Genomic DNA, 70750 nt, shown 5'->3' with positions numbered 1-70750 from the left:
TTACTGGGCTGCTGTGCGGCCCGCCTCGGGACTCTTCCTTCCTCTCTGGAGCCAGAGCCTCATCCCGTATTATGGGGTACGGTCGGAGGACTTCAGCTCTGCAGGAAGTAGCTTTCATCGTTAAGCTTTGCAGGCAATCAGTTGAGCTTTGTGATGTACATGTTGCTTGTAAATGTATCTGCTATTCTCATAGAATGTATTGTCTTATATTTGAGCCTTTTGCCAGCTTTACATTAACACTTTTTTTTTTGCTTTTTAAAATGCAGAGCCCTTCAAGTCTATGTTTGTAGGCTTTGGGCTTTTTTCTCATTTAATTGGCTTTTTTGGGTATTTCTTTTGTATCAGATGACTCCGGACATTTGCTCTAATATGAAGATGTTGTTGTGCTTTTAAGTTAACAGTGTTATATTCCCCATAACCTGAGCTGGCAGTTGGCAGATTTTCAAATGCATCCTTTGGCGATCCAATCTGATGTGTATCAGGACAAAGCACTTTTCCCTTCCTCATAGTTTTGTTTTTATTTCACGAACTTACCTAGTTTACGTCCTCTAATGATATACTTCAGATTTGTCCCAAACTAACAAAAAAAAACAAAAATAACCCCTCAAAATCTCAACATTTGCTCCTTTTGATGTATTTAATAACACTCCTTGCATTAGTTACAATCAAGGAAAAGTAATGAGTGGTAGAGATTTTGCTTTGGGGTTATAGTCACCTTTGCTTTGCTTTGACAAGTCTTTTTTTTTTTTTTTTTTTTTAATATTGCACAGCTGTGTTTCAAATGGGCTGATGTTTGCTCCTCACCTCTGAAAGGTACAACAGAGAAGAATGTCGCTAGTCTTTTTAGTTTGGATGATTCCCATTCGAAGAAGAAAAGCAAGAGCAGTTTGAATCAGTAGCACAGAAAAGGAGAACCAGATGGGTAAACTGAGCCGCAGTCTATAATAGTTTGCACAAAAGACTGTTGAGCCTCTGTGTTGTTGTCAATATGAATGTTCCTTATTTACACATAACATCAGCTGGTTACTGTTGAGGCCTGCGAGGTGAAAGCGACATCAGCGTTTCCTCATGGAGGTGTCTGTGTTCCCTCTGTGTCATTTCTCACCCATATTGGGTTACGCTATACATCTTGATTACAGTATTGTGTACTGTGCCTTTGTTTAAATGAGTAGGGATTGTCTATGCTTAGAATGTAATTTCCCCCTTTGTGGTTTACATACACTTAATGACCTGTATTTTTTTTTTTTTTTTTTTTTTTTGTGGGACTGCTTTAAACTGTGCTAAATGACTGTGGTGTTTTATTCTCCAGTATCTGGAGGGTTTGACCAGTTCATTCCCAATAACTGGCTCCTCAGGGATTATGAGCTGATCCTGGTATTAACTACCATGGGACCCACGGTGGGACCTAAAACTCTGAATAAAAATGTATAACCACTGAGAAACTTTCCATTTTTTGGTAATGTTTTTATTTGACTGTCTTGCAAGCTTAAGATGTTACACTTAATGCTCACATTAATCCTATTTGTAGTACTTGGTCCTTTATGGACACTTGAACTTAAATCACACATTAAATCTTGTAACAAAACTGTCACTCGTGAACTCTGGACGACACTGGGAGATTCAAGGTTTTTTTTCCACACTTGTCCTTTCTCGGGAGTAACAGACCACAAAAGACAGCCTGTTTCAGATGACATATCAGTACAGGAAATAGTTTGATTTAGGTGTGGAAGCGGCCTTAGTAGAATCTGCAAGACACAGGATGATGATGATTTTCACGTTGCTGCATTTAGATATCAGACTTTGTACAAACAGCCTGGCAGGTTAAAGACCTGTGACTATGCTAAAGAGTGGTCTATATGAGTATTTCAGTTTTACTTTATAGCTGAGGCTTATTTTTAATTCTTCTGTGTGGATTTGATAGCTGTAGTACACATGACTTTACAATGAAAGAAAATGACCCTTTCAGCATGAATTGTAGTGGTTGTGCTCATGATACACATCCCCTCTACATTCAGAGATGGCTTTTCATAATCCAATATTCAACAGATATTACTATGATGAAAGAAGCAGCCGGAGGCCCGGGTGTTCTCAGCCCTCCCTGCACTTATCCGTGCTGTTATAGGGTAAGAGGAAGGGTACTTCTTAGACTGGCTGCCATACATAAAGACAACCATTGGCATCTACAAACAATTTAGATCCCCCAACTAACCTAAAACCACATGTTCTTAGACTGTGGGAAGACGCCAGAGTACCAAGTGAGAATCTACACAGGCATGAGGAGAATGTGCAAACTAGACACAGGAGCGTCCCGCGCACTAAATGAAACACAAATAACAGCTAAAATAAAACAAAACTAACACTAAACTCTATAAATCCAAGAATAACCAATGCGCAGTCATTCCAGTTATCACAGGAATGATAATGAACATCAAAACAGGAATCAGAGCCTAACCATCATCAAATCTAAGAGAACAACAAGACCAAACAGAAACCACGTAATTAAAGCACTCATAGAATGATTTTCTATTCCATTTGAACACTCACACAAGCCTCATTCACACACTCTGATGGATTCATCATGGGCAACTTAGGGTTCAGTGTTTTGCCCAAGGATACTTTGATACGCAGACTAGAAGTGTCAGATATTAAACCGCTGACCTTTTAACAAGCCACTCCACCTTCTGTGCTACAGCCACCCTGGTTAATATTAAAAAAAAGAGTCCAAAGAAATTTAAAACCGCACACACAACAAATTCTTGATTGTTGTGTCAGTTTAAATGTTTATTTATCAGTGGAGGTGGCTGTTAGATTCACTGTTAGATTGACAGGTAGACCAGAAGAGTTGTCATTTAAGGGAAATGATATGTTTTTGTGTGCTGCTATAACAAGATGTGATAGATTAAATGTACAGGAGTGGACTTTTTCATGCTGGGCTCAAAATAAAAAATTACTGGTGGGTCACACTTTCCGCCCTATATTTAATAATGTTTTTATGTATCAACAATATCAGCTTTGTCTGTAATGGACTCTTTTTACACTGAAGTGTTGCTATTTTTATCTAGTTTTTATTTTCCACCACTTGTTATGACGGACGGCAATTCAGTGTCTTCCCACAAGGGATTTAACATGTCAAAGGAACAAAAAGCCCCCCAAATTACTACTAACACGGGAACTTTTTAAAGAAGGCAGAAATCTGCCACACTTTATTTTCTGCACTGTGAAGAATGAAATATTAATTAAAACAACTTTTCTTTTTTCTTTTTTCTATCCTAAAATAAATAGTTTACTTGAAACGAAGCACATCCCGGCTGAACTCTGGGAGACACTGAACTGAAGATCCATCACCAAAGCCTTGCATGGGAGACAAATCACTCACAGCAAACATCCTCACCACAAACCATAATCACAGCTTTGTCTTCCATGGATGTATAGTGGGAAAAGCTTGAGTCTTTCATGTGTCTAAAGCTCATGTTCAAACACAGCAAGAGCCCTCTGCAACCTAAATTTCCCCGCTTCTCTTCTGTTTTAACTCACAAAACATTTCCAATTAATCTGCACACGGGTTTCACACATATAACTAAAGTGAGCAATAGAGGCACTTTGATTCGTAGACATTTATTCTGCTTCTTCGTCTTGCTAAGAGGAAGAGAAAGATCTGTTCCCTGGCACTGCACCCATGGGAAAAAGACAATGTGGCTTAAGTGCAAAACTCTTGTATTATTAAACTGTGAATGTGCAAACAGTAATTGGATCAGCAGCAGTTTGATCTTTTCCTGCAAGAGGGAAAGGTTTTTATATAAACAACAAATCATTAGAATCTCGGTCTAATCTGTCTTTAATCTTTTTAACCTTGGAGGAAAACTCAGAGTCGGTTGCAGTTTTACAGCGTTTTCCCAGTTGTAAATCATTAAAAGTACAAGTCAGTAAAAAAAGAAGTTTGGATGCTTTTACAAATTTGCCAAGAGAGGATTGGAAAACACCAATTCCTGGAGGTTACGTGTAATTCAGATCTCTGAGCAACTCTGAAACAATTATCACTGTTACATATTTTTATTTTGGTGGTTTTCCAATATTTGCCTTCCTTGCTATTCTAATTATATCCGTTACCAGCTAGCAAATGCAGGATAACACAGCCAGGCTGAGGCTTTAAGTGTATGCTATTAGCATTTCAATTTCCACCCAGAGCTTAGGCCAAGTCTTCACCCTCACACAGGGAGACTGATTGAACAGAGCTTTGTTAAAGAAGAGAGCGTGTTGGACACAAAATGTAGCAGCAATCAGACTCTTAGAAACTCTTTCTTTCATTCTTTCTCCCTGTCCTATCCCCCAGTCATGTCTGTCCCGTTTGTAGCAACTGAAAATAAAATAAATTCATAATTATAATAAAGGTCAATCAAATGGACCAATATGGCAAGGCCATGATGATCCACTTGGTAAAATAAATCCGCTTGGCATCTTTCTTGGCCTTAAGACAACAATTCTGATGGCTAAAGATCCAAACGGGACACAAAAAAAAGAGAAAAAAGAAAAAAAAAAGAAAAAAGAAACTGCAATATTTAACAGCTATAAATACTTTTGTTTTTGCAAAACATGAAAAGAGTGTGCTTACTACCTGAGTAATTAGTCCAGTAAAAACTGAATCAGGTACTTTGCATGTCACTGAAAGGCTCGTAGGAAATGTTGATGGAAAGTTTAGAATGACTGGTTGAAAGAGGTGGAATGATTTCAAGTGTTTTGCATATGTATGATGCGGTGACAGGTGAACGATTTCACCTGTCACCGCAAACAGGCACCTCAGGCGGAGCACCTGCCCGTCGGTGAACCGTGGTGAAATGTTACCCGGGGGCTGTTTCTCTGGGTTTGTTCACTAATAAAGAATCCAGTATCCAAAATGTCTGTTGCGTTCTGTTGACAAAACATAAAAAAGCCAACATGACTTGTGTTTGTCTCAGTTTGAGTCATGGTTTAGGAGAAATGCAGCTTCTCTGCCCACCCACATGTTTTCACCGAGGGGGAGAAACTGAATATAAAAACACGGAGAGTCTTGTCTGTCACCCATGTAATGACCCAACAGACTGAGAGCGGTTTTAAGTGTTTTATGACTCCTGGGAAAGCTTTTCACTCAGTTCAAAATGATAAAGAACTAGTCCACCTGGTATTTAGATGGCCATCCACAGTGTTTACCCTACCCTACCAGGTATGGAGCCAGGGTCAGAACCTCAGTATGAAGTGAAATGCTAAATGTCAAACACTCAACCGCAAAGAGCCTAAACAATTAAAGTAATGCAAAATCATCACAGGAGAAAAAATAAACAGACATTAAATTACTGACAACCCACAAAAAGTCACACAAAACACACAGATCAACACAAAGAGGCAAAACCCCAACCGCAACGACACACATTGGAACCACACAATGATCGAAACTGTGACCATGAAGACTTTCAAAACCACCACAGAGACAATAACAACAGCGACAAAGCAAGAATCGAGACAAGCTGATGCAAAACAACCAGAAAGACTTAAAAAGAAGCCGCAAAGAGAAATATAACAAAATTCAAAATGACTTAAGAGACACAAAATATCTAAAATAGGAATAAAAGAAATGTAAAGTTAGCTAAAGCCTGGGGATCTTTCTACTCTTTGTCATTGTGCGACAGCATTGATAGTTTATTTAATTAAGGTTTGTTTAATACACATTAGTATTTAGATTCGGTTTTTGATGAAGAGATGTCAGTATATTTCAGATCTAAAAGTGTCACAGGTCTGGAATGACGGAAACACTTGAATTAGCCTGTTAACAGTCTGTTTAAAACACAAACACCCCCGTGTGTTTTTTTACACCTCCTATCAGCGTTTTGAGAGGAAAATGTGAAATTTCACAACTCTGCAAAGGTGCTCCCCTCCTCGTGTTTCACTCATTAACAACACTGTAACTGTCAGTAGAATGGAAAACCCCTTGTGTGTGTGTATGGAAAAGGGGTGCTGGGAGTAGATCTGGTGAGGTATGGATGCTTGCCACAGAGGGACATTCCTCAGAGTGTAGAGGATTACAGCGACGCAGGCCACTCGCACATTGTCTTCGTGACTCTCCTCTGCTATATCAGTCAGTCTCCAATTAACAGCCTGCATTGTCTGCAGGATTAGGAGCGGCGGGACAGGGCCCGCGGAGAGATCTCACAACAACTGGCACAGAACTTAATCCTGCTCTGCATGTGCTCTATAGGCCATCCTAAATTGGGAGTTTACCATAATCCAGGTATCACATATCCTGGCAATGGAACGACTTGAACTTACTAAGCAGCACTCGAGTGGAGGGCTTGAGGAATGTTGAGGAAAACCAGCTTGTAGAGAAATCTTATCTCAGCTCTCATGTTTAAAAAAGTCACATAATCGTCCTGATTGATTTCCAACAGAAATCTTGTTTAATTTAAGCATTGACATTTTTACAAAATTGTAATTATATTTCTTTATTTTAGTTGGAATTTTGTCATCAGTATCTGGGCTTTATACTCTACTGTACTCTGCCATCTTCTTCTTTCATTTGTTTCCTTTAGAGGTCACCATAGTGCCTCTGTTTTATTCTCTTCAGTCACACCAACTCTCTGCATGTGCTTCTTCTCTACATCCATAAACCTCCTCTGTGGTGCTCTTACTCAGCAGCTAAATCTTCAGCATCCTTTGTCTACTGTGTCCACTCTCCCTCCTCCATGTCTAATCCACTCAACCTGAAGTGTCCCTCTGACATCCTCTTTCCTAATCCTGTCCACACCCCTACTTCCATCATGGTCGAACCGTTTGGATGCTTCTAGCCTTTCGTTCTCTTCCACCTGGTCTTCTGTACGTATAATTTATACATCTACATTCCCGGTCTTCATCATATCAGCCAGCTCTCTCCTATACAAGTCACAGTCCAAACTCCGTCCAACAATAGAACCGTTTCCAATGGGAGCCTGCTGATCAGCACCAACACCAGTGCTGGTTGTTGTTAGCTCAGGCATCAACCGATCCAGTATGGAATGCTCATTTCTTCATATTTGATTTGGCTAAGATCTGATACAACCCTCCTCCCCATTATTCTGGGCTTGGGACCAGCACTAGGAGTACACTGGCTTGTGGCCCCCTGGTTGTTTGCGCAGGATTTAGTTTCTGATCCTTTATTGAAGCAGCTAAAGTGTTTGACATGCAGTAATCAATACAGTTAGATTATACTGCATGAGATGCTGTAAATAGTTTATAAAAGTTAGACAGACAAGTAAAACAGTCATAATGAACAATTAAAATGAGTATATTCTCCGTGTTACTGTGCTGCTCGTGGGAGAAAAAGGTCACATTTTTCAACATGATGATTTTTAAAGTACTAAAAGTGTTAGAAAGACTGACTTTAATAAGATTAAAAATACAAAATGACGAGGTTAAAACCCATCACTTTGTATATGCCTTGGGTAACACATAGCAACGAGAATATGACAGCTCCCCCAAACAAGAAAACTGCATCAGTGTAATGATGTTTTGGAAATGTTCAACAGAGCATAGATGGTTTGTAAGTGCCATGCTCATTTTCTCATTCGGCTGCACAGCTGATCAGGAGTTATCAGCTTTACAAACATGGATAAGATGATGACATCTAAAAAGATACTGGATTTACATACTACTCAAATTCCCAAAATGTTGGAATTTTTAGAAAAATGGAAATAAAAACAGAATGTGAGGATTTGCGTATACCATATTTTATTATCATATCAAGAAAAACACAAGCTTGTTTGAATTTGATTTACCACTGTTTAGCATCCTCTCTCTCTTTTTCTTTTTTTAAGCAACAGTTCATAAACATCAGGAACATTAAATATGTATATACCTTTTAGCACTGACTTTCCAGATGTCCAAGCTTTCAATTCCACAGGCACTAACACACCCCATCCAATCAGAATTGCAGGCTTTTGAACCGAGTCCCGTTAACAAGCATGGTGGTCTCGCTCCTTTTTAGCCCGGAGGATGCGGTGTCCATGTTTTCCAAAATGAATCTGAAACTTTCATTCGTCTGACCGCAGAAAAGTTTCCCACCTTGTCTCATTCTGTTTTAAATGAGCTTTGGCCCAGAGAAGACTGCAGCGTTTCTGTACCATGTTCACACATAGCTTGTTCTTTAGCTTAAACATGCATTTGTTGATGGCACGGTAAGCTTTCTGGAAGTGTTCCTAAACCTATGCAATGATTTCCATGTTATGTTATGACCTGTTGTCAGTTTACTCTAAAATGTTCCTCCTCCTGTTTCTTTTTTAGTACCACTCATTGTCTTTAAATTTACATTTCACACAGTGACCCAACGTGTATATACATGGCTTAAAAGACTGATTTCAGTAACTCTGCATTAAAATAACATGGCTAACATTACATTTCTGCATGGTGATTTAATCCATCCATCTACACATTCATTGTCTCAACCATTTGTCCAGTTCAGGGCCGCAGGGAGGCTGGAGCCTATCCCAGCTGTCAGAGGGCGAAAGGCAGAGTAAGCCCTGGACAGGTCTCGAGTCTATCACGGGCGAGCTGGGTTTTTAATTATTTGGTACTGCTATGTAAATTTATTGTTTGAAGGTCATTTGCATGAAAGGTTAAAGAGGTTTTGCATAAATGCAAATGAGGGTGCAAACGCTGGTGTATGACCTCAGGCACTGATAACTCATCTCCACATAACAATGCAACACTCTGGTAACCAACTGTTAAGGATATTTTTGGTTTGATATGCACCAGACTTTTATGTGGAGGACAGCTGGTGGAACACTCTCACCAAGCAACCAAAGGTTTTACATTATGCTCATAATATTTGACCAAAGCCACTAAAAGACCTTTTAGATGTGTCTGAATGCAAAAACTGTGACTCTCTCCTCATTTAGACGGTGTTTTTGAATGTTTCTCGTAACCTTGGTAATAAGAAAACTTTAATGTCCTGGCTGCTAGATGAGATCATGTGGTTAAATGTCTTATGTGGGCTTTTTCTTTGGAGTTGGTGGTGAACCACTGGATCATGACAAATTCTTCACACAGAAGAACAGGAAGGAAACTTTGAGAAAGTCGTGAAGCATCTCAGTGAGCAGGGCTCAGAAAAAAGGGGGGAAAAAAGCAAGGACATGGATAAATGGCCTGCTCCATAAATCTTTCTTCGGCTACGTGCTCCCACTGACTGCTTGGGGTGATGTGCACAAAGGAGGAGGTGAGGTGTGAATGATGTGAGTGCTGACTCTCAGGACGCAGCAGCCTCCCTCGGAGCTTTGCCACAAAAGGGACAAGCCAGGCGCCCGGTTTCCTCCACTCCCGCTGAGCAACAAAGCAGTGACAGGACACGGCGGTGCTCACGTGTAGAGTTTGCCTCAACTATACTGTGATGACAAGATGAGAAATGGCAAAGCGTGAGAACCATTCATAATTACATGGAACTTTTCCATTTTATGCCACTAACAGCTGTAGTTTAAATACAAAAGCTATGATAATCTTAGGATGTACAACACATTTTAAAATAACACCAGTGGGTCATCATCTTTTAGGTTTGTGACCACAAAGGCAGCATAATTGACGCCATCTAATTGTAAAATAAAAGTGATTTCACTAAAATCACAGGTAATAGAAAAGTGTGTGGAACTTTAGTCTTTCATTAATCATCTCTCAAACCTTCTGAAAAGATTCTACTATTTTATTTTAATTAGCCTGCATATCAACAATGATGATCATTAACCCCGTTGTGTGTATTTTTCAAATATTCAAATATACCAACAACATTTTTCAACTTTCTACTCCGATGAGTGTCTTTCATCACAAAAAGTCAGCTTCCTTGAGATTCATTCCTTGAGTCAATCACAGAAAACAACCCACAAAAGTGACATGACTGTATTGCTGTGACAAACGTGAGGAGGCCTTTATTTTACTGAACTTAGTAAGCAGTTGCTCCTCATTTAGTTAGTCAGCACACATATTTTTTTATTCTTGCTTCACTCTCACTGCTCTTATTGCATTACTTTGAATAAAAGCAGCTGTTCTGAGTTCAAAACCTTGACTTGAAACTTGACTTGTAGCTTCCAATTAAACAACGAGACTTCTGGAATCACGGCGTTTGGAGAAACGAGAACAAAGTGGAGATGTTTGTCCATAATGCACAGCACCACATTTACAGAACACCAAACACAGCACAAACAAATCATACTGTCAGACAATAAGATGTAGCAGTGATGATTGCAGCCACGGGAGCGGGGCACCTGAGTCGATCGTGAACTTTTTGGTATACCAACGTATTCAAGGTAAGCTTGGCTCAAACGGGCTCATGCAACAGGACAATGATCCCAAGCACAACAGCAAATGTATAACAGAGTGTAGCAATGGCCAGACCTCAATGTACCACAATGCTAGCAGGGTCTTAAGAAATCTGTGCATAAATTAATGCCTGCAAGCCTCAATGAACTTAAGAAACTTTGTAACATTGCATTTCTAAAAGTTTATATCTTAATGCATAAAACCTTTGAATTGAAAGAGGGTGGACCTTCTTTTTTATGGTGTATGTAAGAGAGTGAATGGCGGTCAACATTTAAAGCCGACAGACGGAGCCCAACTTGACCCTGATAGAGGTATTTTGTGTGTAACTATCATCAACTTCACTTGCCAAATGGAAACTTGATGCTTCCAGAAAGTCAAGAAAAAATAAATTCAAATAAAGTTCTGTTTGGGGGTTTTTTGGGGGTTTTTTGCTAAAATTGCTTATCCTCTTATTTTTTTTTTCAATGCCTGCTGTTTGATATAAGAGCTGAATTAGGATGCGCCAGAAAGATTTCAGAGGGGCAATATCAGCCCTGAGGTTTAGGCTGATTACACTGGTGCACTTTTAAATGGAGGTCTTAATTGCCTTGTGAGGTTCAACTCTTGTGTGTCTCCTGGCCGTCAGTCATGCAGCTGCTTGGCACTGAGAAGGCAGAGAAGAAGGAAAGCCATGGTCCGACCATCTGGAAGAGAGCCCAAGCAGACTCAGGAAGTGTCTGTCTGAGGGTTTTGGGGGGGCGGGGTCAGAGGGTGCAGTCTCACCCTCCCCAACTGCTCCCTCCTCCTTCCCCTTCTCCATTCAGCTCGTCACCTCAAAGCATTAGTAATGCATTCCTCCAGTCCAGCAACAAGCAGTGTAATTCAATTTCCTCGACAGTGAGGCTGTGTGAAATTTCAATTGCGTCTCTGTGTTAGACGGGCTGTGAAAACCTCCCTGCCTCCATCGTGCTTTGTTTGTTTACTGCTCAGCCCGCACAAAAAACAGCAGGAGCCCGGGAGATGATGTAATCTTGGCATTTATCATTCGGGGAAAAAGTGAATCTGAATATTACAACTGTTTTTCAGTAGGCTAAACTAAGAAGAGACATTTTTGATAGACAAATGTGACACATAGTTAAAGAATTAAAATAAAGTAGCTAGTTTTAAGATAAAAAGGGGTATTTTTAAAATACAAAAGTCTGTTTGTCTGTTCTTGAATGATCAGTTGCAGTATCAAACGGGGTAACAGCAGCTGGTTGGCGGTATGAAGGAAGTTGACAAAACTAGACTAGTGGCCCGGTGCTGACACTGACCTCTCGCCTGCTGTCTGCCCAGAGATGTCACAAACACAAGGCTGCCTATTCTCCTCAGCTCACATTGAACTACAACCACACTGTCGTATGTTACTGCATAAAAAATCAGACTCTTCTGCAAAAGGAAGGCAACAATGACCCCAAAACCTTCAAATTTTCTCCTCTACATTTCATTCAAAATGTTGGCACATGTAATTTTTACACATTAGCTGGACATGCCGCCCCCGTTTTAGCTGAAGAAACAGATGCTTTTATGCTTGAATTATGCTTTGAGGGAAATCTACACCGTAACTTATGAGGCAACTGGAAACCCCTCTCAGCCTTTTTTTTAAATGGTAATACAAATTTTTCCTGCCAATTCCTTTTAATATAATTTCTGTAAATTCCTCGGAGGAGGCAAACCTGCTCATATGTTTTCTCTACAGTAACTGAAATAACTCTGGAAATTAAAATTTATAATGCAAACCAGAAAGATGTGAATTACCATCATCTTCTTGTTGATTCTGGGATCTTCAGCTTGACCTCTTGTCTTTTTATCAGTGCTACTATCTCCCAACTGTACTTCATAGGATGCCTCACTACTATCTAGTAAACCTTCCCTTTCAGACTTACAGTGAGCTTTTAGAATAAAGATGAGGCACGTGAAAAGTATGCAACGAAACACAAACATTGGCCCAATGCTCACTTTCTACCCAATGATGACAGACCTCCATGTAATATAAGAGATGAGATTCCTGTGCTGAGATTCCAACTGAAGGTTTATCTGCACGGGCAGCAAACAAATCACTACAAATTGGTAGCTGGAAACCACAAAGGTACCAAGAACAAATCCCAGAATGACTGGATTTGCCTGCAGCTAAAGTGGAGTAGAGAAAATGCAGAAGAGAAGCTGAGTTGGAGATCCGATGTAAGAAACAGCAGGATGAAATCGACTCTGCGATCAGCTCTTCAAAAATCTTGAAGAGAAAATTGCAAAACGCAGAGAACAGGAAGAGGAAGTCCGCTGTGAGATCACAGAGCTCAGAGTCAAACTCTGCACTATTGAGACCCTTAGTGAAAAAAATTATTTGAAGGCACAAAACTTAAAACAAGAACTGGAAAAAAAAATTTCTACCTGGAAATTGCAGAGAAGTAAAACCAGGACAACACAAACATCAAAAACAAACTCCAGCAAACAGAAGAAGAGAAGATTGTACTGCGGCAGCCTTTGAGTCCAACATTTCCAAACCAGATCATTCTCAGACCCAAAATGAGACACTCCAGGAGAATCTGCAAGAAAAAGAAGAAAATGAGGCCAGCGTTACCCCCCAATCCAGAGGCAGATGCCCCTCCCTGGACCTGGTTTTGCTGGAGGTTTCCTTTTCAAAGGGAGTTTTTCCTCACCACTGTCACCAAGTGCTTCCTCGTAAGGGATTGTTGGGGGTTTCCCCCCTTTAATTCAGTTCAGTCCAGCTCATTTGTATGTAAATACTGTTGAATTGAACTGAATTGATGATTTTTAGGAGACAGAGTTAGTCAGTGAGTGAATCAGACTGTTATAACACATTACCCATAAAAATGACATTACCAAAATATCTAAAGTGCAAAGATTTATCTTTTATCTTGTTTGTCTCAAAAGTAATTAAAATGTCAAATTACAACAACTCAGCAGCAGAAATAAACATGTTTACAGCCTTGTTAAAAAACCTTTGTTCTGGATGATTTCCACTCTATTTGTGCCGTTTATGCTTTTTCGAAGTGTTTCCAATAGTATCTACCATGTAATATGCCTTGCTCAAAGGTTCATGGAACTATTACCAGTTTTGATAATTGGCTTGGTAAATTTAAATTCTATAGCTTTATCTATACTACATGTGGTACATGCAGGAGACAGTTAGCATCAGGTCAGTATCCAGTCACTGCTATGAAGACTTTCTTTTTGGCATCCACAGATGCAACAGCTCATAACAAAATGGTGCAAACAGAGGTGAATCCATGTTTGCATGAGTTTTACTTTGCCTGCCAAAGATTTCTTTGAGTAGGACACTTCCTCTTCAATGCTGACTTCAGTCGATTTGAAGACTTGAAGTTTGAGGAGCACATTTTAAAATGAATTTCTGGAGTTTGAGCTCTCACAAATGTCCCCTCAGGGTCCAAAAAGCTCTTAAACCAGCTGATTTATCAGCACATTTTAAAGAGCGTGAAACATTTTAAACATTTTCAGTTATTTGGAGTCATTTTTGCATCAGTGACTGCAAAGGATTCCCGCCATTTTAGCTGCTAAATGCTGCACGAAGTTCACCAACAGCGTACTGTAATTTTAGAGCTCTGTCTCTGAAAACAGCAGCATGTGGGGGCTGAAAATGAAAGTATCGCCTTGACATTTTCTGAGAAACTTAGCTGTTTAAAATAGTCAAGCTCATATCCTGTTTTGTTTGTGCTGTATGTTTACATTAAATGTAGTGACATCGGAGAGCACTTGATGCTTAAAGAGAATTACCAAAAAAACAAAACAAAAACATAAACAGACCAAAGTGAACATAAAACATAATTTCTAAACAGCATCAATTTAGATGTATGCTCTCACCAGCCACTCTATTAGGTACGCTTTGCTTGTACAGAGTTGGACTCCTTCCTTCAAAACTAACTTCATTCATCACAGTATAGACTCAGCAAGGTGCTGGAAACATTCCTCGAACACTTTAGGCCATATTGACGTGATGACATCACACAGTCGCTGTGGATTGGTTGGCTCCACATCCATAATTTCAAACCTCTATTCCACCATATTCTAAAGGTGCTCTATTGGATCAGGATCTGGTGACTGTTAGTCCATCAAACTTGTCATTTTCAAGAAATCCATTTGCAATGATTTGAACTTTGTAAGTATGTAAAACTTTACTTTTATAGTGCTTTTCACAGACATAATTCTTGAACAGTGTTTTGTGACTTAAAACATCCCCCCCCCCAAAAAAAAACAAATAAAACAAACCCACCCACACACACACATTAAAACATAACATAACAAAGTAGCAGGAGACTCTGCAGAGTCAGCTAAATGGAGCTGGAGGGGTCAGCTTTTCCATAGCCTTAGTGGCACAGACCGAAAGGCTCTGTCCTTCCTAGTCTTTAGTCTTGTACAAAGGACGGCCAAGAGACTTTGAGCTTGAGGTATGGCGTGATATCCTACTGGAAGATGGGTGCACTGTCGTGATGCAGGCATAGTCACGACCAGCAACAATACTCAGGTTAAGCAGTTCTCAACTGATGTTAAGGAGCCCAAAGTACACAAAGAAGTATCACCCAAATCATTACACCACCACCAGCCTGAACTGTTGATACAAGGCTGGATGGATCCATACTTTGTTGTTTACTCCAATTTCTGACCCTGCCATCCAAATGTCACAGAAGAAATAAAGACTCATCAGACCAGCAATATTTTCCAGTCTTTTATTGTTCAAGTTTGGTGAGCTTGTGCAAATTGTAGGCTCAGTTTCCTACCTGGTGTGATCCTCTGCTGCTGTAATCTTCTGCTTCAAGGTTACATATGTTGAGTGTTCAGAGAGTGCATAACTCAGTTGCACTCTCAACCTTAGTTGTAATAAGTTACTGTTGCCTCCTATCAGCTTTAAGTAGTCTGACTTTTCTTCTCTGATCTCTGGCATCAAGAAGGAATTTGGTGAACTGCTGTTCACTGGATATTTTCTCAGTTTCAAACTATTCTCTCTAAACGTTAGAGATGGTCGTGTGAGAAAATCTTGTATGTTAATCTATAAGATTATCAGACCATGCAACAGTCTGTTAAGTCACCGTTCTTCCCCATTCTGAAGCTTGGTTTGTACTTCAGCAGATCGTCTTGACCGTATCTGCGTGCCTAAATGCATTGAGTCGCTGCCATGTAACTGGCTGATTAAATATTTGAGCAGTTGAACAGTTGTCTATAAGAACTACAGTGAAGTTTTGCTGCTACCTACTGGATGTCAGGAGGGATTTTCTGTCTCAACAGCACAAAGAAGTGCGATGACCTACTGCACTACATTTAAGGTTTCTTTAATTTTGAAACACAGCATTCAAGCTCAAGACGACCACAGTGTTTACAAAAAAGTTACATCTACAGTGATTTTTTTTTCCTCCACAAAAATTTTAATGAAAAATTTAAGTCTATTTACCATATTCACATTAATGAAGTAACACACGGTGCTTCTACAAATCTAAACTAAAAACAATAAACTAGCAAACCCAATAGAAAAAAAAAGTTGTTTAAAAATGTAGAAATTAAAATGCCAATTTCACAATTTTTTCTTCATTTTGTAATAGTTTATAACCAGTATAATAGCATTGCATTACAAAACAACAAAGAGTATGACTATCTAAAGGAGAAAAACTGCATCAGTGTAATAACATTTAACAGAATATAGGTGGTTCGAACCAGTCAGGCTCATTTTCTCAACAGACTTTAAGTAAAGAGATTAAAAAAACAAAACAAAACAGTAAGGGTTGTGCTTAACTTGTTGGCACAGTCTCAACATCACCTCTTGTACTGATCACGAAGCACATCTAAGAAGCGAGCTGAGGAAGCAGAAGTACAAACATCTCACTGCACGTTGCAAAGTTTGTCATGCTTCAACAGGAAACGTAGCAAAGAATTTTCAGATTGTACAGAGAGCACAGTTGTTGCAATCCCTTCACAGCATCCACTCACCCGTAACAGTTTTTGATTATAAATGCTAAAACACATTTGAGAAACACTGCACTGCCTATGCATGAAGCTTCTCCTGAAATTTCTGTTGAGATATGCATATTTTCTTTTTATATACACATTTGGATTAAGAGAGTTAGTCACTGGGAGGAGGAAGCGGTTTCATTTTGCAGGGAAGGGTATCATCGGATATAGATGTGTGTGGACAAGTCCCAGTTTTGCTAAGGGAGCACATGATTTTATTTAACAGGAACATGGTTAATGCATACTATCCTGAAGTGTGTAAGGGGAAAGAAAATAAAAAGGAATATAAAAAGAAATCTCACACACTCCCCTGCTTCACCATCTCTCTCTCTCTATATATATATAGATAGTTAAAAGTGTCTGCTTTTTTACTGCTTCCAGTAGTATATAAAAGAAAAATTAATCATCTCACTAAGTGCTGCTTCCCTACAACACAGTTCATCTTTGTCCAATCCAAATTATGAGCTACAATCACAGCTTCACACAGTCCTGGCTGTGTAACAGGGGCTCAACACAGTCTGAAAACAAACAAAAAATAAAACACGCACACTCCACAGGAAATAACAGGGTCTCGAAAGGAAAAAGAAAATAAAGTTCTCTTTCAAAGGACTATAAGACGTGCAATACTGCAGGAAAGCGGTTTCCAGAAATCAGGTTTAAGACAAAAATGCAACAGCATGCCAGTGCCAGAGAAATCCAAGTGTGTGGTGCATGTGTCACGTGTAGACATTAAAAATAACAATACCTTGTACTTTTAAGCCAGTAAGCAGAAAGCAGTGCTGAGGAACTGAGAAAAAAAAAAGTTTTCTTTTTTCCTGTATGTTATGCTTTAGAGGAGACAAAAAAAATACATGAACTTAAAAAAAAAAAGTTTGTATGAATGTGCAATGTATTCCTCTCTGAGTATGGTACAGTACTTTACAAATCAAAACAACCAGTAGTAATCAATGTTAGTCTATGAGCATTTCCAGAGTCCTTGACACAGCAATGCTTGTTAGATGTGACTGGTACGTGTCATGGTGCATTCATAAAGACAAAAAAAGAAAAGAAAGATTCAAAGTCAGCCCTGGCACCATCATGTCAGAGTTAATTTCCCAGCACCAATGAGGATTCGTGCAGTAGTAAACGTAAGCCGAGGAGATGTAGACAAGTTCCTGCACTCATAACTCATGAGATGAGATTTGATGGATGTCCCAAAGCTCTGCTTCAACCAGCCAGCGAAAGCACATTTGGTTTCATATATTAAGTCAAGTCAGGCAGCAAGAAGCAAGAGACTGAGAGAAAAATTATCTATGGGGGGGAAAAAAGATGATGGAGGGGCTTTCTGAGTGACTTCAGTGGCATCAGTGCTGCAGACCAGATGAGCCTGTCGGGGTCTAATGCGCTGGAGTGTTGTTGGGATCTGGTTGACTGTTGGCGAGGTACTTTGCCCGCATGCTGGAGGTGTACTGTGAAGAAAAACAAAGAAAAAAAGAAAAAGACAATTCACATCATGGTTTCACTTTTTTCCAGGTACCACTCCTCAAAAATACTTGAAACCACATTCTGTGTAGGATTCAAAAGGCAGATTTTTACCCTTACAAAAAAAAGAAATAAATAAAAAGAAAAGGTAAGCAGCAGCAGAAAAACAAACAGACATACAAAATACATACATGTACAACAGCTACAGAGTACACAGACATCAGACTAGAAAGAGCTGGACGCAATTTAGGATCATTTTGACCCTCTTATCCTGCCAGACTTCGTGCTCGCTTGCAGGGCCAAACATTCATATAGATTTAGGATACAGCCATGCGTTCTTTGAATACAGGTGATGCAAACACAAAGGCTGCATTTCACACTCCTGTCGAAACACTTGGTTGGCACTTTGTCAGATTTTGAGATCAACCCTCAGAGCCGTCCAGACAGCCTGCTGATATGAAAGCCAAGTATTTCCAACAATATGGGCTGAAACATCAACACTTACCATGCACGTTTAAGTAAAATATTCAACATTAGAAGGGCTGTAACCGTAGGCTATATGTTAAAGAGGGACAAAGCCGCTGTGCCGTTACTGATGTGCCATCAGTTATTTAAGTCCTGCTATAAAGCTTAGCTGAGCATTTTCACTGTTCTTTTTTTAAACTAGATGTGATAAAAGGGACAGATGTGACTGTGTAACTGACAGATACCACACCTTACACCCCCATGCAGCAGTGATTTATTAATTAATAGGTAGCCACGCCCTGAAACATGCAATGCTGGATTCTTTCTTTTGCCTATAATGGTGATTATAATTTACACAACGTAAGACTTAAAAAGTGTCTGAGATAATTAATTCATCAGGATATGAGTCACAGATCAAAAAGGAGACGAGGTCAGTTTTACTAAGGACTTCTATACTGCTGGACTCCGACATTTGCTCTCGGCTCCAGACTTTTTTCGGGTAAAGTAACTGCCCCCTTCTGGCTATTAGAAAGAATGCAGGGTTTAAACACTTGTGCACTGGGCTCACTTTTAAGACTTTAAAGCTATCTGCAGGTTTTATACGCAATCTATGGCTGTAATTGTCTGTCCATCCATTCTCTTCCACTTATCCAATTCAGGGGGCTGGTGGGGATGGAGCCTATCCCAGCTACAACAGGGCTAAAGGCAGGATACACTCTGGACAGGTCAGATGGTGGGATTAAAACCCAGGACCTTCTTGCTGTTAGGGAACAGTGTCAATCACCATGGCAATAATAATTTAGGTTAAGTTTACAATTTCATTGTTTTTTTGTTTTATTTTTTTGCAAAAAGGATTAGAATTCTAAAAATAAGTTATGAAATGTAATTTAATCTTTCCAGTTTTACTGAACAGTTTAAAATCTTCTAGGCTGGGGAAAGTTATTAAGGCTGAACTGTCTGTAAACATTGTCAGCACCCTGCATTTTTCTTACTAGTGTGTCTCAATGTTTCGAGTCCAGAAACAAAATAAAAATAAATAAATTAAAAACAAATATCAGTATTTTCATATTTTTCCCCCACGATGCATTTCTTCTCAATGCAAGAATTCAGGCAATGCTGGATTCAGTTCAGAACACCGTCATTACTTTCTCATCCACATTGTCATAAATACTTACAGAGACTAACAAGCACAGGTGTTAACTATTCGTTTACATACTCAGTAACCACTGTAGTGATAATGGTGGTGCTTGAGAATGTAAAGAAATGATGGATGAATTTGTTTTTATCATCAAATGTAGTGTCAGTGAGGAAAATATTAGAAAATAGAAAGACACTAAAGGTCATACCAAAGTCAGTACCTTTAAGTGATATGTCCCTGCTTTACACGCCAGTAAACAATCCTAAAATACTTTAAAATGTCTACTTGTAACTCCCATGAGATCACCCTCGAAGCCAAGAATCAAGACAAAGCACATCCACATTATCACTGAAATGGTTTAATGGACTTTTAATTTAATGTTGACTGTTGTTGACTCATAGATCATGGTGTGCCTTAAGGCAGAGTTACAGCTTCCTCCCAATATATCAGAGTTGCAGGGGGTAAATGGACATGCAGCCTGGGGCCACAGGAAACAAACATCAGGTGAGACACCAGGTAGGACATTTAGCAAGAGTCGGGAGAGAGGGGGAGTGAGGGTGAGGGGTCCATTAGATCTGGTGGGTCCTAAATAAAGGGAGAGTAGAGCTGGGAGCTTGGGAAGTGGTACAGGGGAGGAACAGGCCAGCAGGGGGAGGAAGCGGGCATGTTTAGTACCTGTTAGCATAGCAGATGAGGTTACCAAAACGATCTTGAACTCTCCGAAGGCTTTAACTGCCAGCAGTGACCGCTGTTACTGTCCGCAGCAGTCAAATACAACTGTATGGATCCGCAGAAGCAAAAACAAAAACGACAAGAAGAGAGTATATAGAGAAGATACACAAAGCAGTGTCGAGGTCCAGACAGACACACAGACACCGGGGAGAGCAGGAAATCTGGTGATGTTCAGGCCAGGTATACGCAGAAGGGAAAGACGAGGTTGCCTCGTGATACAAACCAACACCATTTTAATAACTCTTCGGCATCAAAACACATGCACAGGGATTTATAGCATTGTGTTATGCCATTTGTTTACATTATGTTTACTCAATGAACTTCTGATCACCAATAAAAGCAACGCACTATGGACAGTATGCAGGATTTTTCTCCTCTCTGTAACTGTTCAAGTGACACACAGAAAACACTGGTGACAGCATGGCACTTCCATTAGCTGTGGTAGCTTTTCTTTTAAGGGTTATGAAGAAACTATACCCTGGACGGGTTCGAAACTTCAGAGAGGCAGAGAAACATTCATGCACACATCCACATCTGTGGGAAATTTAAAGTTCCCTATTAAGTCACCTTTTGGATTTTTAAATTGTGGGAGAAAGCTGGAGCTTCAAGAAGGAGAAAGCAAGAGTTCTGTCGCCCCTTCTTTTAACAAGATCAAGTACAGCACAGCACTGCTAAAGCTGGGAGAGACTGATTAAGACTCAGAAGGGTGGATCCTTAAAAAAACAACAACAAAAAAAAACAAAAACCCAAATCAAAAAAACAAAACAGTTCCCAGAGACTCATCTCTATAAGGCTTATACTAACAAATGAGCTTTTGTTTTTTGGCACGGCAACTGTCACAGCATAAAGTTTCCAAAAATCTTTTAAGGAAGTCAGGAACTAAATCTGGCGGGTTCTGGTGAATTTACTGGGGTTTTCCACGACTAACACGGAAACCACAGCTTCTTCAACGATTCACAAAACAAAGAAGTGATTAGAGCTTTTATGTAGTAAAACTAAAGATATGGGTACTTTTTCTTATAACAAGAAATTTGAATAGGTTCTCTGTTCAAATACATTAAAAGAAAAATGTGTGTAAACAACCTAAGAGCAGAGGCAGGGGGTGATAACGAGAAAGGAAAGAGAGTTAAGCAGAGAAAGCGAACAATCTCCCGATAGTTTCATGGTGCCAATGCCGTTAAGCAAAGATAAACATCCATCAAACAGTCAGTGCATCATGTGCAGTGGAGACAGATGCTCTGAAGTTCTCTGTCTCTCCTTCCACCTTTTTATGTCCGCTTACCATTAATTAATTAAACTCCAAGGAAGCATCAAAGTCACACGGCAGTATATAGACACCACCTGTCTAGTTAGCTTCATTCAACATGTCTCTTAAAAATAAAGTTAACAGTTTCTAGTTTAGTTCTTCAGTTTTTCCTCTGGTGTAAAGGTGCAGACTGAATACTTTTATGAGGTGCTTTGACAGGAAAAACAACACTTACCGAAGGTGGAGGAGACTCTCGTCCTATCAGTGGTGTGTTTTCACAGCGAGAATTAGGGAAGTTGGCATTCTGAGCCCTGAAGGGGAAAAAACACGATTGGATCAAACTCAGTGACCACACAACTACAGTGTCAGTACTCACAAACAGATTTGTAGATTTGAAACCATACACTATAAGCATGAAAATCTCCAAGTAAATTATAGCGATAAAAATCATCATTCCCTCCTCAAGTTTCCCAAAATGTGTGCATTATTCAGGAGGCAGACGGCTTTGATTTTCACAGGCATCACAGCTGGAGAACACCAGCTGCATCTGCTGCACATAACATGGCTTGCTATAGGAGTAGAGCTCTGTCTGGGGACAGATAAATTTGCTCCTGAATACACAAGGAATCTAATGTCAGCCTCACTGTGCATAATCTGGGCTGTCTTGTAAAAATATATCATCCACCCCTCTTGCCTTTAATGTGGTTTTCCCTTTAAATTTCAACAGTAATGTCTTACATGTACTCTGTGACGGGTGCGTTGCTGACGGTGTGGGCTGCAGCAGGGATGGAGGTCTCGCTACCATAGCTGCTACCACAGCTGTACAGGCTCGGCATGTGAACCCGGTACAAATTATCATGGTTCTGCCTCCCTCCATGGCTCAGAGACTCGTCCTCACTGTCCTCCTCGCTCCTGCAAAACACCACACAACAATATAAAACCACCACCAGGGGGACCCCGTGTCCCATCTCACTGATAACAAAAGAACATAAAGACGCCACGTGGTCACGTTTTTCATTAGTCTGAGTCACATTCTGATTCAATTTCATCTCTGCTTCGGGAGGAGACAATAAGATAAGGTCTCTGCTTTTTGAAGCAAAGAAGATGACTCAATTAATTGGCCCTGCTCCTTCAAAGAGCCCTACTTTTGCATGTGATTTTTAACAGACCAAGAAAAAAAAATTACTTCTGCAAGAACAATGGGATTCTATTTGGTTCTTTTCAAACATGGAAGCTCAGTAGTGTATGAGATAACATTAACTGATTAAACATGGCCTGTCAAAACAGAGCAACAATAACGCTGGCAACATGGAGCCTGTCTCCCTCTAGTGTTCCCACAGGCTGATTTCATGCATTTTTAATCCATGACATCATGGAATCTCATTCAGAGCACTTCACAATACAATCACTTGATTCTACATGGTCAGGAAAACTGTGCCAATAACTTACTGACAACACTAATGCACTGGAAATGCTAAACTTCGATACTAAAAGCACATCTTGATAATGACCTGCCATTTCAAGCTGTTAAGTAATTAGCTGCATTATTACAGCAATAAAATAAAACAAGCTTGGCAGGGAAACTGAGAAAAACAGACTGGTAGCATGTAATCCCTTGCTTTATAACAGGAAGCTCTAGCTGAGATCAAACTGATGAACATGCCCCCCCAATGGTAAGTTAATTATATGGAGCAGCTGAGCTGAGCCTGAGAAACCACATTCCTGTTAGCAAACCATATCTGCTGTTAATAAGAGAGAAATCAGAATGATTTCACCCCACCCCTGCAAAAGACCAAAAAACGTAGTGAGATAGCACATTTGATGGGGGTTTAACAGGAAGTAATCTATTTGAGGATGCAGCTAGAGCCTCCTGGACCTGTCCCAGCAGTGAACAAAAACCAGTCTTTCAAGCACAGACAAACGCAAGTCTTACAGAAAAACAATCATGTTTCTCTGCCCATGTAATTTCTTTGTAATGTAAAAACAAGTGGCTACAAAGACATGCAACAAATTCATGATTAATTAATGGGCTTTTCCTCTTGAATTATTTCTCACTGTATATAAAGTCCTCAATATAAACCTAGCTGAAAAGCTTTTGCACCACTTTACAAGGTCTTTCTGATGAGGACTGTGCAAACTGTATGAGGTCAATGAAAGTCGTACCGCTTGCCTCTCCAGGTGTGCGGCACACTGCACACAATGGAGCTGAACATGAGAGCAGTGACGAAGGAGAAGAGCACGAGGTAGATGAGACCCTCAAGTCCATCATAACAAAGTCCCGTCATGGCCTGGACGTAGTCCTGTAACAAGCACAGGTGTTCATTTTAGTTTTTGGAAGATTTAAATAGGTTCAAACTGTTTTGTTTATTTATTTTTTGATAAACATAAGGGGAAAAGGGCAAAATAGAAGGGAAGAAGTTAAAAAGGGGTCTTTAACATGCATCTGCTTTGACTTCTTGTTTAAACTAGGTCAAACAAATAAGATCACAGTTGGCAAACTAGAGGGGAGCAGAGTAGGTTTTCATCTTTTCATCGTGACTGAAAAATTTTGACTATATGCACTGCAGGAAAAAAAAAAAAGTATTCTGCTAAAGTCTCTCTCTTTACATAAAATAATTGTGTTGCTAGCCAAGGAACTCTTTGAGAGAGACGAGAGCAGATAGCACCGAGAAAAGTGCTTCACTTGCACATGTGCACTTGGAATTTGGAAGCCACTGAGGGACAATCTTCCAAAGCACAGAGTACTTGTCATTCAGCCAGCTTCATAAATGGTACACAGCCAGCATCAGTTGGACAAGAACTTGCATACAGGAAAGGAAACATTATTTATGATGGCAGGTGTAGTCAACTGCACAGGCATAAAAGACGGGCTGCTTTAAACAACTAAGCTGCACTACAAGGATGTCAGTACAAATCAAGTCCGCTGGCCCTTTTTCAATCAGACAACGAGCAACCCCACAGTTAACAGTGTCTCAGTTTGTAACTCTTCTACTCACCATGTGCAGGCTGCGACAGTCCACCAATGCAGTGAGCTGATGTAGGCTGATCTCTGTGGTGTTCAGTATCCTCTGGATCTCTTCCAAGCGTCCCTGTAAATTAGCGATGGGAAACTCAAAATGTGCACTGTTGAAAAATGGCTCAATGGCTTGAAACCACAAAAAGAAAACAAAAAAAAAAGTGGAACAAAGTAAAAATCAGAGCAGTTCTCATTGTTTACCTGAAAACACACTACACAGTAAGTTTCCTCATCCTGTCTGTTAATAGTTTAAACACTTGACAATGGAGAATGAGATAATGTGATTATTCAATGCACATTTATGAGGGATTTGTCTCGCTTCACTATACAGCAGTACAAAGGAGCCAGAGCTGAAAAAGCAGATTATAATGTATGATACATTTTAATGGACAGTTCCCTTTTTCCCTCTAGTTCTTTTTTTTTTTTTTTTTTTTTTTTTTTTTTAAAGATCTGGCAGAAAATGTCTGATTGCCAGATAAAAAAAAACAAGTGTTTCCGTCACCTCAGCAAATTTCACTGTGTGGGTATGTGAAGTGAAATATGCCTCCCTCTGTTCCCTATGTCAGCTCTCCTTTAGGCCTCTGTCAACACAGAGTAAGGACCATCCCTGGACAATAGCATAGTGTTGTATTGACAAGGGCCAGTGAAAGCCTAATGCACATAATGCAGGTCCCAGGTGGGCTGTCAGCAGGCCTTTATGTGGACAGGTGCACTTCACTTCTCTGCAGGCCGCACAGGCCCCATTCACTTGTATGTTGTGTCATCACAAACCGTTAGAGATACCATGTAATGTGGGACTACAAGTAAAGGGTAATTTATTGGTGTAGGAAACATACCTTGGTTTGTATATACTCTCTGGTGGCAGATCGAAGCAGTTCAAACACATCATCCTGCATTTCCACTAATGCTTTGTGGCTCCCGGAAAGCCTCTGAAAAGAAAAAAAAAAAGACTGAATATTGTAGCAGTCCAGCATATTTCAAAAGTATTTCCATTTTTTAAATCAGTGCCAGAGGCTTTCAGTGGCTGTCTCCTTTTGTAGTCAAGCTGATGTCTTGTGAAATCACGCTGAGTTTATAGAGCTTCAAGGCTTATATAATGTATATATAGCGCTTCGTTCTCTATACACAAGATGCCTAGCTTTAGCTGCACTCAAAACTTCTAATTTATTCATGGAGCTTGAGAAATTAAATGTAGGGACTCCATTAAAGAAAACCGCAGTTTCACAGTAACTGTAACTTCTGTACAACATCTCTCATGCCCAACACCCTTTGAAGCAGCCCCACACTATCACCATGGACGTACAGGAAGTGCTGCTCTGCATCAGCTTTCCTGCTGGCATAATGAAATGTATTGTATTGGAATGGAATACATGGAAAAAATTGCTTTGAGGCAGTGCGAGTGGCCCATGGTGCCTACTTGCATTCCTCCTAATAACAAGGTCATACATCATGCAGAAAATATGTCTGTTGAGATTTTAGCATTATGAGCCTGAAATGGTTTGGTTTAACATGCACAAAGATGGATCTAATAACACATGTAACAAACCTGCTGGAAGGGATTGCTCTGCTCCAAACTGCAACTAAGGTAGTACTGAAGGGTTTCTGCAAGAAAAAACAGAACACATATGAACATGTTGGCAGAGGCACAAGAAGTTACATGTAGGGCTGCGGCTAGTCTTTATGACGACATAACTTGAAAGCGGTTTTAACTGCCAAATATGTGAACTTTTAAGTTTCCTCAGGATGTTTGTTCTATTCAACTGCAAAGAGGTTAACAACATTTGTTAGCTTATCATATGGCAAATGTGGCAGCTTTTTCAGCTGCTCCCTTAAGGCCAGATGCCCTTCCTGACGCAACTGTTCCAGGGATATGCGTTTGAACCAGGAATCTTTCATGTGCACTTGTTCAGTTTGCTCATGTATGAAAACAGACATGCATGTTGCTTATTATGTATTAATATTATTCTTTTTATCCTGATTGCATTACTGTTATATTCATTATTCTTCTTTGTCTTTTATACAATGAATATCTAGCCTGCAACGTAATTAATTACAGGCACCGTTAGCTTCACTGTTTGATAAACACTTTTTTATAAAAACAGATATGACAACACATTCCACTTAACTCAAAATGCACTAAAAATTAGAGCAAAATATATTCACAAACAACCTGCACATAACCTATGAAAGGAAATCCTTGCTTTCATAGGTTGAGACAAATTAAGACGCTTAAAAAAAAAACCCTACCATCAAATAGATTTGTAGCTGATTAATCCTCTAGCAGCAGCTAAAAAACTGCTATATCACTGTCAGATTTTGTAACATGGTCCAAATGTCTTGCACATCACAATAAGCTGACCTTAAAGGGGAACTAGTAAGCTAATGTCAAGGACCATATATTATTCTTGTAGTCTAGTAATATAGCTCTGCATGATTTACAGTTCAAAAACAAATGTGCATTTATGCAATACTGGGCCTTAGTGCGTTATCTCAGTTCATCCATTGTGTGAAAGTAGTTATTAAAGCTCCTGCCCCTTTAAAGGTTTTTTGTGTTTAGCTTTCTTGCACAACAGATCTGTAAAACTTCTGTGCTCACAACTTGTGCCGACTGCTTGCAATGACCATGTTAAGGATATCCCTCCCCTTTGACGTCAAGCCGAAAATAGACAAGTGCTAGAAACAGCACAATTAGAGCAGCATGAAGCCTGAGCTTTTGACTCATGAGTTTATTTGTGCAAATTTGACCTTCGGTCTTAAAAACATAGCCATGTTTGAGAATCTACTTTTTCATTGGGAAACATACAACAACAACAACAAATTACTAACATAAAAAGTCAACTTACTACTAGTACAAGTCGGAGTCCAGGAACATTAAGTACACAGAGGTATTCAGCTGCTAACTTTGTGTGTCGGCCTTTTAGCACTAGCCAGGCAATGCAGCAGGTTTCTGAATGTTTATTGTGAACCCCAGAGTTCAACAATCAAATTTTATTTATGCAATTTCAATTTGCAACAATGGCCTCAAGGCTTTACCAAGCCTAAAGATCCTACAATGTTAAATACTAAAAGAAAAAAAAAAGAAAAAGAAGAAAGAGAGGGCTGTGTAAAGGTGGGCATCAGATTCTCTGCATGATTATCAGTACAAGTTACCACTTTCAAAACATGAGATACTGTCAAAAAGTACTGATTATAACTACTGCAGGACAAGACAGCTATGGCTTTTTTCTATATTTCTCATTCTTGCATCACTGTGCTTCGTCTTCACAGAGTCACTGGTTCAGACATTAAGATTCAAGGCCAAAATATACTATGTTACTGTCTAGTTTTGAGTTATTGAATGCTGCCTTGTAAGACACTGATGGCTACTGTAACTATGAACAAGTTAATCATGAGCTTTGAGGTTAAATGGAAATGTGTTTTTCTCCTAACGCAGCAACACTTGAACAATCAGCACTACACAGCCAAAGAGAGACTTAGGATTAAGCCTTTACTGCAAACAGCTTCAGGAAAACAACACCTCTAGAGTCATTGTTAAATTACAACATGACCATACTTGCAACTGCTTGCAGTACACGATGAGCCAAAGAAGACTAATTAATTTTTCAGACTTTCGCTTGCTATTACCGGCCACTTCAGTTAGGTTAAAAATCACAGAACTGAGAAGGAGTGGATGAGAAATGCTTTTGCGTGAGAGCGTGACTCAGAAGCGGTGGAATACAGAAACGTCCACGGATAGAGGCAGTAAGAACACCACCAACCTGACACATGGTGTTAGTGACGTCCAAACTCACTGCTGTGTCAGGAGCCTTTTCCCACACAGCTGAGCATGAGAAGCGAATTTCCGGCATTTAAAAGTACATATCAGCAAGCTTCTGTTGGTCCAGCTCTCACAACTACACCCACACATTTATATCAGGAGGAGCAGATTTCCTGAAGTCTGTGGATGAACTACGGATGCCTCATCATGGGGTTGGGATCAGTTTTTGTGTCACTTGGTATCAGAACATAGTTAAATGATGACTCAGTTATGGCTTTCATGATCAAATAAATATAACGGACAGGAAGTGGGTTTATATAATTTTCACAGTATTATGCCATTTCCCCGTGTAGAAGAATTTGTTTAGCTCATAACACTGTGAGGAACCCTCAAAAGAAAGGACAACAAACACGTATTGTTCGGTATTATGATTAGAGCCAGTGAGCCATGCCATCAAGATAGCTTTGGCATCCAGTCACTGCACTAGGTTAGATTTTTAGTAGTCAGAACAAATGAATGAGTTGCACTGTGAGTATTCCCAAACACAAGGATGTGTTGAAAACCAGATGTCATATAGACTAAATAAGCAAATGTTCACAAGGAACCAACTTCCTCCAAACACAGAGGGATCAAACGGACAAATGTAGCCGTTTTGAGCATTTATGGAGTTTCTGGAGTTCAAGCCTGCTCAGAGTCGCAGCTCATCTTTGTCACTGTTGCCACCATTTGTGTTGAAAACAAACCATCATAATAATAGAGAAAAACCGGCTGCAGCAGAACAAAATGCAGCCTAAATTTCTCTCTGATAAAATGCCTAACAACCACACAATGAGAAAGCACACGCATGAAAAATAACATTGAGTGTTGTTGAAATGATGCTACCACAACCACTGAGGGGAGAAAAGCAATAAATCCAGTGCTGTAATAACACTTTGTGGTATCCAGAGATTTGTCTAGTCCAATTTCATGAAGGCAAAAGCTGTAAGGGAGAAAAAGACAAACACAAGAACAGAGTCTGGACTTACAGCAGTTTTTTCCCCCCACTTTGTGTTAATACTGTAATAGCAATATACTTACTGCCTCATCACAGTAATAATAAGTGAGTTCCTTTTTTCTGCTAAATAGTTAGCATGTGTTTAAGAGAAAAAAAGCAAAACTGAAAACCCCCACACTGCATAAATTAGCCCTAGGGTAAAATAAAGCGTTAAAGCTGCAGCATTATACAGGTCAGTGCATAGTGAGCCAGTGCTCATTGTTCAGATTAACCATACAACGGAGCATTTAAAGCTAATGTCCTGGTTTCTGCCCAAAGCATGGCAATCTCCATGTTTAAGAGATTAGAAGAAGATATATTTTGTTAAGCTGATGTCAAATAAGGGATTTTAAGCAGAAATAGGAGCACCAAAATCCTTGGTGGCGCTTATAACGTGTGATTATGGGTCTTATTTCAGAGACACATTATCTTTTTCCCCCCTTCCAAGGACTGAAGGAGGATGCAGGAAATATACTGCGCCCTGGATACTGTGCTCCTTGGTTCTTATCTTCCTCATGCAAATCCAAGGCACTATTTTCCCTCTTACATGTGTCCCATCATGAGACAGATAGGGCAATTACTAAAATCAGACAGTTTGAGAGCTGTCTGTAGTGGTTTTTTAAAAAGCAGCCCATTGTCCTTCTGCCCCCAATGCAGATGTGGTAGTAGTACTTGAAACCTGCTATGGTCTATGGAGAAGAGCAAGGATGACCCTTCAGAACAATGAGACCTCAGTGCAGCACAACAAAGCATTCAGATCATGTTCTCTGCCCTTTCAAAATTCAGTTATTTTGAAGAACTTACTGAATCTTTACCACATAATGATCTTTATAAGAGGAGCTCATACCTTTATTGATGACTTGATACTGCTTTGTCACTTCAGTGACATACGTATCAGGAGATGCACAAAAGTCACTGGTGGTCTAGAAAAACAACACAAATTAGACTTATAAATGAAGAGGACTCAGTTGGTGACATTTGCATTCAAATGCAGTCAAACGCCATCACAGGCATGATTGCAAATGAATCATCATCTTTGATGAACTGATTGCAGCTTTAAAAAACAAAACAATAAACAAACCAAAAAATAAACACTTCATGTCGCTGGCTCCCTCAATCTCTGCTGAGAGCAATCAAACAAAATAAATTAAATAAATTAAATAAATAAAAAATAAGCACATTTAGGTGTGAACAGCTTGATTCATCTGCAGGGGAGGAAATCCTCCACAGGGATATTTAATTTGCATAAATAAAGATTAATGTTCATCAACATTTTTCAACCTCCTGGAAAATTCATTTAAAATGCCTCTTTAAATTATGTAATACAAAACAATATAAACAAAATATATGGATTTATTTTTTAACCTGAGTGAAGCAGCCAGTTTTACCACTTTCTGCTTCTGGGAGCACAAATTGCAATATTACCCCCATAGTGCATAATAACCAGTTATTTTGCTTCTAATCACACATCTTAATCAATATCATTAGTCTTAAGGATTTCTGTAATAAGTACCTAGAAAAATAAATCACCTGTAAATTGTTATAACTTAGTAAAAGCAGTTTCAATAGAAATAAACAGGTCCTGTGTAGCATAGTCCTTCTCATAGGCACTGCTATTTTCATGACTATTCAGTGTATTACTCCTTATATCTTGACTCATGAACTCTACTAGTTAAATTAAATAAAACTCTGCTCTGCAGCCACAGGCTGCCCACAAAAACTGTTTTCCCAACAGGATCATGCAGTGATGCAGAAACTTACAGCAGAGACAGCGAACTCCAGCCCCAGGGAGACCCAGCTGATTACCAGAGCCACTATACCAAATAGGCACACCCTGGGGAGAGAAAGGAAGTGAGAAGTATATTTAACCAGCAGCAGCTTTCATGTGCAAAAACAACTTAATCCACTGCAGAAAGAAAGATATTTAAGATAGAAAATTTGACAATTTATTCAACACACAAAGATGTGCAGATCAATCTTAAAGAATAGCATCAGCTGCAAAGGCAGAAGGATAGAAGAGGAAAGCAAAGGAAATCACCAACATACATACATGGATAGATTACATAAGCAACTAAAATCAGATGCAGCTAAACAACAATATTGAACAATATTGAGTGATCCAAAAAGAACACAGGATATCCAATATCAAGAAGTGATACTGAGAGTCTGTGTTATTATGTGCAAAGATAGTACATAACAAAATAAATGCAAACCTGTCAGGCCAAAAATGTCACTTGTGTCAAGAGTAGTTATCAAAAATACTGATCTGATCATGATGTGATGCTCCCATGAAATTAGTTTTAAAAGGGCTGAAATTTCAAACAAACTTTTTTGTATGAACTGAACAGTAATGAAGAAGTGGTTTCATGTATGGTAACCACCACTCAGCTAAATCATTTCCCAGGTCACAAGAGTTTCCCCTTGAATCTTGTGAGACTCACGCTATGAGTGTTCCTTTGGAGTTGCGAATGAGGCCAAACAGCACCAGAAGGCAGATGAGGACATCGAACAGAAGCAGGGTTATGTAGCCCAGCCACCTGTGAAGACACATGTCATTAACAACAAATGGTCAAAGCAGCACAGCTAACCATCTCTCAGTAAAGAAGTAATTCTCTTAACATCAGTCGCAATGATTTCAGCTTATCCTGTGTATTATAGGCATGCCTCCTGAAAGGTTTGTTACACTTGAACATGAAACCTAAAAAAAATAAAGAAATGAGAACCTGAAAATAACTGAGGTTAAGTCATACTTGTCTTGGAGCAACTTGTAAGTGACATGTCATAAGTAACCTAGATGGATGGATGAACTTCCATCAGGTCCACTCAGGAGTTGTCTAGGTGAGTGGTGGTGGGCAGGAGTGGGTATATTTGTAATCTCCTCGTTCAGTACCTCCCTGCATGTTCAGGTGAAAGAGTGAGTCATCGATACTGGGGAACTTTAATGCTAACATGGGAAATGACAGTGCGACCTGGTTGGATTTGAACGGTCTGCCCACTGTGAACTTGTGTAGTGTTCTGTTTTTAGACTTCTGTGCCAACTACAGTTAGTGCACAATGAACACCATCTACAAGCATAAGTGTTTTTAAGTGTTTCAAAGTTTGATCATCAAATGATCAGATGCAGCCGTATAACTTGGACACTTGGGTGTAGAAAGGAGCTGAGCTGTGGTGCTGGCACAGACATCAGAGTTGAAGGGAGCTGTTGGAAGAGTCCTGTTGGACTTGGTTATCCTGTTTGACTCCAGAGACAGCTGAGAGATATTGGTAGCTCAAGCAAAGTGCAGCTCTGGCAGTAGCTGAAGCAATAGCTCACGTCCAAGGAGTTCAATGAGACTATGGAACAACTCATAGGAGGAAGTGGTGCTCTACTCTAAATTGGCCCATTGCTCTAAATGCAATGGGGATTGGGGAGGATTTCCTTAATACCGCTGACATGCCTTCCATAGTAGAAGCAGAGTCCGGGGGTGACTCATCTCTCGCAGGAGAGGAGGTCACTGTAGTTAAACATCTTCTGGGTGGCTAGGTGAATGAGGTTTGCCCTGCATTTCTTAAAACTCTGGATATTATGGGGCTGTCCACAACAGCTTTCCACAATGTTTTCTGCAATACTGATTAGAGGTCTGCAGCAGTGCCTGTGGATTGGCTGACTGAGGACGGGACTTCTGCTTGCATATACAAAAGGGTGGCTTGGCTCTCCCTTAGAGATAAGGCGAGTAGCTTGGTCATTTGGGTGTGACTCAGAGTAGAGCCACTACTCCTCCACAAATGAAGTGGTTTGGGAATTTGATTAAGCCCCAGGCAAGACCCAAGATTGGAAACCGTGTCCACCTGTTTAAACTGAAAGATGTGGCTGGGAAGAGCGAGGCTAATAAGCCTTTTTAGGCTGCTGTCCCTGCAACTTGGATAAAATAAGATACTAAAAGAGCACAATTTAAACAAAAATATATGCTTGTAGCTAGGTGGTAGCATTCCTTTTCTTCCCTGTAACTATTAAATCACATCTTTCGAATGCATGTAAGAGCAAGTATTATGGGAAAGGGTTTATTGTTAACAGACTGTGAACCTATTCTTCAAGGATATAATTGGTATATTTAACTGACACCACAATTCCAGGGTATTTTTCCTCTCACACTCACAGTTGTCCTTTGGGGGTGCTGCAGATATCAGCATAACTGATCCACATATAGTAAAGGCAAGGAGTCTCTGTAACCTTATTTGACAGAAATCTGTACATTCAGCTGGCTTTTCTGACCATGTGATAAACAAAGATATATTTTATGCATGAGAAAATTAAACACTGCTTTAATTTTCTAGCAGAGAAATGTAGTCCAGGCTTGCAATTTTTAAGCACGTCAGCTACCTAATTATGCGCTGAATAACTTAAAGAAATTCCTGCTTGCTTGCACCTACCATTGCATCCTGCTAACTTGAATCACTTAAGACATTTTAATACAGAAATACATCCAACACAGCAGCACTGTCTAACTAGGAAAAAACTAACTAAATTTCAATGAAATATAAATGCTGTAATAAGCACCAGTAAAACAGTTCAATTTTTTTCTGCATCATTTTAATAAAATAGATGTAGCATGAGATAATTAGCCTGCTGTTATACCACTGCAAAAAGTGGTGCTTTGGCTCCACTGTCCCAGTCTTACCTGTACCAGTCAAAAAGCTCAATCTTGCCAGCAAACTCATCCAGGGAGATGTTGGAGTTTTCCCAGAAGGGAATCTCCACCATCTGTCTGACCAGCTCATCCAGCTGGCCCTGCAGCTTTTGGATGATGGACAGGTAGTCTGCATGCTGTGCATACTGCCCCTCAAGCTGTTGCAGATTGTCATCAACTGTCTGGTTCAATGAGGAAGTACTGTCATAGACCTAGAGCCAAAACAGGGCCAAACAAGGCCATGATAAGAGTTCAGACAAGAAAAGCGGGGCTCACTACACAGCTCTAATGAAACTGGGGTTGCTTGTGGCAGCAAAGCGATTAATTATTAAACCTCTTGGTATAATTTGTGCACTGTGTCTTACCAACTTCTGCACTCCAGTGATCGTGCGGTTAGCATGGCGGAGAGAATACGTCATTCGATTCACTCCATCACAAGTCTCGCCGTTCCCATAGAAACCGACGGCAATACCAGCGCTGAAGGGAGACAAAAGGAAGGGAGGGGACACAGGGTGGTGAGGAGGAGGGATTAGCTAAAAAAGACACAGAGAGGAGACAGAGAAGAGAGCAAGCCAGGGGGACAGCTAGCCAGGGAGCGAGGCGTGTGAACTCTACATTAACCCTGTCGGTTCAGACCCCAGTCAACAGGCTCCTTTGAGCTTCTGCAGAAAGACTCCATACAGAACCATGGAAACACAGAGGAATGGACCAGCTATGCCCCAAGCCCCACACTATGACTGACAAAGGCTGTACTGAGGCAGGAGGTCTGCTCCCATTAGCACAGGCAGGCCTCAAGCTGCAGAAAAACAGCTCTCTCTAATGCATGAGCAACAGTTTCCGAAAGCACATCGATGGCAAAAACAGTTTCACATTTATTAAAATCCTAATATCATTGAAAACATACAGAATTAACTATATTTACAATAAAACTGTTTGATATATTCTAATATTTCAGTGATAAAATATCAACTCCAATTCTGCACAATAATAAAGATTTAGCTCTGACATCAGTTCCTGCATTGCAGATGTGGACATTTTGGAAGCACTTATGCTATGACATTCATCCTATAAACAGATTGTATCAGATGAAATGATTATGAATGAACCATTGTGGGTTAAAAGTGTTCAGCCAACAGCACTCAGTAGATCAGAAGGTTTTCCGTTTTCCTGGAGTGCTGCTAATCTCTTCCTCTCACACTCTGCAGTGTGATAAAGGTAAATAGGAGCAGCTTCACAGTACAAAACAAACTAAACTCCCTGGTGAGATGTGACCCTGTGGAAACTCTATACTATTCATAAAAAGAAAAAAAAAGTGAGAAGATAATCCCTTTATTTTTAAGTGATGCAGTTTCTTGTGCAATGATACTGTGATGCTGAGCGTGGACCCACTGTCAACGAACAAAAGCAAAGCAAAACAGAAATGTCAGATCTCTCCAACTTTTTTTCCCCCCTGCTCAGCATTTATGCGCGGGTAAAAGCGCGCACACAGATACGGTGATTGTAATGCAGTTCTTGTACTCATCAGGTCCCCAAGCTCTATGTGCTACTGTGAATCAAATGTGATGGCTCTCTTGCGGCCCATCAACAGGAGGAGGAAAACAGGAAACAAATTCAGTTTCCAAGGACAAAAACTGTGTCCAGATGGTACAATTCTTACACTATGCACTTAAAAAAATAATAATGTAAAACCTAAAAGTACATAATGCTCATATACTGTACATCCTCCTCTTCGCAAATTCCTGTCACACTGTTTATTCCCATCAGCACAGTTGTGGTGGCAACAATCCAACATACACAGGAATGCAACAGTTTTTAAATTATTCTGTATACAATGGTATGTGGAGGCTTTCAGTGTGGGTGTGAGTGATGTACTGCCTTAGATGGTTCAGGAAGACATTAGCAACAATACAGAAACCACTGAATGAAAACTAGGTGACTTGTAGCAACAAAAGCGAAACAGCTGTTAGTACTGCAAAGTAGGCAGGCCAGTAATTAGACTTTCATCAACTCTGTGACAAGCAATTGATGGGACTATCAACTTGAGGAAAGGATACTGCTGATTTACATTAGATCAGGTTGTAAATACATTAGAGAGTTACCTATGCAGACAGACCCTGACATTTCCACTAATTAATAACCATCAGATACAAAGTCTGGGCTTTATTTCGATGTGGTTATTTTCCAACATCGTAAGCACTTTCATCCAATTTTGCAAACTTAATATGATAATACCACAGTGAACCAATAAACTATAAAACTGCACAAATTTAGGTATTTATTGAATTCATCCCTATGAACTATGTCACAAAGGACTGCTTGTTTCAGCACGGCTCAACCCACTCTGAATCTGTAGCAGCTGACCACATTATTTGCATATTCAGCTAATAATGGCTTTAGATTGGTTTACTGCCCTTTACCAATGCTTCAAAGGCTTTATCTCTGGCTATGCAAATGCAAAGCAACCAGTACCAAAAAAAAAACAAAACAACAAAAAGACAAATCTTAATGCCGAGTGCAGTACCTCCATTATGATTTGCTCCAAGCAAACTTCTATAACACTTCATACTGTTAATCATACTCTAAAACAAAATCAAATCATAAACCATGTGTTATCTGAAAACGCTATCATTGACTGAATTATTTCATTTTATCATTGGGCTCCTCATAACTCCGTATAACAATTTGTTCAACCAAAATTGGTTTACAAAACACTATTACAAAACAAGAAGAACAAGAGTAGCGCCATGAGTTACAAGCGCTAAATAAACAGTCACACTTGCCATGTTTTCCAAGCTTTAGAAACAAAGAAGGAAATTCATAAACACCAAAATGATCAAACATCCATTTCATTATAACATAATCAGAAAAACCAAAACATTTCTGGATTTTTTTGGAGTCATTTCAATAGATGCATCCTTTGCCAACTTCTGTGTTTGGGGATCTGACATCATGGACTGAACCATTGCCAGTGTTTAGGCTGTCTGTATTGTTCAAGAGTAATATGTTATCACCAACACTGTTTATCACCACTGCAGTCCCATGTTAATACTCACCTACAGACAAGCGTTGCAATAATGACACACCAAGCTGTGCAGCAACAGTCGGCGTTGGGCTGCTCCTCGTTTTTTTTCCGCCGGCAGCACAGCCAAATGGAATAGAAGAGCAGGAAGAGGAGGTCCAGAGCCAGACAGGCAAGCGCCACACCTCCCAGTAACAGGATTGACTGGTAAAAAGAAGAATGGAGTTATGGAAAACGTCATAGCTGTTACTGGTTTCTCCTCAACAACAACAACAACAACTGGGATAAAATGCTTTTAAAGTGTCCCACAATGGAAATGCACACGACTTCAAGTATGTTGCTATCTTATCTGAGTGCTATTTTACACCCAGTCTAAACAGTGGTGTGTGCTTCAATGTTAAACAGAAACATGAAGACAAAATAGTCTGTTGACTGATTTGCAAACTGAAAGACTTAACTGAGAACTTGATCTCAGACACAACTGCAAAGAGCAGCAAAAACCACAAGAATGTATAATGATGTACAATGTGATAGTCAAACCTCTCTCCACTAACTGTAGCTCTTCGTATGTAGGTCAGACAGAGGGCCTATGTGTTCACTGCATGCTCCTGAGGATTCATTGCTGGGGCAGATTTCCATCCACTTTTGTTTTTGTGAAAAACCCAGTGTTGTTCTACTCGTTCAGTTTCCCCAACAAAGCATCGCAGTGAATGACACGCCCTAGTGACCTGTGCAAAGCAGCGAGTGAACACAGCCAGCATTTGACTACTCCCCGTGTTCCCAGTGACATACACAAATAATGCCATGCCTCATCCATGCTGCTCTGCATACTTCAACCAGGAGGAAAGACTGTGATCATAATGAGGATTAATTTTGGTGCATCACATCTTTACCATCTGGGCAAGATGTAAGAATGACATACTCAAAAGTTGAATCACCTAGATGCAGCCTGAGCCCCATTAATGTCTCAGCCATCTGGATGAGTCAAGAATGTCCCTGAAGCTTGAGAGGGAGCATTGCACTGGCAATAATTAGCAGCCTGTAATTAAAGTCAGTCAATAATTATGGTTTGTAAGCTGTCCCAATGATAACACCTTTTATGTGCAGCACTTGTCATGAGAAAACTGAGAAAAGGAACATATAGCAGATAACAGCTGGATTACCCTTTTAATAGTCTTGTTAAAAGCAACAGGGATCTGTTGCTTTTAAAGAGATATTGTTCACACTGAACTTCCTGAACAGCTGTTATCCAGTAGGGGTGTAACATTTCGCAAACTGGGACCAAAGGAATTCTTTTTTTCTCAAGTTGTGGCATGAAGTGAAATATGGTTTTTGAGAGCTGTTATTCTTTTGTTATATCCATCATATCCTACCAGGATAGCTGCTGTGAAAAGCTGTGAACTTTATACTCCTTAAAATGCTCACTTGCTCCAAACTAAAATCTAATCGCACCATTAAAATCAATGTTTAACTAAAGGAATTTGACAGCAGGTAACATGTTAGTTCGAACAGGGAAATAATCAGAAGTGAAAGTGTAAACATCCTTTTAACTGTATAAGATCTGGACCATGACCGTGAATTGCAGACGCATGTCTGGAACACGCCTTCCTCGTTTCAGAGGAATCGTGATTCACTTCTCGATTTTCTGAATCTTCTTCCTTGGTAAAAGGGAAATGGGGTTAGATCTTGATGCATCTCTTAAAGTTAACTCATGTCTGTAGATTTTTACACTTGTTTTCAAAATGCTCCTCTACATTAGTCTGCCTGCTCTTAGTAATCACTGACCCAGAGCTTTATTAAAAACCACAAAAGTACTCAGGATTTGGTAATGACGCACTTTCTAACACCAACAGCATAAAGAACATAGATAAAAAGAGGAATTTAAGTCTGTCGTCATAATTATAATTATTATCAAACCTTTTTGCAGATCTCTCTTTATTAAAACCTAAATAAAAACAATTACTTATCAGACTAGCTGTACCAGTTTCCACACAATTAAGGACTGCAAAGTGTTACCTGGATCTAACAACATGGCTTTCACAGATGATAAACACCATCTTTGTTGAACATAAATTCAAAAAGAAAGTAATGCATTGTTCATGGCAATTCAAAGGTATTTATTGATTAAAGGACAATAGAACTAATGGGTCTGAAGAAGGGAATAACCACCTAGAGCTGGGTACCTATAATGAACATAACAAGTTGCAGAGACTCTCCAAAACTCTCACTTTATGTGACCTAAATTTAGAAGATTCTATTTAATATTAATCACATGAACAAACACCCTGCTTTCCCTTCCCCCCAGAGTCTAAACTACTCATTAGACTGTGCAGAATCCTCCTTAACCCCTGCTCTCAGTTTAACCTCCCCGATGTGAGTCTGTTGGAATAAATATATTTTTCCTTTGGGTACTCCAGAGTCTTAATGCCCCCCATGTGGTGTAACAAATACTGACCATGATAAGATTACAGGGAAAATAAGACATAAGGAAGTGGTTGCTTAGGTCAGCTTATGTGGCCTGGATTACACTATACATTGCCAGCTGGTTAGTGTCTGGAAAGCTACACACACAGATGGTGTCAGGGATCAAAAGGTGGAGAGAACGATCAGCTGCCACCAATACAACTAATAATATTAAATGACAACCTTACAGGAAAGGAAAAAAAAAAAACAGACTGTAGCCCAGCATGCCCAAACATGCTACAATTGCGAAATGGAGGTTTGGGATTTTATCAAACTGATACCGAAACAAGCACTTGATAATATCACAGCCCCAAGTGTGAGTCTAGGAACTTGTAGGGTATTATTTTACCTGTTGATACGTCCAGTCTTCTGGTCTGAAGTCACTGCTCGTTTGCTCGAACCTTAAGTTGAAATGTGGAAGTCTGTGCAGCAGGTTCACCCACCATGGTGGAGTGTAGCTAACCACCGCTGCCATGGGGAGCAAATGTCAATGAGATCCACGGACAACGGGCTGGAGAGAGGGGACGCTTCAAAGTGTAAACACGGAGGGGAATCCACCTCATACAGTCAATCTGTAGCCGGGGTGGATGACAAAAACACATGCAGTAATGTTTAAGTGTTTTCTTCACTCTGACAATCATAAACATTGCATTCATTTATTTTTTACCTACATATAAAATCCTAAATGCTTTCATTACATATTAATACGAGCCCGGACAAAACAACAGCTCGCTAACTTCACAAACACTGATGCAGCTAGCACTTAGCTAACCTTAACTACTCGATGTAAACCTCAGTCATGCTAGTTACTTTCTGTCAACTTAACTATCTCTGGCGTTGTGTGACAGTTGGAACTTTGCTCTAATGTTAGCTGTAATCTCTCAAGCACAGAAGTCCATTTAAAATCACATAAAATCTTCGTTTTTTAAGAGCTACTTATACCCGTAAAGTAGGTTAGCCAGCGTTAAGTCTGCTAACGTTAGCCGGTTTAGCTGCTAGTTAGTTGAGTCCGCTGAGAGTCGAGGAGGAATCAAAAGAACCAGTCTCTTTTGTTTCACTTGGCATTCTCCTCTGCGGTTTATTGCATCCTGCCTTGCTCATTTGATAGTTCCTCATTTCATCTCTCGCAGTCTTATCCCACCGCAACGACTCAAACTACCGAGCGAGATCTCCAACCAGTTATCGTTCGTGCGGGAGGCTGGAGCCAACCCAACTCGGCGACTGTTCACGACATTCACCCAGCTGGCAGCCAACCCAGCCCCGGCCCGCAAAAAGTAGCCCAACACCGTCGATATGTTTTAAAAAATAAAACATGACCCAACAGCGCCACCCAGAGGAGCCGCAGCGTAGGGCTATTGGGAGGTTCAGGTAATGTCGGAAAAAGTATGACTAGCTGTCTATTGAGTCATAGCTAAGAAAATTGTCTCCACTAAGGGGTTTAAGATAGTTAATTATTTTTTTTGAACAGCGGGAAGAAAAATTAAAAGTCTTGTAAAAGTAATGCAATAAACTTATCTAAAAAATATTAAGGAAGGAGAACAGAGGGAAAATGCCAAATTACACAAAATTACACCAGAACCTTGATGGAATTATGAAATCAGAACAACCTCCAACACCCACCAGATTGCATGTGGTGCTATCTAAAAAAATCATCTGACTGATAACAGCTTCAATTGTCATGATGCCGATGAACCCAAACATGATGCCACGGGAGTAAAAGCATACTTGGACAGAAAAAAGACTCCCAAACCCACAGTGGGACACTATTAGTCATGGATTAGCCTCCCCAGAGCTTGGATCCAACATTACTGACAAAGAAAGAAACAACAGGCAGCCAACATCCAGAGAAGAGCTTTGAATATCCTTTAAGAAGCCTGGAGAAGTATTCTTGAAAAATGCTTTTACAATAAAAAATTACAGTAAAGTCTAACCATAAGAGACTTCAGGCTGTATTAAATAATGAAGGTAGTCGTGCCAAAAACACTGACTTTCAAGCTTATAGTATTCGGCAAGCACGGTTACAATTTGTATTTCATATTTCTAACAAAATATAATGAAATAAGTGTGGCTCAAGCCTTTTGCACATTATTCCTGAAAATAATGTGTATTGATAATCTGAGAGTGTTTTCTGTTTATTTTGTTTCATGTTTCTATTCTCTTTCTGCTTTATTGTTGATATCTACGACAAAACAACAACAACAACACGTAAAGATAATACAGCTAAAAACAGTGCGGTTATGTGTACAGCAACAACGATCACGTCAATTAAACTCTCTGCCTGTGGATCTTGTTATTCCTCAAGCTAAAATATAGTAGGAGCACGTGAAGGCACCATTGCTCATGCAGACAAGTTTAAAGAATGAGGAACAGAGAATAAACTAAAATTAAACCTCCCAAGTGAAACCATGAAATAAATATCCCCCTTCGAGACATTTTCCCCCATTGCAAGTCTGATAAACCTCGGTCTCACAGAGTTGGGAGCTTCATAAATCGCTTCTTCACACCCCAGATCCGTTTCTTGGTTCGGATTAATGCAGTTTAAAGGCACAATTGGTGATTAACTGTGGCTGTAAGTAAATTACTGCACTTAATTCATGTGGATTATTCATCTCTGGGCTCGGACTTGCGCCAGCGATCGCTACAACTTTAAGAAATAAATTGCATGTTTTTTTTCTTTTCTTCAGGAAATCACATGGAGGTGCTCCCGTGCTCACATGACAGACTGAACCATGGCAGGAGAGATCAGTGAAGGTAGAGTGCCAAAACTTCTTAAAAGTCCTTTTTATGACAGTATCGCCAAATGATTTCCACATTGGATTTATTTATTTTTCTCGACGTTGCGATGTCGGAAAAGTTTAAAGTGTGAATATTCCTGCGAACTAAAATCGCTATGAGAATTTCTGAGTAGGCAACATTACGATCGGAATCAATCTTCTTTTGAAAAGCCGTCATGTGCGCGTTTTATCTCACCAGTTGATGCTTTCTTGATACCAGTAAAGCTACAGTCTTGGTGATTTTTCCCGGTAAAGGTTATGTAAGCGGTGAACAGTGCTACTTAGTTTGGGAGCTGTTTTACTTCCATTTGGAAAACTTTCCCTTGTCCACTGAAATACCTAAAAACCCCGTAGTGATCTTATCTGAGCTGTATTAATCTTATCTAGTCCGCACTGCTCTAAAACTGAAGTTGTTAATATAATAATTCCCGATGTTTTTTCTTTCTTTCTTGTTTGTTTTTTTGTCTGTTTTTTGGATGCCTTAAAAGATTCAAGGCAACACAGTAGCCTGTAATTTCTATGAGGGGTAATATAAAACCACGAGATAGGAAATAAATCCTGTAGTTTCATAAAATTAGTTTCTCGTGACCCCTGCACTGGTTACCACTTCATTATAATGATGGCATATTTCTCATATTTGGGCAGTTGTGATGCTATGTAGGTGTTGTTCCTCTTTTAGGCTCAGTTCCTGCCTATTACAGGGAAGTGCATGAGGCCATCCGCTGTAGGACAGATGAGAGAGTGCAGGTTGAGGTTTTTCAGCGGCTGCTCCAAAGGACCGATCTCTCCAAGGTGGTCTTAAACCAGGTGCGGGGTCCACATTTAAAGCATTCATGCTGCGACAGGTAGAGACTGCATTGTTATCTAAAACTGTAACTTTTACTTATTAACCGGCACTGGCCCAAAGCAGCCTACTGTAATGGACTATACAGCCCACACTGAACCGAAATAATAGAGGAATATCCCATTGACTCATCCCTATTTTTTGCATATTACCAATGTGACACATGCACTCACAGTTTTATAGTGACATGAGGCTGGCATAGAAAAGGATTACAGAGTGGTGAATTGAAGCCTTTAGTCAAAGAGACAATTTAATAAATTAAATGGGCTGCTATGCCACATTTTTGCTCAACTGTTCACTTTAATTTTGATAAGGGATGCTTTGTGAGTTAGTGTTAGCAAATGCAGACAGAGTAGATAAAGACATAATATTTTATCAGGTCGCCACTGTGAGATAGGCTCCAGTGCCCCTGTCACCCTGAGTTGGAGGAGTGGTTGAGACAAATGATAGTGGGATGAATATCTTATCAGCAGGAAGTATTGTTGGCTTGTAGGCATTGAATACATAGCGGTGTAGCCCCGTGGTTTTTGTTTGCATTAATGCTGAGATGTACAACACATCCACAATATGAAATTCCTCTGAAGTTACAATGTCTGCAGGTTTCCCATTTCCCCTTCCCTGACCTCATTGCATATCATTGCCTTTGTGTATACTGCGCACTTTTCGCAAAAGGAATGCAAACCACATTTGAATTTGGTTGTCAGACTGTAAGATTGTGACCCTGAGGCCATATTGTCTTTGTTCTCTTCAGATTGCTGAGCATCTTGACTCCTCCGATGGATTCCTGAGCAAATTATCACTCTATAAAGCACTCGCTTTGATTGCTCTCGCTCAGCAGGGCAAGCAACCGAGTCCCAAACTCTTGGAGAACTGCATACTAGGTAGGGGACAGTGACAGCAGTGTAGTAAATGTTTTACTTAATGAGTAGTTTGGAAAGTCTTCAGTGTGTAAAACGGCAACGCCAGCATTTCCTCTGCTGTCAGGATAAATCATTTGCAAAGATACAAATGTCGCTCTTTTTATTGACCATGTAGATGTAAGGTTTCACTTTTAAATAGAAGTTTTTTTTTTTTAAATGACAGCTCTAAACTGAAAAGTACCAACTGCATAAAATATTCATTTCACTTGCCTCACGTGGCTTCATTTAGTTTTATTTTATTTTGGTAGGGAAGACTTTGCTATATTTAAGTGTTGCATTCTTTCACTAGCCCCACAGAGGGAAGATGACAGGGGGAGAGGTTTTTATGGTTTTCATTGAGGTAGCCATTATGCTGGCTTGAGTTAGATCCATCCCCGACCTTCTGTGATTATTTAAGGCTCTCTCTGTTATTTCAGGTGTGGCCAGTGTGGCAGCTTGCTGCATGCCACTTCCTTGTCAGCTCCAGAATGAGTCTTATGCATTTGTGGGAGTACATTACATTCAATTCACGTTCTTCCTGGAATGTCCTAGAAGAAATGAAAAGCAGATCACATGAATGCTACACACAATACTGGGCTAGCAGGAGACAAACAGAGGGAAACACGTAGTCTTGGTTTTAACATCGGCATTCCTCGCAGTTGGGAAATTCACTTCTCTCTAGATTCATTGATTCAATCACGGAAAACAAATATTGGATCTTGGTTGTTGCTGTGTGGTTGTCAGAGTTACCGAAACCTCAGCTCGGGGAGCCGAGGGACCTGAGCACGCTGAGGATGCAGCCGGCTCAGGACGACGTGCTGACATTGTCGCAGACGCTGGACGAGCTTCTGGGGAAAGACACGGTCCAGGTGGAGCTCATTCCTGAGAAGAAAGGCCTGTTCCTCAAACATGTGGAGTACCAGGTCACCAGCCAGGTAAAACCTGATACATTAAATATGTGCGTTACAATGGTCTAGAACACTATGTGAACTACTACACTATTACTCTTTCTCTTAAATTTTCTTGTCTTTTTGTTTTATTCAGCGTTATAAGATATCAGTTTACCGGCGTTATAGCGACTTTGATGTCTTCCACGAGGTTTTGCTTCAGAGATTTGCCTACAGAGTCGTGCCAGCTTTGCCACCTAAAAGGATGTTAAAAGGAGGTAGGTCAGGGTCTTTGTTTCTGCATCGAATCATTTTACAGTTTATTTTTTTTAGCTGAACATGTCTGTTACTTCAGATTTGTTTGGAGATTATTTGGGTGTATACTCTCGACAGAATGGTTGACAAACACGTAGCCAAGCAGTTTGGCGGGTAAAGAATAAATAATAAGAATAAAGAAACTAGTGATGTGTAAAAATCCAGCTGTTTCCTCTTTATGTAGATTCTTATGCACTGATGAATCCTCACAAACACGCTTGGTTAGACACAGACTCCCTTACGTCTTAATCAACTGTAGAATATTTTTAAAAAAATGCATCATCATATGCAAATCAACCTTTCCACCATTGGTGCTTTTTGATGCATAACATCGGAAGAGTTCTCCATTTATGGTTTTTGAGTAAATTGACATGGACTTCAAGTTTAAGCTAAAGTTTGCCCCCTTTTATACCCCGAACACCCCTCTCTGTCAGTGCTAACACTCCTGGTCAAACTGCTCATCGTGTTTGCTCTCTGCTGCGTCTGTCCACAGTCCTGACCTCGCTCTCCGAGCGGGAGTTCATTGAGGGGAGGAGACGTGGCCTCGGCAGATTTCTTAACTTGGTGGCTCGACATCCTTTCTTCTCAGAGGATGAGCTGGTCAAGACCTTCCTCACTTTCAGTGGCTCTGTATGTCGTTTCTTTAACTTACTCCCTGTTTCTTTTGTGCTGGCTGTTGCACAGTAAGCATTATGGTCATGATGACTGACAGTGCAATGCATCCTGTTTTAGCTAATCTGTGTCGTTCCCCCCCCCCCCCCCCCCCCCCCCAAACTCTGACCTCCTCACCCTCCTCTTCCCACACAGGATGTTCAGTCTAGGCTGCGTGACACTTGTAAGAAAACGGGTGACGAGTTCATGATTAACAGAATCGCAACTCAGGCAAAGGTTTGCACATGGCTGATGACTCCAGTTGTACTTTTCTCATAAAGAATCGCCTGCTTTTAAAGATTCAGACGGCACAAAAGAGCTTTGCCTCGCTTGCGTTACAGGAATATCTCCCAGCTGACATTCAGGCTCAGTTTTCGACAAGCAGAGAGATGATTAGAAATATCCACAACAGCTTCCAGAGGCTGCGGGACAGAGCTGAGAAAATGGTGGAGCGCTCTAAGGACAATGCATCTGATCTCCTCATGTTTGGCAAAGAGCTCAGGTATTTTATTATTAGGGGTATAAACTTAATCTTTCTGTAGTATCCGCAGGTATTGGAGTTTTTGGTAATAAGGTTCAAATCCTCAGTGTTATCTGTGATTCTGTTCCTGGTTGTTAACTTGAAATGAGTTTGGCAGCTAGCACACCACAATATTACTTTCTCCCTCTGTAATATTGTATTTTCTGCAGTACACTGGGCTCAGATGCCTCGCCTCTTCCCTCCTTGGCCTCTTCACAAAGCACCTGGGGGACCCTGCGCCAGTCGCTGAAGAGCCTTTCTGTGGAGTTTGCTGTGCTGTCTGACAAAGCTGCTCAGCAGGTACAGCCCTCAGTCTTTCATCTTCACCACCTGCTCTGCTGTGTTTGTCCAAAACTGGCACTGGGTAATAAATGTTGTTTTGTTAATGTCCTCAGGGCCGGCGAGAAGAAGATGATGTTGTGGAAAAATTGAATCTTTTCCTGGATTTGCTGCAGTCGTACAGGGTGAGTGAGTTTCACTTTTGGTTCTCGCCTTTCACTCCACCTCCAGGGGATCCTCAACCTTTTGTGTGGCAGTTACTTTTGTTCTGCCTGCTGTTTTCTGATAGAAGCACAATAAATATTTGTAAATTTAAATTGAAGTGCATTTAGTAACCAAAGTCAGACTATTATGTAATGGACTGTTTTAACCTCACTCCATTGAAATTGCTGTTTTTATTCGTGGGTGGAATTTTTTTGATTTTGCAAAGCAGCTGGTGGGTTAACAAGAAATCATTTTCCACAGCGTCTATCAAATCTATTAACCAAAAAACAACATGCATAAAGTTCTTCCATTACCCCTGGTTGCTATGTGCAGCACAGCGTGTTTCCCTACAATTTGTAGTCAAATAAAGAAGTACTTTGTTTCTCAAGGATCTCTGTGAGCGGCATGAGAAGGGCGTCCTCCATGAGCACCAGAAAGCATTGCACAAGTACAGTGTGATGAAGAGGCAGATGATGAGTGCCACTGTGCAGCACAAAGAGCAGGCATCTGTGGAGCAGCTGGAATCGCGAATTGTTCAGGTGATCATTTCATCTTCTCTTTTTGTGAGCCTTTAGAGTGTGAACTTCTTTATTGCTTTAAAAGTAAAATTCTACAGTGACTGAAGTTCATATAAAAGTAACATGTGCCCTGAAAACACACACACTGACCGTATAATTGTGTGGGTTTGCATATGAATGGAGCTATAGCCTTGTGAGCCATTAAAAAAAATAAAAAATAAATGTTGGGATGAGAGAAATTTGTCAGCTGCACATTATCCTGTTCCACTACATCCCAATGGTGCTCTATTAGATTGAGATGTATTGACTATGAAGGCCATTCGAGTACAGTGAACACATTGTCATGTTAACCTGCTGAAAATGGCCATCAGAAGATGGGGACAATGTGGTCATAAAGGGACAGGCATACTCCTCAATAGACTGTTTAAACACTTAACTGGTACTAAAGCACCTGAAGTATGCAAAGAAAATATCCCCGTGTTTCTACATCACTATCACCAGCCTGAACGAAACAGGGTGGATCCATGCCTTCATAATGTTTACACCAAATTCTGACCTTACAATCTGAATCTCACAGCAGACATCAAGACTCATCAGTTTCCAGTTGTCCAGTTTTGGTGAATCTGTGTGAATTTGTAGACTCGGCTTCTTGTTCTTAGCTGACAGAAATGGTATCTAGTGTGGTCTTTGACTGTTGTAGCCCTTCTGCTTCAAGGTTAGATGTGTTGTGCATTCAGAGACGCTCTTTTGCTACTTTTTATTTATTTTTCTGTTGCTTTCCTATCAGATCGAAATAGCCTGGCCATTCCACTCTGACCTCTGTCATTAACAAAGCATTTTCAAGCCATTCTCTGTAAACCCTGGAGATGGTTATGCAGACAAAATATACATAAAGTGTCCCATCAATGCATATAATGCTCTCTAAAAACAGAGATTATTAGTTGACTGATATGTGAGATATGTATTATTATGTACAACAGTCATAAATGAATGATGAAAGGTAATTGCAGTGTTGACGTGACAACACAAAATGGAAAATTTTAAATCCTATAGAATCTTTTAAATGTAATTGAATAATTTGTGTGCTTCTTGTTTTGGCAATGAGAGTAGAGCTTCATCATGTTTTATTTTTTTTCCTTATTTAGTACCAACACTTGTACATATGAAAATAGACAATGCTTACTCTATATAAAGTGTTTTATTTCTAATCATTCCCATCCTTTAATAAACGGTAAAGACATCTTACTGTATGTTTATTCTAATAACAGCAAGAAAATGCCATCCAGACCATGGAGCTGCGTAACTACTTCTCCCTATTCTGCCTTCATCAAGAAACACAGCTTATCTTCACTTACCTTCCGATTACCTCGCACATTCTCGGATCTTTTGTTAACTCCCAGGTCCAAGGACACCGAGAGGTGAGACAGTTTTTTGAAAATAACTTTTCTACAGATCCGCCTTTATGGCGACACCACTCCAGGAAGGTCAAATAAGTTTTAAATTGGCTACTGAAACTGATGGATGGTACAGCTGAACAGACCGAACTTTTTCATCTGGGATTAGAAACCAAGCAAAGCAGTAATGGTTATGTACTTCCTTCTGATCGCTGGTTTTCAGTTTCTGTGGTTCAAGTACTTGAATGCTTCTTTTTTTTTTTTTAAAGCTGGAAACTATTGAGCAATATATTCTGTGCAGTAAAATACACTATTGTTTTCCCTTTCTTTTTAGATGGGGGAGGTGTGGAGTGAATTGCAGCCAAAGCTTGGGTGTCTCTTCAGCGGTAACAATGGACTGAAACACTCCATCTGAAACCTAAATGTACATGAGATGAAAAAGGAAAAACACAGCCACTGAGGATTACAAACTACAAAATAATGCTAAAGGGGGGGAGCAGAGCTTTTTCATTCAGTTTTGTTTTGTCTGATCATTGGCCATATCACCTGCATGGAACAGCTGGCTCGTAAAACACTTTATGCTCTGCTTCTGCGTAAAGTCCAGTTCACCATTAACTTTTTATAATTATTTGAACATGTCAGGAAAATCCTATGAAGTGTTATTTTACAACGGATACAAGGCTGGTGCATTAATTTCTGCTTTAGTTAAAGCACCTGTATGTGATATTTAAATTTTCCACACTAAGATGAAATAAGTAGTAAAGGACAGAAAGGCTGACTTTATTAAAGGGTGGGACTATTAAAAACCTTAATGTTCTTGCTTAATAACATTGAACCAGTATATTATTTTATTTTATAAATGTTAGTTCGTAGGGATGTGTATTGGCATACTTTTCCTGCTTTTTGTTTTTTTTACAACAAGAGTTTTCGCTGCCTGAAGTATTTGCAAGCGTCCCAGTTTTTATTTTATAAGCTATTTCAAACATCTGACCTTAAACTGTAGGATAATATGAAGGGCAGAGGTGAGATCTATGAAAGGATAATGTCTGGCACTAGTGACATAATGTCAATAATAACACTATAAGCTATTGATTTACTACCAAAGACAAAGCTGCCTAAATACACTCCTTTGCTGTACATAAAAGCAGGACTCCTGCATCACCCCATTTTAACAATCATCACTTTTAATTTTTTTAAGAAGATTTTTGCGCACATCAGCCAACAGATGTATTATTATCCGGACAAAAATGTCTGAATTTTGCTGGATTTTCTTCTCATTCACTGTCTGACTTTGTACTTTTCTAAAATTATGTACATTTTTGGTTTTTTGTACACACATATAACAGAGAATATACTTTACTCAAATATATGTAACAAAGGTGCAATTTGGGGTTCATGTTAAAGAAGCTATGTTCCAAATTGCAAATGAACTGGTTTAAACATGTATTTTATGAAGAAACTCCCATACAGTATGAAACAATTATTTTAGTAATCGCCTTAATTTTGGAAACGTGCTGCACAGAATATGAAACCTAATGAATTCAGAACTGTATATACTGTAAATATTCCACTAAAGAGGTGCTTCCTGAATTGTGTTGAATCAGATACTCTAAAAATAAAATGAGAGTATGGATGTTTTCTTTCAGTGTAGTGCTGCTTTGATTTTCATGGGGAAAAATCCCTGTAAAGAAATAAAAAGGTTTCTAATTGTGTTACAGCTGCGTAACATGTAAACCCTCCACAGGATATCTTCGTTTCCTCCGCATAATGACACAAAACAGCCGTTGGATTATTCCTGGTATTTCTCACAGGTTTTATATTGGTCCCTGATGTAAATGCCACCAGTAACAGCTCGATTATTTCCCTTCAGAGCTCCTCCACTTCTTCCAGCGTGTGGCTGAGAATCACATCGTGACCCTGAAACTTGAAGTATCCAACAAATTTCTTCTTCTGCAGCATCAGAGGGAACCACAGTATATCATCGGCCCACATCTGACTGAAAGGAATTTTGTCACGTTCGAACCACTGGGGCCTCATTTCTAGAAAACAAAAGAAAAAATAATTAGACCTCCGGAGAATGAAATAGCATTTTATCATCTGCCTTCAGATATCATCTGCCTTTTCACTGTCATTTCTTAGTTACTGTCCAGAGAATGGAGAGAATTATTATTAAATCAATTCAAGTTGCTTTAGGACCTCAATCCTAAGTAGACAACAGACATCTGTATTACAGTAGTGCAGATAACACTTGCACTCATTTCCTGCCTTATCTGTTTTATACAAAACAAAACTTTTATATGATAAGCTGTTAAAATCAAACACTTAATGTTATTTGATGTGCCTTAAAACGCTCATAAGTGTGCTGAAATAATTATTGTCACTAAAATTACTCTTTTTAGAATTTTTCTAGTCAAAGATTAGAGAGAAAAAACTCCACCATATTCATTCATTCTTTCTTAACCTTAAGAAGATGATAGAAATGGTTGGATCTTTATTTATTTTTTTAATTTAATGGCTTGACTAGACTATTCTTGACTAAACAAACCTCATACTTAATCCCCCAATTGGTTATTAGTATTTTCCAACTTTAATTTCTGTCTTGTTAAATCAGTGTTAAAACCACATTACACAATTTCCCTTAACTTCACCACATTTCAGTTAAGCTTTTTTCCCTCTACTTATCACTTCACCTCCTGACTGTTTGACTTCTTTTACCCTCCAGACTCTTTGGTTCACTGCTAATGCCTGAATGCTCGAGGAGCTGAGGTTTGCCGAGCGCCTCCAGACTTCACCTTGCTGACCTTGGCTAAATTGCCTGGAAAGACATCCTTGCAAGTTCTTCCTGCTAAGGGCATCAACTCTTCTTTGTTTATTTACAATCTTTACCACTGAGAGCACAATTATAGATTTTTCTTTCCACTTCACAAATATACTACACACGCTCCTACTTCTGTGTATCTCACACAAAACAGTCAAATAGTCAAACAAAATCCAACACAGGATACGACTGGTTTAGACAATTGCAGACCCGTTTCCAGACTTCTACTAATTTCTAAAATAACTCGCAAAACTACTGCTTACCAGCTTACCAGCTTTTTCAGCTGGTTGAGGGACATTGTACTTAAAAAAAGTATACCAGTGACCAGACCAAACCAACAAACATATTATTGATCTGGTATTTCTGGCACTGCTCTCAAATTTAATAATAGTTATTTGACAGAGACTTCAAAATTCATAATAACTTTGTCTTTATCTTCTCTTTTCCCATGTGACATCTCTCAAAGCTCCACCCTTGTACCATTTCTGCTTTCATTACATATTTCATGTTTTAGAGATCTCATATTTCTTACTGCTGCTCATCTGATAATATGTAGCTATACTTTCCTATTACACCTATCAACCAGTTTTCACTGTCATTACCGACTGAGTGTCTTTAAGTATCTCAAAACTGAGGCCCATGTGTTCAGGCCTGACAGCTTCTTTAAGGAGATCGGTCATTAGCCCTGCAACATCAAATCTGTGAGGAGTTTTGCAGTTATTTTGACCAGCATTTGAATTTTGAACCTCAGCTCTCTAGCCTCATGTACTCATTTCTTTCAAATAAGAAACATCACTAAAATCAAACCTTTATTGTAACCTTCTGCTTTGAACACACACTCCAATCTTCTGTCTGCTGTAAGTTATTGTACCTTACCTTTGATTTGCACTACTCGGTCCTCCCTAGCAGGGAGGACCGAGTAGTGCAAATCAAAAACCACAAAGTGCTTGCACATCACGCCTATTCCTATTCTTGCTATCATAAACCTTGCATGGAACGCAAACGCCATGAAACCCCCCCAGTGACGCCTGACTCTAGTTATTAGAAGAATTTGGCTTCAATTGCTTTGCTCAGACTGCTTGTTTCACTTTTAATTTTGCTGGAAAAATATAAAACTAGAAGAGCCTGCAAAACAAAGCCCCCTGAAGATGTCAGGAGGAGGTCAAATGCTTTTCACAGACTTCATAGAACTCTTAACTATGAACATCTGCTCCAGTACTGCGCAATTATTAGCTATATTATAGTTTTCCTTGCTACTTAACATTTCTACTCAACTCCATTTAAAAAGCTTCTTTCGGCTGCTCACTTATTATTAAGGGGTCACCAAAGTGGATGGATTTGCATATTCAACAAATTTGATTTTATAAAACCTTTAAAATATTATTTTCAATAAGAAATGTGACAGATATGAAAAACGAACTGTTGATATAAGTTTGGGTCAAACATCACTTTAACAGTAAGTTACAAAAAATGGTTTATATCACGTTATTAGGACTCAATTATATTTATTATAAATATATTAAAATATAAAATATTTTCGTGCCAAACTGTTAGGCACTGTGCAACAAACAATCTTTGCATCTCCTCTCATAGGACACCATTATCTGAAACGTATAGGCAACAGTGAACTAAAATTCACCACCCCAAGCTCTCTCCTTCCTCTCATTTCAACCACTTTCAAACTATGATACCACTGGATTTCTTCATTTTTCAGTGTGGTGCAGCGGATGTGATACCATCGGATTCTGTCGGTTCTCCATTATATGTGTCGGCTCTGAAAACATGGACATCAAGTAGCTGCGTTTCTCCCACAAATTCAAATTTGATATTTCCGATCTTGTCGAGTGCATCCACCGTGAGACCACTTTCTTCTTCCAGCTCTCTGAAAGGAAAAAAACATCAAATAAATGATTAATTACGTGGGTCTTAAAAATAAGCTCACCGTAGACGTCACACGGGCACTAAAAGCAACTAAAAATGGCAAAGTAATGATATCGGTGGTTCTAGGACACAATCTATTTGTGGCATTTGCTTTACCCTCTACACAAAACATTTTAAGATTATTAAAAAAAATTAGTATGAGAGTGAAAGGTCTGGATAAGAGCTTGTGGGCTGAACATTGAGATCGGGGTCAAAGTGTTGTTGCAAACTGCAGAGGGTAGTAAAATATGCCAAAATAGCATGTTCAGGTTGACTGAATGTCAAATTTGTAGTACTTTTATTCTCTCCCATCTTTATTTAAAAAGTAACTAACCATGAACTTACCATTAATACACTAATATGTGACGTGCTTTCTAATAAAAATGTGTCGTCAGAGAAGAAATTAATATAAGAGCTTTGTCGCTTTCTATGAAGGTGTGGCAGGGCGTGGTCTGCGGTGCCGCTGCAGAGGAGGCGGACGCACCTGAGCGGCATCCGCAATCACGCCTCGCCGGCATAAAGAGTTTGTACTGGGTCCTGTCAGTTCCTGTTTTGGTGATGTGCTTGGCTGGTGGCTGGAAAGCTGCAGCCGTGTGTGTCATCATTCATTTACAGAATGTTAAATCTTGGTAAAGGTACACTTGATACATATCTTACTCATCACAAGAGCTTCAGAGATAAGAACTGTTAGGGGCAGGGATGACGACTTTTAAAAGACTGAAAAAAAATTCAGATTTTCTGGAACGATGCAGTAGCTCTTTTTGTTTTATTTTCAGGGGATTCATCCCAATCATAAAAAAAAAAACCAACAACTGCAAAAATTATGCATTAGCAGCATCCAAGAAAACACTCCACATTAAAAGCTGCTGGTAGATGCCAGCAGCAAGTGAATTTTAACGTTCCTTTCACAGAATATTATACATTACACTCAACATATTAACAGACACTAATTTATATGATTAGGACTATTAATTACAAACTGCAGTTTTCCTCTTTTTCTTTTTCTTTAATCAATCACACTTTTTAAAAGAAGCTCTTTTGTCTAGCAATATTCTCAGTCACAGCACGTTATCTAAGGGTCCTCATTTTAGCTTTTTAGTCCCCAGTACTCAAGCCAAACACAACCTTAAGTTCCCTTCACTAAAAGAAATGTTTTGATTGGTGTTGGCCTATTCGAAACTGATTAAACTAGATTTAGAACTACTTTAGATAAAACCACAAGGGCTATAAAAATTACACCTGTAAAACCCTAAAAGATGCTTTGTGTTTGCAGAAATTTGTGCCCCCCCAAAAAAAACAAAAAAACAAAAACCCAACTAGAAAAACAAACAAACAAAAAAAAAAAAACATAGTTGCACATCCAAACGTGCTGTGGTGGGGATTCAAGAAAATAGTTTGAGATGATTTAAGCTTTGGGATGAAGCATATTATCCTGATGGACGGAGTCATTAGAACATGAGCACACCGTGGTGCATAAATGGATGGACATGGTCATCAACAATATTCAGGTAGGCTGGTAGCATTTAGATGATTAGCATTTAGATCAGGGGTGTCAAACTCAAATACACAGTGGGCCAAAATTCAAAACTGGAACAAAGTCGCGGGCTAACGTTAATATTTATTGAAATATATTTATTCCTCCAGATATAAGAATGAATCTTTTCTTATGGACTCAAACAAGTTTTGCTGAAAAACTGAATGTGGAACAAGCAAAGCTTAATACTAAACAATATATATATTAGCTGTATAATACCAGTAGGCCAGCTCTAATAGTAATTTGGTATGGCTTCGCGGGCCAAATGTAATTAGGCTGCGGGCCAAATTTGGCCCGCGGGCCAGAGTTTGACACCTATGATTTAGATGATGTTCAGCTGGTACTAAGGTGCCCTAAGTGTGCCAAAAAAATATCCCCACACATTAAACCAATACTGCCCTGATACAAGGCAGAATGGGTCCATGCTTTCCTGTAGTTTACAATAAATTCTGACCCCATGATCTGAGTGTCACAGTCAAAATTGAGACTCAGACCATTTGACATTTTTCCAGTCTTCTATTGTCCAATTTTGGTCCCCATGAGAAACGTAGCTTCCCAATTAGTTTCGTCACACTTAAGACCACTTCATTTCAAAATCATTTAAATCGTGAGTCTATTTTTATTATAATTATTATTTTTTTAATATAAAAAATGTCGAATGCAACTAAACTTGCCTCCTAGCAGCGTCCTCAATGGTTTCTCCAGGCTGAACTTTGCCCCCAAACCCGTTCCACTTTCCAGCACCAAAGCCCCTCTTCTTCATACCCAGTAGCACTCTGCCCGGCTGGACAATGAGCACAAGGGTCAGCAGCTTGGAGCTCAACATCTCGCCTGAGTGTGGAGGTAAAGAAATCTGATGTTAAACTAACGCAATGCATCTCCACTGTGCTGCACAGTAAGCGTAATCAGCTGCACACTCCGCTGTGTGCTAACATGGTTACCTGCTAAGTAAAACTGTGCTAGCGTATTGAAAAAAGGAATTTTTTCTCAGCGGTGGCCGAAAGAAAAAAGACGAAAAACTGCTTATAAAAACAGTATACTTTGAGTTCAACAACTCCCGCGTGCAGCTGCAGATCGGTTGTCACGTGATGTGCTGATACGTAAGAGCGTGGATGAGTACGATTGACGTAAACTCAGCTCACCGGGTCCATCGCTTTCTTGCTAGATCGGTTAACCGTGGTTACCATGAAATGTGTTCGACTAGAAACTGCAGCTGGTTAATGCTGCAGTTACAGCACGTGTTATCTCACGATAACCCAACAACAAATGGAGGTTATCAGTAATTTATTGATTGATTATTTTTATTTTGTTAATATAACAAAAACTGCTTCTAAAAGCTTCGTTATGTCTCTGATGGTTCTCAGTCATCCAGGCCTTAGAAGCGTATTTACTTGCTTTCATTTCTTATTATTACTAATAGTCTATAGACTATTAGTAATAATAAGAAAAGCAATAATACTTAAATGCACTTTAGTCATGCCTTACAAAAAACGATTCCATCTGAAATCTGTAAAATTTAAGGTTCAGTTTACCATTCAAAAACTGAAGAACATTTTCCAATCTAAAATTGCAACAAATCATCTTTGTGGCCCATATTATTATTACAAGTTTATAGAGAAACCCAACCAGATAAACAACTGAATAAATAAAGGAAAATGGATGAATGGCTGAACTATAGAGAATCTGGAGAACTATCTGCATGTAAAGATCATTACTGACAGTCTCCCGGCCCTCAACTGAATCTACATTTAACAGCATACAACATTCCATAATGTGAAATCACTGCAGGGGAAATGAAGAAATGCCACTTCGTCTCCTGTACTTGGAGTACTTGGATGTCATGGTACTTGCCTCAGCTGGTAGCTCCATATGTTTTGATTTGGTAAAGTTTTACATCAGATGCTCTTCCTGACAGAACCCCCAAAGAGAGTGGAATCGAATTGGTGACCTTGGTGAGCCAATGTGTTATTCGCCAATCAAACTCTCCAAAGCGTTTTGGAAAGCATTTGTGCTTTACATATGCTGCAATTTATTCCATTAGGGGAGGCCTCGTCTGTCTTTGACAGTGTCACACCTTCTGCACATATTACAGCACTGTAATAAGAGTCTGGCTTAATATAGCCTGCCTGTTTTCCACACATTAAAAGATTTTGTACACAGTAAAAAAATAAATAAAGAAATGTGACCTAGGATTTCTCAGTATTGTATAAACTTAAAACAAATGGAAAAATAAATTAGGCACATTAGCTTCAATCTGTCCCAGATAGGAACACTTGTTGTGTACATGTTTTGCAGTAAGGGGACGTATATAGGCACGCACCTAACGATTTTGCCCTTAACCAATGAGGAGGGGGGGCTCGTGTATTTCGACGCAAGCGCAGTTCAGCATGCGGTACACGTGACTGCGCAATGTAATAACAATGTGGATGTTTTCCTTGCAGAGGAGATATCTGCACTTCTCGTTGTGTTTGATGAAGAAACTGAAGGGTAAGACGCCAGCGGAGCAGCGCTGGCTCCGACGGCAGCTTAAAGACCCGTATGTCAAAGCTTCCCAGGTCCAAAACTTTCGATGCAGGAGCGCCTTCAAGCTTCTAGAGATAGATGACAAGTTCAGGCTCTTACAACCTGGATACACTGTGGTGGACTGCGGAGCTGCTCCTGGAGCCTGGAGCCAGGTGGCAGTCCAGAGGGTCAATTCAGGTGTGACAGGTGAGAGGACAGGTGAGATCACACAGGTTTGTGGGAGGGGCGCCATGATATGATTGTTACGACGTTTAACCTAGAGTTTGTGCTTTTGCTAAGACTGTATGTCAGGGACGACTTTGAGCCCAACCTTACAATATTTTGTCCGATTTTTCCCTATTGCGTAGCGGTTCTGTAGTTTTCCAAGCGTAAAGTATTGTGGCTCATGCCTAATTTTCCTAATAAGATTATATAGGCATCATAAAATGTCATATTGATTGATTTCGTTTTTAAATATCTGCAGTGTGGTTTGAATATTAGCATTCAGAAACCGAAGCTGCTCTTAATATCCATCATGTCGGCGTTTATTCCTAGTGATGCAGATTGATGGGAAGAGTCTGCACTACATTTACCACACAAACAAAAAGCAGTGCTCTGCAAAAAACAGAAGCAGATGTGATAGACTGTGATGTATTACCAAGCTGAAAGTTATTGAAGCCTATGGCAGATGCATTAATAAAAGCAGAAAATTCACAAAAGAAACGTGTATTGATGATAATATAGAACATGTGCTATTATAATTTGATATAATTATGTGTTATTATAATTATCAAATGAGTTGTCTTGCTTCTCTAGTTGATCGTGCAAGGAAATAGACTGGCTTTTATATCCAGACTTGTCTTTCTTGTAGCTCAGCCTTAAATAACAGAAAAAATAAGCTTGTAAATTAAAGTCACTATCTTTCCTATTACCTTAGATCCAGAGTTGCCTCGTGGTATGGTTGTTGGCATTGATTTGCTGAACATACCGCCTCTGGATGGTGCTCACTTCCTGTCCAATTGCGATGTCACAGACCCTGCCACACATGCCAAGCTGTTGGAGCTTCTTCCCCACGGCAAGGCTCATGTCATCCTGAGCGACATGGCACCCAATGCCAGCGGTTTCAGAGAGATGGACCACGAGAAACTCATCACAATGTGTTTGTCTTTGATAGACTTGGCTGAGAAAATTTTACAGCCCCAGGGTTCTCTTCTTTGTAAATACTGGGACGGGATCCTTGCTCATAAACTGCAGGAAACGCTCTCAAGTGTGTTCAGTAGTGTTCGGACTTTAAAGCCAGATTCCAGCAGAAAAGACTCAGCTGAACGATATTTCCTTGCTAGAATGTACAGAAGGCCAATAAAGTGATGTTTAATTATGGAGTGTGTGCTCCGTTCAGTCTGAGCATGACGAAGGGGCTCTCTTAGTGGCTGTCATCAAAAGATGGCACTGTTGAGGCATCGGTAAGGCTGACTGCTCCAGGCACAGAAGCAAACACATTAAACACTGTGATGCTGGCTTTTAAGCCCTGCAAACTTAACACAGCAGCAGTGAATCAGTAATATGTAAACCTATGCAAGAATCAGTTTGATATTCCTCAAGAGCCCAATGCAGTGCTTCTCTGAAGTTATTGTTTGCCCCAAGTGTTTGTTCTACACACTCAGACTGGTATTTGCTTTGTTACAGAAAGTCATCTACCAGTGGTGCTTATGCTAATAATTTGCACTGCCAGCCATGTAGAAATATGTAATAATTCTCTCACTGAGAGCTCACAGAGAGGGAAAACTAATACATAAGAGTCAAACACAGTATGACTAACTGGAAGTGGGATGCTACTCAAGTGTTATTGGGTTCTGACAGTGAAAACATGTCCATTTCCTGTGAAAATGTGATAAGCACAGTCATTTCAGTTTTTCTTTTTTTCTTTCTTTCATATTTTCACAGATCTCCTTTAAATCACTGAGGTGAACACTTTCATTTGTTTTTATTTTTTAGTACAACTGGTCATGAAATAAAAGCACATTTTGTAGTCGTATAGTGTCACAGTCTTGTCCTGACTTGAAGCGCCATTCACCAGAGCCAGATGCATATACGATATCTTTATCTTCTCTTCCCGTCTTAGTGCATTCGTTTTCATGTACAAGCAACTATCATTTTTGGAGGGCATTTTATGCTTTTAGTCCAGTGACAGAAATAGATTGGGAATGACTTGCCACAAAGGTCTCCAGCTGGACACGTACTTGGGATGTTGCTTTACCCTTTGGCCAAAAGGGCTCTGTCATGTACAAATGAGTGAATAACAATGAAATGCAACCAAGCGCAGAGGTTCAAAGGAGAAGGAGTTATTTCAGGCACCCCTGGTTCTAAAAGGAAAAATCTCCATTCATTTTATAAACAGAGATGCAATTTGCTGAATAGTTCTACAGCTCGTATGTCTTTCATGGTTAAATAAATCAGTATAAAAGATTAACATCTGTGTTGGCAAACATTTGGTTCTTAGGTCAAGCCAGATGATAGCTTGATCTCAAGTAAAATAAGTATTTTTCTTTTGAATTCTGATTAATTTGTGGGTGGATTTGTAACAAGTCTACCATAAAAATAAAGTTCTTTAAATTTGCTTTTAAAGGTATAGTAATCCTTAGTACTGCAGTCAAAGCGAATCCAGTTTCTAGAGAGATAAACAGCCTAAAGAGGCTCTCTTATGGTTTTGGGTAGAAATGTTTGGAAGTTAGTAATTTACAACAGTTGAGTAATGAGGTCAAATATGCATAACATTTAGAGGATGTGCATGTTGCTTTTTAGATTTTAAATTTGTGCAAAAATGTTGAGCCACCTCATATTTCCTAATGTTTTGCTAGAAAAATCTCAAATGGGGGCAATGATTTATTTTTTTTCCTGATTTTTATTTTTTATTTATTTTTTCCTGGTGTGTCTGGTCAAGTTCTTTTCTACTTTGGCATACCTCAGTCTTTTCTCCCTATTTTCCTTTCTTAAGAAGGAATTCACATCAGTCACCCTTCCACCAAGACCATTTGTGATGAAGATTCAGCGAACAGTAGATGGATCAAATGAAGGACCATGTGCAATCTGCTGTAGTTTGCTTTTTAGGCCTGACACTTCTTTTGTCCTCTACTTGTCCAGTTTCCAATTTTTTTTTAAAAGAACATAACACACACCCTGCCAAGATGTGACATTTTTAGCTAATAGTTTTTTGGGAATCGCCTTGATGGTCAGAAAATAGTATTTTTTTTTTTCAAACTGTTTTATCTTTGGCAAGAAATGGGAACCAATTATGTTTTGTTGACAGGTTGTTGGTAACAAATTACCCAAAGATACATTTTCAAATGGATTATTTGCTTACTGTTATGTGTATGCACAACACTGGTTCATCCACTGATTTTGGTTTCTTTGGTGCTTAAATGATTTATAGGTCAGTGCTTTGGCTTAACAAACAAACAAAACAAGACAAAAGAAACCTGGTGAGGTGCAAAGACGGGACTGAGAATGAGTGAAGAAACCAGCCAATGTCCAAAGAAAGAAAACTAAAAGGCCTTAAAGACCTTCAGAAAGAAAGAAGAACTGATGCAGAAACAAAACTACTTCAATGAAAACACAAAAAAAGAATAGCTTCCCTGGAGGAAAAAAAAGAAAGAGGCGTGGCTCAAGTCTGAATGTAATTTTACTGAATATGAATATTCTGTTAATTTCATTTTTGCCTTTTTTCCCCAAATGTGTTTAATGCTGAATGTATATCTGAATATATCTATGTCACAAACAGTAACTGAAAATATTTTATTCCTTATGAAAATACAATATAATAAATGACTCACAAGCTGTTCTTGTTTTGAAATCAGTTTAGTCCTAAATTGTTTTTTTTTTTTCAAAGTCTGATCCTGCCATAAAAAGAAAATTAAAATCCTAATCGAGCTCAAATTTGCATTTATGCAGCAAAGAAAGAGATTGCTCACATGAATAAATGAATATGGCTGCTATCTGGCCTCTCTGTCTCAGGAGTGATGAGTAATACAGTGTGAACTGAAACATTCATGCCTCTTGGTAAAATTAACTGCATAGAAGGGAGACTGACCCCTAAAGATGATTGCTTAGAATGAACAGGAGCAGCCATGCCTGTTGATGAAGCTGATCGTGCAAGATGTGAACAGATGACCAATTTTACTTCTCATTACTTGTTGATTATTCAACCCTTTGCTATTTAGATTTAAATTATTTCAGAATTACTGTGGGATTTATGTAAATTCCATTGGACTCGAGTGTTTCGGCTCAGGATAAATGATGATTCATTCACAGGCTAATTCATTCTTCCCTGGACAGCTGCAGGTATCGTTGTAAATAATAGTAAATGAAGAGAGGAAAACAGAAAGCCACAAATTTTGATATTCAGATCTGTCTGCTGAGATGTGGTAATTACCTTTACAGTCTGCCACGTAACACCAGTTTTAACTTCTTTGGTTTGTTATTGCTGCAAAGGATTATATGAACTTTACTTTTCATAAAAAGTATTCTATCCTTAGCAGGTCTCAAAATCTGGATCATTTAATCTCAGATGAACTCCAAAACATGACATATTATTTAACAAAAACAAAGCCAAAATGCAGAATGTGTGAAAAACTACAACTCTAAGTACATTCCAACGTCCTTTAGCAGCATCTATTGTAGATTTCTGGTGTGATTGGGATTATTATCCTGTTTACTTTAGTATACAGAGGAGTTCATGGTCAGCTCAGTGAGTACAATGTGCCTAGTTCATATGGCTGCAAAACAAGCCTAAATCATCATCCCTTGACCACTGTGCTTGACAGGTGGCACAAAGTATTTTTATTTTTATTTTTTTTGCCTATGCTTTGTGTTTGGTTTTTATCTACCGGTAAATGTGATGCTGTGCATTAGGTCCATATATCTTCATGTTGGTCTCATCTGTCCAAAGGACATTGTTCAAGTAGTCTTGTGGTTTGTTTAGATGCAACTTTGCAAACCTTTGTCATGTTGCCATGTTCTTTTTAGATAGAAGTGGGTTTCTCCTGGCAAACAAGAAACACTTGCCAAGTCTTTCTAATTGTACTGTCATGGACTCTAACATTTAGCATGCTATCTGAGGCTTGTAGAGTCTTAGATGTAGCTCAAGGTTTTTTGTAATTTCTTTAAGAATTGCACGTTCTGACCTTGGGGTGAATTTGCTTGGGTGTCCACTCCTGGAAAGATTAGCATCTGTCTGGAATGTTTTGCACCTGTGAATAATCTTTCTCACTGTAGAAGCAATAGGCTTCAAATTGTTTGGAAATGGCCTTATAACCCTTCCCAGATTGACAGGATGCAACAAGCGCTTCTTTCAGATCAGCGCTGATGCATTTCCTCCTTGGTATTGTAATAATACACACCTGAATAGTCCAGACCAGCAAACTGGCAAAACGTCTGATTTACAGACACTTGCTCATGATCAATTAATCAACTTCATTTTATAATTACCACCTGGCTGCTACTAACCCTGTTAATTCCCACGGAAGCAATAAGGGTCTACTAAGTTTTTTTTTTACATACTTCTTCTGTGTTTTGGTTTAGTTTTTATTAAATAATGAATCTGTATAATACATGTTTTATTTTTAATCTCAGGTTGTATTTAAGACCTACTAAAGACCAGATATTTCTTTTATTATGTCTTGATATGTAAACCTTATAATTTATGCTTTTTACCTTGACTGTAAGACAAGAAGTAAAAGTACTACTGACAAGTTGCTGAGATTTTGTTGAAAAGGCAGAAGAATATAATTAACAGCTATTCAGTGTCATCCTAATCAGGAATTAATTTGAAATTTCTTACCTTTCTTACATTATAAATAAAAATGTGTTCACATGAATAATAAATACATTTAAGCCTATGTAATCTGATGTTATTCACTCTGGTGGCAAAAGAATGCAGAGGACCGCCAATTAGAAAAGCCCTCAAATGATTTGAAAAGAGAATTGATCTCTTACCAAACAGATTTTTTTGGAAAAACGGTTTAAAAAAAAAAACTCTGAATCTTTCTGGAAAAAAGACCTCCTTTTTGAATTTTTCTCTGTCCCACTAATAAAAACAAACATTGCCTCTAATATTAACACAGTGGAACTCTCAAGTTGGCAGGAAATTAAAGAAATGGAAATATCTTTTCTAACCATCGTGCCTTTCATTCCCTTGGCTGACCTGAGTTGCCAAAATGAATTGCTCGTCTGACAACATTCATCATTCCCAGTGCCTGTCCCTGAATGTTAGCAGACTGAGCCAAGCAGGCATTCACTGACGTAAAGTAATGAATACTATTATGATGATAATTTCATACCATCTTCACAGGGGGAAAAAAAGAATCTGAAATCTTAGGGCTGTATGAAGACCGCAACTCTTTTTTTTTTTTTTTACTGGAAACTCTTTTAGTTCATGATGGCAAGCCATTTAATATAATGGAAATTTTCTGGTAAACAAGCGTGTTTCTAAGAATACGTGGGAGGGAAAATATTCTCTTCAGACATCATTTTTATAGTGCCTCATTGCCTCTCAGACAACTGTAAAAAAACAAAACAAAACACAAAAACTTACAGGTATTTTGTGTCTTTTTCCCTGGCATTGTTATACAAAAGGACACATATCAGTGAACAATCTTGATCTTTGCTCATCGGGGGCTGCAGCAGCCCTGCAGAAAAATGTCAGGAACATTATTGCAAACGGGGTGAAGGTTGGATGTGGTACGAGGGTTAAAGACACTGAGGATAAACAAAGCACGGTGTACATTTGTAACCCCATATCTACTGACATTTACGGGGCAGAGCGGAAAAGGGAAACCGAGAGATAAAAACTTTGAACTAACTTTGTGTTAAGATTTTTGCAAGTGTGGATGTTTTCTGGTGATTTGTCACACTGGGTTAGTAAACTAATGTGTGATAAAAGAGTGCAGAGAAGAAGAAGATGGTGATCAAATATTGTTGTCACGGTCCTATTAATAAGCTGTTGTTTGTGTTTTCAATTCTTATCTTTTTTCTTCTTATTTCCTTGTGTATTTGAGGGTGTTTGCCATTTTTATGTTCCCACTGTCTTTGTCTTGCTGGTTTTGTAGGTGAATTTAATGATGGAGTACAGACATATGGTCCAGAAAACTGACCTCCTAAATCACTTTTCCTTGACCTCAGTGGAAAATGTCATGAAAAGGTGGGAAACTGAATTTATAAGAGCTTAGGAAATGTGAAGTATGTGGACAATCTGACTGCACTTGCACTAGACTTCTTAACAATGTGATGATGAATGTCTGTCCTTTTGAAACTAGAATGTCCAGAAGATGAACTTACAAAAAATGAAATTGCAAATTGCAGAAAAAGTAAAGTATTGCCTAAAAAAATAAAATATATTCATTTTTGAAATGAAATATTTTGTGCTGGAGACTGATCCAGGGTAACCCCTTTCCACCTTTTTGTTGAAGATTTCTGTCCACAAAATAAAATTCCCTGCTCCCCTTCACCACCTATCCAAGATGACCCAAAGTTCACTTTATGATAATCCTAGAGACTGAAAATACAGGAATGGACATGACTAATGCCAACTGAACTATAGCAAAATGCAAAACCACTTTGATCAGTTAATGTAGCTCATAATATTGATTTAGAGAGCTTCTATAATGCAAGATCATTTCTTGATAAGAAGCAGATTTCTTCACAGCACTGTATTGTTTGTAGTTAACCTTTAATCTGTTCCAATGAGGGATCCTTCCTTATTATTTAGAGAAATCAAACAATTATGGCTGTCAGAGAGATTTTTCCAGGTCACTTCACTCGGTTAGTAGTGTCCCTCTGCAAATTTAATCATCTGACTGCACCCTTGGTCTCCCTTTCAGTTTACTTCTTGTTTTACTTTGAAGATTAGTCCCTCATTTGGCTTCTTTGTTTTTACTTCCCAACTTTTTTCCACCCTTGTTGTGTCTGATTACCTTTTCTTCATTAGTCTGTGTCTGTTCTGTTGTCAGCTTCCTTGTTAGGATTCTCACTTTCAGCTTTCATGTCTTCATTTGGCTCTTTATATGCTTTGTACCTTTTATGCGTTTAATCCCCCCCCTAATAGTTATCAAAGTGCCTTTTCGTACCTACTATTCTGTCTTGGTTGTTTGTCTGTGCTTGATCAACATTATTACTACAATATGCCAATTGTGTTTATGCTTTGAATATTACATAATGTCCACATCTTCCAGTAACATAATGTCTGCACTACTGTTGCACTTACTGCTTTTTATAGGCAGCACTCTGTAAACTGATAACTGCAACATTTACTCTAAGAGGTCTGAGCTGATGAAACATTATGTTAAAAAATGGCTGCTCTTAAAAAAATACGCCCTTTGACGTTTAGATTTAAACCCACTGGAGCTCTGGAATAATAATGCTTCATTATTACCGTCAGCTATCTTTTGAAGACTGAACACTACTTATCAGTCTTTGCAAACACTTCAAGCATTTGAAATGGTTAGATCTTAACACCAAGTTCCCCATGAATCAGCTAAAGAGTACACGTGATTTGATTTCCTTCGGTTTTTCTTTGTGAAGCCCTCCTCCGTGTCTAATCGCTTTGTATCATTTAAAACCTTTCAGCTTTGCTAAAATAGGAGGTTAATAATGGTTCTAAAAATAACATATACAATATATATTTAACACATATTAAATTATAAAAAAAAAAATATAGGACTTTTAACTCTGGCATGAAAAGTCAAAATAACAAACATCAAAGACCAGACTAGTTCGATCAGGTACATCGCTGGAATATCTGTTGACTAAAGGTCACACAGTTGAAATATGACTCAGAATGTTGCATTAGACTGTAAATCCTCTCTTTCTTCCCTGATCTCCAAATCCCACTGTAGAACATCTCTGGTATACTCAAACCCAAGAAATATCTCACATCTCTTGGCAGTGTTAATATTAATTTAACTGAAAAACAATATCAATCATTGCTCTTTTAAATAGTAATTGTGATTTATTTAATATTGAACAAATGTCTTTTCCTGAATGATCCTAGTCTTAAATCAGTTTTAAATCAGCATTCTGCCCAGATCCTTGAAATGTAGTCAAGCGAATATGATTTTTTCAGGAGTAAATTTATTATGATATTGGGAATGTTGGTGGATTTCCAGACCAATGTTGGAGAAAAATCCAAAACGACTTCATTCTTCTTTGGCAAGTATTTGGTACAATGTGTGCTTTTTGTCATGCTGCATAATCCATTTTCACTTAAAATTAAGCTTATTTCTGTTATAAGATGCAAAAATACCACTGAAACCATGATACTCACACCACCGTGTTTCATTGCTGCGACACAGTAATACCACTGGTATGCAGTGTTTTCCTTTATCCAAACACAGTGCTTTTCATTTTAAAAATAAAACTTTAATTTTGGCTTCATCCACCCACAAACATTGTTTCAGCAGCCTTCTGGCTTGTCCTCGTGATTAGCAAACTGTAGATAGGCAGCAGTGTTCTTTTTGAGGAGTGCTCGATTTCTCCTTGCAGCCATGCCAAGGACACCATTGTTGTTCAGTGTTCTCCTGATGGTGGACTTGTGAGCATGGACAGTGGCCAGTGTTAGATAGGATTTATTAGAAATTACCTTTTTGACTTTCAGGGCTATCACACGTCTTGCTCTTGGAGCAATCTTTGTTGGTTCTGTAGAGGTTGATACTGTTTTTGAATCTCAATCATTTGCACACAGTGTGTCTGACTGTGAATTTGAGTCATGATCAGCACATTGTGTTTTGTTTCCCCTGAAGAACTCATAAATCTTCTTTTGTTCATGATAATAATTCACTTCAAATATGTATTGTGAGGATAAGACTTTCATAGATCCTGGTTCTTTGCATAAAACCAGTGCACACACTCATGACTGATTGTTATTCTACTGACTGAGACCACCGGATTCTTATTTCTCTTGCAGTTTTACTGCATATCCTCAGGAACCACATATTTTTTTTCCTTCTCCCCTCTGTAAAAACAGTTAATGTCTTAAACAAATATATGGCTAAGTGCAATATTTTCTTTGGTTCAGTTGAGTTCTTTTATTTTAATTTCATTGGATGTGTTAAACTCAGGTAGTTTTGGGTAATTATTTATACAGAAATATCAACTTTAGTTTTTTTTTTTTTTTCAATTGGAAGAAATGTCACAGGAAATATATATGGCCAGATCTGATGTGGGGACATAGTCATAAAATCCTCAGTCTACTACTCTGAGTGTTGTTGGACCGATGATTATTGGACCACAGGCTACACAAATATACTTTATTTTAACTAACATGTTGTTTTTATGTCATAATTTTCCATATTCCCCAATTTGATATTTTAGAAACAAATAATTTTTGCTGCAGAATCCTTATGCTGCATCAACATTGTTTTAGAATATGCAACAAAAGAAAGAAAAGCTGCTGTGAAAATGTAAACAAAATCTGATTGAACATAGAGCACTGAGCATTGAACATATGAAATTCAACTGCTTACACTGAAAAAATGAACCATTTAAAGAACAATAAGTTAATTTTGAATTTGATGGCAAGAACATGTCTTTAAAAAGTTGGGTCAGTGCCATCTTTACCACAGAGTACCATCCTCTTTTCTTTTAACAACACTCCACAAATGCCCGAGAACCGAAAAGATCTGTTTCTGGGCTTTTGGGAGGAGAACGTTGTCTCATTCTCATCTCATATAGGAGTCTAGCAGCTAAAGAGTCCTAGATCTTCTTTGTTGTATTTTTCATTTCATGCTGTATCAAATGCTTCCAGCCTACACGCAGGCCAGTTTAGAACCTGGACTCTTCTACTATGAAGCTACACTGTTGTAATATATGCAGTATGCATTTTAGCATTGTCTTGGTGAAATACCCAAGGCCTTTGATGAAAAAATCTCATCTGGATGAAAGCATCCGTTACCCTAAGACCAGTACATACTGATAGTGCCTTTCAAGATGCGGGGGTTGCCAATAGGCACTAATGCACCCCTATACCAACAGAGATGCAGCACCGATAACAGTCTAGATGGTCCCTCTTCTCTTTTGTCAGAAGAATGTGGCACTTATATTTTCTCCCTAAAATGTTCCTCAGCCCTTGCCTGTTTTTAATGCAGTCCCACCTGAAGGCATCTAATATTTATTTTTGGCCTTGTCCCTTGCACTCAGAGATTTCTCCGGATTCTCAGAATCTTTTTATGATATTGTTTACTATATATGATGAGATATTCAAAGTCTTGTTTTGTGTTCTGAAATTGTTTTCCAAGCTATAGACGCAGTTTTTTTTTTTTTTTGCTGATCGGTGAACCTCTGCCTCTCTATGATGCTATTTTTATACCCAGTCATGTTACCAACCAATTGCCAGTTAACCTAATTAGTTGCAAAATGTTCTTCGAGCTGTTTCTTTTTAGTGCCACTTACTTTTCCACCCTTGTGTTGCTAGTTAACTTATTCGTATTTTATTAACATATTTTAACATATTATTAACACATTTAATCTATGTCTCAGGCAGCATAACAGCTTTTTGGAATTAAGATTGTAAGTAGCAACTCTCCATAAACAACAGAATTATGAAATCCAAGTTTAAATGTTGTTTTCTTTTCCATTTAATTAACTTACCATGGGACAGGTGCGGATCTATCTTCTGGGGATCTTGTAGCCAGTCTGCTTGCTGGTGAGCAGACAAATGAGAAAATACAACTGGGATTGAAGACTGGGTTAAAGACAGATGGTGCAATGGCAAATTGTATGACATCTTACTTCATGTAACTGTGACCAGACAGAGGCACTTAATTTATTTTAATTCCAGCTTATGAAATATAAGAGGAGCTGCTTTGAACAGATTTATTACACCACGCTTTGTTGCTTGCAGATACACATTTTCTCGCAGCTGGTGAATATTGTTTCATTTAATGCTGAAAAATGTTTCAGTAGATCGGGCAACATTCCCATTGTGTTAAAGCTTATGTAAGTCTGCTTAGCGGTAGTTATATAAATGAAGAATGTTTATCAAATCTGAGCCTTTGAAGTAAAGTTCATCCATTTAGCAACTCAGGTAATGACTATAAGCCCACTGGATTACTTAGTAAGTGAGAGATGAAGCAAGGGGATCTTCTGGAGTGGGCATGCTCATTAATTTTTCTAGAGATGCTGAAGGCAGGACTTCACGTGGTTGTACAGTGAGCGCCCCTTGGGTTCATGTCAGCGCTGTACTGAGAGCTGGTTGTACAACCAGAGGCGCTGTGTTGGGTTTTGTTTTTCTCATGTAGAATGAAAAACAGGTCCGATGAGGTGTCTGCCGGCTCCAGCAGTGCTCTACTGGTTGTTATGGTCGACTTGTCTCATTTCTGGAAGGTGCAAAACTTCACCTATTGGGGGAGTTGTCATTCTATCAGCAGGAGAGGAAGATAACACTTTTGGCAAGGCATCTAACATTCTCTCAGAGAGGAGAGCAGCAGGAGGTTGATGAATGTAGAGGAAAAACATGTCCTCATTGTTATGCAAGAAGACTGAATTATAGTTGTTATAGATACTGCATTTGGTTGATTCAAGCTGTGAATTTAAATATTCATATAATTTGCAATGATCTTGTGTTAACTTGAAGCACTATCCAATTTCAGGACAGTGCATCAGTATCAGTGTTGAGATACAATAAGCTATGAGAATAAACATTGCATCACTGATACACGGATACAGAAGCTAAAATCCAGGCTATTATTTATGTTTTACTCACTTTTCTTTTCTTTTTAATTATTTGGTGCATATGTTTTTCTGCAGTATCCCACAGATTTTAATCCAGTGTTTGTCTCCAAAATAATCAGCTGGGATTTAAGAGGGAATTTTGTGTGTTTACAGTGGATGTTGTGGGATGTTTCTTGTTTTGCCTTAATGCCACAGGAACTTGCAAAAAAGGCTTTGAAGTGAACTGTATAGGAGGCTGCTAATGAAACCCTCATCTCCATGTGAGTGCTTTGAGAAACAACAAGGGAAAGATGTCTCACGTTAGCTTATTTCTCTATTTGACATGTTTGAAAAAACGAATATTCAAGAATACTACATTGATTCAATCGGTATGAAAACTACCAAAGAAATAAGTTCCCTAAAAGATGGATGCATGTGGCAACCAAGGTCGCGTCAGGTTGTTGGTCAGGAGGCGGAGAGAGGTGAGGGGTGGCCTGATGAGGCAACGAGCAGCAGCTGAGTCCCATTAACTCTCCATATCTGTCCCCGTCCTTCAGCACAGTTACAACCTATTCCCACTGCTTCGCCATATGGTGGCTTCATCTTTTGCTGTATGGGCTTTATTTCATGAAAATAATCTTTTGCTGCCGTCCTCCTCTTTTCATTTCTTTTCAGGTGCAGGAGAGGCTCAGCAGG

At 39.2% G+C, this 70750-nt stretch overlaps 5 protein-coding genes across 9 annotated transcripts in view; 3 read left to right on the top strand and 2 right to left on the bottom strand.

Moving 5' to 3' along the window:
* lfng (LFNG O-fucosylpeptide 3-beta-N-acetylglucosaminyltransferase) overlaps window positions 1–1591 on the top strand; it is a 7766-nt gene extending 6175 nt beyond the window's left edge. The window contains exon 8 of the mRNA XM_085271733.1: window positions 1–1591. This exon is cut by the window's left edge and continues 198 nt beyond it. The gene's annotated coding sequence lies outside the window, so the exon portion shown is untranslated.
* Window positions 1592–15012: 13421 nt separating this feature from the next.
* On the bottom strand, window positions 15013–40570 carry ttyh3a (tweety family member 3a). Of its 2 annotated transcripts, XM_085271731.1 has the most exons (16): window positions 40239–40570; window positions 39646–39868; window positions 36868–37037; window positions 34180–34291; window positions 33806–34026; window positions 31589–31684; window positions 30909–30981; window positions 29995–30070; window positions 25904–25959; window positions 25194–25286; window positions 24338–24430; window positions 23505–23641; window positions 22080–22253; window positions 21577–21652; window positions 20039–20140; window positions 15013–17747 (listed from the first exon to the last, which is right to left on the bottom strand). In XM_085271731.1, the coding sequence occupies exons 2-15, from the start codon at window positions 39769–39771 to the stop codon at window positions 20060–20062; spliced, it is 1584 nt and encodes a 527-aa protein (XP_085127857.1). In that variant the 5' UTR covers window positions 39772–39868; window positions 40239–40570; the 3' UTR covers window positions 15013–17747; window positions 20039–20059. The 2 variants fall into 2 exon arrangements, with proteins under 2 accessions (XP_085127857.1, XP_085127858.1); XM_085271732.1 differs by lacking the exon at window positions 20039–20140.
* A 1159-nt stretch (window positions 40571–41729) lies between these two features.
* snx8a (sorting nexin 8a) lies at window positions 41730–50221 on the top strand. Of its 2 annotated transcripts, XM_085271724.1 has the most exons (14): window positions 41730–41865; window positions 41981–42047; window positions 42750–42877; window positions 43666–43795; window positions 44558–44748; window positions 44858–44978; window positions 45509–45645; window positions 45823–45903; window positions 46008–46168; window positions 46357–46486; window positions 46582–46650; window positions 47059–47208; window positions 48456–48605; window positions 48916–50221. In XM_085271724.1, the coding sequence occupies exons 2-14, from the start codon at window positions 42026–42028 to the stop codon at window positions 48994–48996; spliced, it is 1551 nt and encodes a 516-aa protein (XP_085127850.1). In that variant the 5' UTR covers window positions 41730–41865; window positions 41981–42025; the 3' UTR covers window positions 48997–50221. The 2 variants fall into 2 exon arrangements, with proteins under 2 accessions (XP_085127850.1, XP_085127851.1); XM_085271725.1 differs by lacking the exons at window positions 41730–41865; window positions 41981–42047 and having other exon boundaries at window positions 42773–42915.
* Window positions 50202–56040, bottom strand: nudt1 (nudix (nucleoside diphosphate linked moiety X)-type motif 1). The gene is made up of 4 exons (XM_085271730.1): window positions 55795–56040; window positions 55524–55684; window positions 53136–53277; window positions 50202–50620 (listed from the first exon to the last, which is right to left on the bottom strand). Exons 2-4 carry the CDS (start codon window positions 55677–55679, stop codon window positions 50448–50450), a joined length of 471 nt encoding a protein of 156 aa, XP_085127856.1. The 5' UTR covers window positions 55680–55684; window positions 55795–56040; the 3' UTR covers window positions 50202–50447.
* On the top strand, window positions 55584–63249 carry mrm2 (mitochondrial rRNA methyltransferase 2). 3 transcript variants are annotated; one of them, XM_085271729.1, is made up of 3 exons: window positions 55584–55696; window positions 57295–57574; window positions 58293–63249. In XM_085271729.1, the coding sequence occupies exons 2-3, from the start codon at window positions 57325–57327 to the stop codon at window positions 58721–58723; spliced, it is 681 nt and encodes a 226-aa protein (XP_085127855.1). In that variant the 5' UTR covers window positions 55584–55696; window positions 57295–57324; the 3' UTR covers window positions 58724–63249. The 3 variants fall into 3 exon arrangements, with proteins under 3 accessions (XP_085127855.1, XP_085127853.1, XP_085127852.1); XM_085271727.1 differs by lacking the exon at window positions 55584–55696 and having other exon boundaries at window positions 57234–57562; XM_085271726.1 differs by lacking the exon at window positions 55584–55696 and having other exon boundaries at window positions 57234–57574.
* The last annotated feature ends 7501 nt before the right edge of the window (window positions 63250–70750 follow it).

Source organism: Mchenga conophoros, linkage group LG4, assembly GCF_057382185.1.
Source record: "Mchenga conophoros isolate Kocher_MC1m ecotype Shallow Benthic linkage group LG4, M_conophoros_male_GT1.1, whole genome shotgun sequence".
Classification (NCBI taxonomy): domain Eukaryota; kingdom Metazoa; phylum Chordata; class Actinopteri; order Cichliformes; family Cichlidae; genus Mchenga; species Mchenga conophoros.
This window is presented reverse-complemented; position numbering and strand designations above follow the sequence as displayed.

What these genes read in the sequence shown, in the direction of transcription:
- ttyh3a (XM_085271731.1), bottom strand. Translation starts at nt 39,771, where the DNA reads ATGGCAGCGGTGGTTAGCTACACTCCACCATGGTGGGTGAACCTGCTG. An exon ending in GAGCTTTTTGACTGGTACAG is followed by an intron (nt 31,685 to 33,805) that starts GTAAGACTGGGA and finishes GTGTCTTCACAG; the next exon opens with GTGGCTGGGCTACATAACCC. An exon ending in GAGAGTCTCCTCCACCTTCG is followed by an intron (nt 20,141 to 21,576) that starts GTAAGTGTTGTT and finishes GGATCCATACAG; the next exon opens with TTGTATTTGACTGCTGCGGA.
- snx8a (XM_085271724.1), top strand. Translation starts at nt 42,026, where the DNA reads ATGGCAGGAGAGATCAGTGAAG. An exon ending in GGCAGGAGAGATCAGTGAAG is followed by an intron (nt 42,048 to 42,749) that starts GTAGAGTGCCAA and finishes TTCCTCTTTTAG; the next exon opens with GCTCAGTTCCTGCCTATTAC. An exon ending in TAAAAGGATGTTAAAAGGAG is followed by an intron (nt 44,979 to 45,508) that starts GTAGGTCAGGGT and finishes GTCTGTCCACAG; the next exon opens with TCCTGACCTCGCTCTCCGAG.
- nudt1 (XM_085271730.1), bottom strand. Translation starts at nt 55,679, where the DNA reads ATGTTGAGCTCCAAGCTGCTGACCCTTGTGCTCATTGTCCAGCCGGGC. An exon ending in AGGACGCTGCTAGGAGGCAA is followed by an intron (nt 53,278 to 55,523) that starts GTTTAGTTGCAT and finishes CCTTTCAGAGAG; the next exon opens with CTGGAAGAAGAAAGTGGTCT. An exon ending in AGAACCGACAGAATCCGATG is followed by an intron (nt 50,621 to 53,135) that starts GTATCACATCCG and finishes TTTGTTTTCTAG; the next exon opens with AAATGAGGCCCCAGTGGTTC.
- mrm2 (XM_085271726.1), top strand. Translation starts at nt 57,274, where the DNA reads ATGTGGATGTTTTCCTTGCAGAGGAGATATCTGCACTTCTCGTTGTGT. An exon ending in TGTGACAGGTGAGAGGACAG is followed by an intron (nt 57,575 to 58,292) that starts GTGAGATCACAC and finishes CTATTACCTTAG; the next exon opens with ATCCAGAGTTGCCTCGTGGT.